Raw genomic sequence first — 72,089 nt, forward strand, 5'->3', positions numbered from 1 at the left:
TGGTGATCATTCCATTTGGCGTGATTTGGGTTGATTGGGGTCAGGGAACTTCAAATGTGCTGTGAAGTGGTTGCAGCCAGGGCCGACAGTTACCATCAAGAGCTGCTTTCAGCTGCGTGTGTTGTGCCGGGAGCACTGACCTGCAGAGGGACCTCTCAGCTCATCCACGGGCAGCACCGTGGCTGTGAACCAGCACGGGGACCACAGGGTCTGGGCTTACCCCATCCCTGACCCAGCCCAGCCTGGAGAAGAGATGCTTCAGAGGGAACTTACTACTATCCACAGTTACCTGCTGGGCGTGTGTGGAGAAGATGGATCCAGCCTCTTCTCCAAGGTGGCCACTGGAAGGATGAGAGACAGCTGGACACACACACTGCAGCATGGGGAATGCTGACCAGATGTTAGGAAAAAACTGATCAAACACTGGAGAAGGCTGCTTAGAAAGGTCCTATTTCTGTCCTTAGAGATACCCAAAACTTGACTGGACACAGCCCTGAGCACCCCAATCTAGTTGACCCTGCTTCGAGCAGATTGTCTGACCAATGACCTCTAAAAGTCCCTTCCAAACTGTATTAGTCTGTGAGTCTGTCATTCTGAAACTGTGCAGCTGTATCCAAACCAGCAGTGCACCATGCCCTGCACTGCCTCCTGAACCGTGCATGGGGGTCACTGGGGAGAGTGCTTCCTGAGCAGGAGGAAAGCCATGGCACTGGCCATGGACACTGTTTAACAGTGAAGGAGACACAGTTCCAAGGTCTGGGATGGCTTAAGTAAATAAGCACAGTTTCCGAAAACACTACTTTATTTTCACGCAAATGCTGTTAGCTTCTTCATTCTGTTAATTTCATTTATGGTGATAGTTACAATTGTGAAATCCTGATCCTTCTTAGGCTGCAGGCTGGACAGGTATCACTAAAGGCTTGTGCACACCTTTGTGATTATATGCAGGTATCATTTCAGCAACACTGATATTCCATTTGCTCTTTTGTAGATTGGAAACCCTTTTTGAAACAGAAACCTGAAATTTCAGAACCAAACGAAAGATTTCTTCATGTTTGGCTGATTTTCTGTAACAATACATGTATCTACTTATTAACTCCTTATTCCTGGCTAGGATCCATTCATATAAAGATTTTTAAAACATGACAGCTTTTAGGATCACTCATTTGTTTTTGCACACAGAAGACAATATGTATATATATTAATCATGTTTTCTGGAAAACCAGGAAGCTGAGAATCTTTCCTTTGCGTACCAAGTTCACAGTGTCATTCCTAAGGGGGGAATATAATCCGAAGCAACTGAAAATGCCCTGCCATCAGACTTTCCCTGTTTAGTCTATTAGCCACTCAGCTGTATAATGTATTATCTGACACACAGTGATAAGCAGCTTTGCTGTCCAAGATCATATTAAATATGTTTGGTTTAGCCTAATTCTGCAGCATTCCATGAGGAGACACCCTCATGTCCATCTGGAGCCATTAGGAAATCCAATGCAGTCCTACCCAGAGATGGGACTGACCTGCACTGCTTTTGGCCTTGGTGGAGGACATACTTTCTGATTGTCTGGTCCTTCCTTCTTTTCTAAAACCCTTACTCCAGCTTCTGTTCATGCACTTAAGAAATGAAATATTCAAGCCAGCCCATGCCCTAGAAAACAAAAATATCTCTATAGCAGATCATGTAGAAGTTTATAGGTTAGAGTGGAACTGCCCTCTATGTTTAATGAATTCTACTGGAAAAACCCATTTTAAAAAGAACTCCTACCCTGCATGTTCCATACTTTAAAAATACATCTTTTTAGTATTTTGTTAATCGTTCATTGGAAGTTTGACAATGACATCCACTCGACATGCTCTCTTTTCACTTACTTGTAAAATTCATGTCACCTTGCAAAAACCCCTGGATAATAGGGATTCTCTTGAGTCTGCGAAAGGCCCCGACACTAATACACAGGTGAGGTAGCAGTCTTTGCCTCTTTTTGACACCTCTCTAAGGTCAGAGGGATAAAGACTCTGTAATGACAGATCCTCTCAACCCCCTCTTCACTGTGGCTCCGACAGCTCCTGACACGGATACATGGACTCCTTTTGCTGTTCGGGGAGCTCCATCTGCATCTCAGTGATCACAAGTGGAATTTTAACCAATAGATATAAGTAAGATTTGATGGGGATAATGAATGTGCTAGTCATTCCTACACAGACACTGCCAAGAAAACAGCAATATCATTAAAAAAAACCCCAAACCATAAATTCAAAATGTTTGGGGTGGAAGAGGAAATGGGGACAAACTGAGGTGGAAGGAAGCAGTTAAGGCAACTGTAGAACTTAAAACCAGCATTAACTGATATTATGTTGGCTAAATATAATAAATACAGCACTGGCTAAAACACAGGTGTACTACTATTAGTGGGTGACCCTTAAGTAAGAATTGGGGAATATTGCTTGTGGTAGGAAATGGAGAACCAGTAGAAGTTTCTGCCTTATTTTTTTCTCCATGATTTTTCCATTAATTCTTTGCATATTTTTAAACACAATCCCAGCCCTCAGAGCATCAGCTTTAAACAAAAAAAACTGCTCAAGGCTTCTTCTCCTTATAAATTCTAAAATGCTGGTTTTAAGGGGATTGCCTGTGCTCCTTTTGGTGGGAAATTACATTAGACACTGGAATTAAAAGTCATATGATGTCAAGCAAGATGGGTGCCAGTGCTGAGAAAACTGAATAGAGCGGTACAATTTCCACAGGATTTAAAATTAACCTCATTGCATGATTGGCTTACATTTCTAATCCGATATATGAAGCTAAATATAGACTTTGAAGAGAATCACTGCAGGCTAAAACTTAGCAAAAAAAAAATAAACTAAGAAAGAAAAATGTTAAATTAAATTAGGTAACCTGTCATCTTGCTAGAATATTGATCTGGAACTGCACATACAGAAGATGCTTGCAAGGGAGAGAAGGCAAGAGGGGAAAAAATAAACAGAGAAATTACTGTGTTTGAATATATATTTATAGAGGGAGAGTTTCTGATGCTGTCAGCAATTTCTGTCAAAGATGTACCTTCAGAAGCATCACTGCTGATTTTCAAACATTTCATGTTTTATTACTGCATTTTAATCATTAATGATGAATGGTGTCCCTGGATGATCCGCAAGAGCTATGAATCATTCATTATAACTAAAACAAACTCTCTCTTTTTTTTTTAATTGAAATAAGCAATGCTTATTTAATAAAAAAAAATCAGGACAGCAAAACCTTTAGAAAAGAACTAATATTTTTGAAAATGCTGTAAATTGATACTACAAAAACTGCCAAGGTCAGAGAAGGAACCAGAGAGTGGGGAGCTGAGATTAAGACTGTATGCAGTGTTTTTGTTCCCTTCTCTAGTCTCCTAAATCTCCAAAGAATGTAAATATCATAAAATGTATTATGTAGGCAGGTACAATTCCAATTTAATAAATCCATACAAATATTTTGTAGATAAGAGAGCTGCTTCTGCAGGCGAACCAGCTCTGTGGCACTAAATCCATTTGGGAACAGCTTTCATTTCCCATATTAGAGCAAGACATGAATTTCCATTGCAGCAGATGAAAAAGATTTGTTTCATAGACAAAGGTTCCCATCTCCGTTGGAATTCAGCAAACTCCAAACATAGGAGAAATATTGTAACCCAGTTTGCTTGGTTTTATTTGTTAATGTAACTTGTACTGAGAAGTATAAATAGCCCTTAGTTCCTGGGGAAGTTCATGGCACTGTTTTTGATCAGCCTAACAAGAAATTTGTTCTGAATCCCTAAAGGGTTTATTCTTACTACATTAATTCCAGCCTATGAGAGAAACTACGTCATCAACTGTGATCTTCATTATATCTGTGCCCCATCAAAATCAGTCTCATTGGCTCAACATCTAGATGCAGCTTTCAGACAAACAGATGAGACAACCCAAGCTTGGAAGTGACAGCAACATGGAGATAGAGTGAAAATACCACAGGTTAAGCTGAATCTGAGTTAGATGAAGATGCCTAAAGGTATGAAAACCAAGACAAACAATTATTGTCATGCTTAAGGACTGCATCCCAGTGAGTGACAAAATGGAAAGATCCTAAAAGAAATGTTGAGAGGCTGTCTGTCACAAATTGCTTTAAAGAAGATACACATGATATACAAGATATATATGATTCTGTGATTCTGTACCTGCTACACACTAGGTCAGCTGCAAAACTTGGAGATTTGCTGAGGGTGCACTCAATGCCACTTTTCTAAACTGCAGTCATCACATTAAAAAATGAATATTGAGTCAAAGTTATCTCCTGATATTTTAAATAGAATTTATTTAGATTATTTTCTTGTAAGTGTAGAAAGTAGACTGAGCATTACAGATGTTGACCCTCTAAGGGGCTGATACAGCTGTGGTATCATATTTGTCCATTTGCAGTCAAAAGATTATTTTCTTGAAACAAGGAAATAATTCCTTACAAGATAGGTTTTTTTTAAATTGTATCTTCTTTATTCAGGAGTTCTCTAAGAGCAGTCTATGCTGACAAATTCATGGTTGAAACAGGTTATGACTGAGACACGTACACTGTCTAAAATAAGCCAGTTTGCATGCATTGCTCTTGTAAACCCTAAGATTTTAAGGTTCTACTGGCCAGACAACCTCCTTGATACTTTTTTCTTTCAAAATTTAATCCAATCTTTAACATTCTGACATAACCCAGGGTCATATTCTGCACTCAAATTCATCCCCAAAAGACTCTGAGAGCAAAAGGTTGCTGTTAGGTTTAGCAAGATGCTTGGCCAAAACCTCATTAGTTATTTCGTACCTGCTATTCTGAAAGTAATTCTAGTTCAGTCCAGATGTATTTAGAAAGAATCAATAGCAGCTTTGACGTGCTTACCCTTGTCATGCCATTAGTACAACAGCAGACTTGACCCTGCTAGATGCATGATATGCCCATTGCTTAGTGAAATGGAAGGTATGTATCTTAAGAAGAAGATTTTGATGAATGGAGGAAATAACATTTCTTGCAGCAATACTAATTTTGGTAACCTCTCTTAACTTCTCCGTTGTTTGTTTTACAGATTTCTGGTGAAAACTGGTTGTGTGTCTTTCATCAACGTTTTCCAATTAATTAAAAAGAGTGGGCTGAATTAATTTTTTGTTCTAACCATCAAAGTCATGCTCAGAATAGTCTGGAAGCTGCCCTAAGCTATGCCTTCACTGACAAAAGTAATATATACTTACTGTGTCAACCATTAGTTCTCCCAATGGCAAACATGGGCACAAAGAATGTCATTTCAGCTGCAAAAGGGGCTCATAAGGTCAAACGTGACCAAGGGTAACAGTATTGGGTTTTGTAACTAACTTTTAGGAAATGCAAAAAATGCCACTTTGCATTTTCGCCACTTTGCATTTTCACCACTCTACATTTTAGAGCTGAACAACAGTTATAGGTTAATGAGTCCTCTATAGAAAATATTACTTCCCAACCACTACCTCCCCAGTACCTTTATGACAGTAGAAAATAAATCTCAGATAGCTCTGATGCGGAGTAATAGCTCAGTGAATGGCTGATCTGGGAAAACATGGTGTGAAAAACAGGTCATGGAAATGCAAAATGTAACAAACTGCTACAAATCTGAAAGGAATAAATAATGTTACCAAATTTTCAGGGTTACTTTACCAAATAATACAAAAAGTATATTTGCTTTGACAGATACATTATTAGCACAAAAGAGCCTAGGTATAGAGGACTATAACAAGATGTATGGAAGGACTTGCCTACTCATTGCTTCAGATATTGTATGGTTTCTTATTTATTTGGCCTGGCTTATATTGCCTCCTGTCTACTCCTTTGCTCAGCGTATTAGTTTCACAAGTTGCATTTACCCTGACCTGGTGATGGCAGGCCAGGCAGCTCATTTCTATCCAGTGTGCTCCTACTGTGAGTCCACATCTCTTCCACTTCTCTCCAGGCAGGAGAGGGTCCTCCCTGTTCACACCAGCTCATGAAATTGTAATCATTTCCCATGTAGGTCAATACAACCTATCTGCAGCACATCACATCCCTAATGCCTGCTGCCACTTATTCATTTTCTGCCTTCTCCCTCCAACAGTCCCCTTTCCAGTTTGGAAAAAAGGACCCACATGCTTTCCTCAGCCCTTCATTCTCCCTGACCATTCCCCATGCAGCCTGTGATGACATCAGGGCAGCACTCCCCTGGTTTAGAAGGATGCCAATAGGTTGGCTGCAGCCATCTGCTCTGCTTTTATGGAGTTAAATTCATGCCATCTGCACATCCTGTCTGCAGGGAAGGGCTCTGCCAATTATGCATCATCTCCAGAAAGATGGGATACACCTGTGACAGGGCAGGAGCCATCACAAAATGCCTGGGTCACCCATGCTGCATATGTGGATACCTTTAGCTCTGGCATGATGATTAGCATGGGCCAATGTCTCTTCCTGCTGGTTTGTAAAGGTCACCTCAAACCTGTGCCCAAGTACAGTCTTGTGCCCCAGAATGTGAATGTGGCCTCTGTTTGTGGGCTTGAAATGCGGTGCACATATAACATTTATCTTCAAATTTACCCCCAGTTTCCAAGTCTGAGATTTCCCCCATGTCTGTTCTGTGAAAACTCCTAAGTACTATAAAAATAATAGCTATTCTTAGTTCATTTGGAGTATAGACTTCAGGAAAGCTTACAGTATTCATGTACTCAGCTGCTTCTTATTCTCCACAAAGTTGCTTACCCTTTGTCCTTGTATATGCAAATATCATTGCTGACCCACTTCTGAATACTGCAAGAAGTGAATCTTCTAAAGTGCCTCGTCAGAGTGAAACTGGACAGACATGGAAAACCAGCTGGAAACCAGCCAAAATGAATGTGGTGGTAGATTGTTTTTCCAAGAGCTTGGCAGAAGGTACCCCAGAAAAGGTTTGGCAGGAATGTAGTACTCTATGACTGCTCCCTGAGTGCACTTCACATCTTGAGTACTCAGTAATTCAAGTTTCATTGGAAATGCAGATGGGAAATGAGATTTGTGGGGGCTTTCATCCCTCATCCGTCTGCATTAATGTAGATTACGAAAGGTTTTTCACATTAGCAGAAACAAGGATGAATCCTTGCCCTAAATTGCAATGTTAAAAAAAATAGATGAAGAAAGCTGCTCAGAAGTTTGATTTCATCAAGAAATGCAAGCCTGCTGGGCTTCACAGTATTGGGCCTGATTTATTTGCAATAGCTTGGGTTGAAAGAGCAGGCAGGGTAGAAGGCTGGCAGTGATTGAAACCTGTGTGGATTCCTGCTCCTCAGTTTGAATGACCAGCTATAGCAATGGTGGCATCTTTAAAGGCACGAGTAGAAAATGAACTCTGGCACTTCTTACACAATGTAGCTGTAAGTTTAAGGAATGATGACTTATTTAATACAGAGCATGGAAGTTGTTATTACTTCTGGGTTCAGTTGTTACAAGTCAGATGGCTGAGCTACATCAGATAAAGTGTTTCACAGGAAAAAGTTTTTATTTTTAAAGGTTCTTAATATTAGGAATTTGGAGAGCGAATCAAAGCAGCCACAGATACTGACAACTAGTCATGCTTCCACTAAAGGGCAGCAGCTGAGAAGCATGGACTCTTACATAGCTTTCCAATTACCTAGGCATGTTTAGGTTTAAATGGCTTTAAGGAAGGCTTACTCAGCACTCTGAAATCAAGAACAGCCATACCTTTCTGCTTTCCTCAACTTGCCCACAAATTTGTGAATGCAAGAGTCAAAACTCTTCTCAAAGTTGTTCCAGCTCTGTCTCTTTCCAAGGGTCTACTCTAATACCTGTGCTTTGTAGCACTTCAATAATTCAAGTATAAAGAAAAAAAGCTTTATGTTGGGATGTTATCTCTAAAATCTGACCATGGGAAAAGCTGTGAAACGCTCTGAATGTAAACTTCTGACCATAGTGAATGTTCTGGAAAGAACAGAGTCCTGTGTGAAACTGAGCTTGCTACTGGGAGACTTTAATGTGATCTACAAAACCTCCAAAACCATTTTTGCAAGGGGAAGAGTGACAAGGAGCTGCTTGACCTGTTGTATTAGGACCTCTGTGTATAGGAGGAGTCATAGTATGCACAACTGTAGGCATTAATGCATAACTGAAGGAGTGTACCTTGGACGTTCCTTCTGTGATTAAGGTAACATCTTAATTATATGGTGGCTACTAGAGTGTATGTAGAGAATCAGGCTTCAAACAGCATCATCTCATATGCTTTCGGGTTGTGTCTAGCCAAGATATTTATAGGCTATCAGCCATCACAGTGAGTGCCATTATTTAACGAGTGGAACAATCCTATACTTATGTTACATTACTTTGGCCATTTGGTATGTTTTAGAGTCTTTAAGTTATCCACTTTCTCTTGGGATCTACAAAGTGAGATCAGCTGATGATACTCGGTAGGTCTATTGAAGTTGGAACATTCTGTTTTCTCTATTATTTATCATTTTTAGCTGCTCCCTAGCATGACAATCACAATTCTACCAAGGAAGATTGCTCAGGACTGTCAGAGCTTTTAATGACACTCCAAATCAGTGATGTTTTACATGTTTTGGTACTTAGAATTTTTAAGAAGTGCTGAAGACCCCTTTAGGTATGTAGATTATTGCAGGGTCTATGTGAATTTACTGCTTAGTAGCAATGTCTCACAGAACCCAGAGAAACAACTGATGGGTACTAACAAGCCAGAGACAAGAAAACGTCTGAAATGTCTCAAACAGACTGCTCCTTTCTGGTGAGAGATGAAGCCATCTTAACCACTTTTTCAGTCCTTACCATAGTATTCTATTTCTTCAGAACTTTCCTCCTATGCCTGTTGTATCTTGCTATACAAATAATCTTTTAACACAATTAGAATCTTCTTTGTCCAAGGTTATACTTTTATACTTCTATTTTCACAAACTCTCAAGCCTTGGTTTTGTGTATTCTTTGTTACCTTAGCAGCAGTAAAGTTCTGTTTAATCTTCCATGAAGATCTGGCATAACAGTGAATCATTCTTACTGTGAAATGTTTAGAAACTATCCCCTGCTCTCCATAAATCCATATTTTCACCTCCAGTCTTAGATTGCAGTGTTTCTGTACCCCCTGTAAACACGGAAAACTGCTCATAAATAATTTTAATGATGTTTTTAATTTATTACATATTTTTTCTACTTAGCTAAATATTTTATAATTTGGTCTTCAAGCCTCTAGAAATGTACAACAGAAATGGAGTTAGAGGTATGGCCTCAGGACATTTGCAAACAGCAGCTGCAGGATAGAAGATGATGGCCAGTCTTCACCTGTACAACATGTTAAAGTGCAAAATGTCACATGGCAATGTCCGATAGGTTTTACCCTACACAGAGTAATAGTTCTCTGCTTAGGAAGAATGTAAAGTAAGAGGCTGCTTTACAAGCTTTGAAATCTTCAACTTCTCAGTGTAATATTTCTCTTTCCTAACTTTATGGATCGCTCCCACATCAGATCTGGCTTCTTTGTGTGTATGGAAACACTAGCAAAAGACAGAAATAAAAAAGCTGGCTGGATTCTCAATGCCCACGCTAAATCAAAGTTGTTAATGAGAAGCCACATGGTTTCTCTAGTTGTTGGTTATGTTTCAAGGCTGTCTCTTGGAGGTAGGAGCATACTCTTCTGTTTGGTGAGAGTTAAAGATGTTCAGCACACTTCAGAATCAGACTTTGCTTTTTCTTTTGCTGTTTTGCTATATTTAAGAAACATATTAAAAAGCAGGAGTTATTAATATTATAATTTAATGTTATTTATCAATGCTCTGAGAGAATCAAATACAATCAGCTGCAGTGATTTGCCCTTCTATTTGTTTCATATAATAATAGTATGGCCAAATTAGAATATTAAACACAGCATTTTTTTAGTAGGGAGTAAATAGGGAAGTAAGTGGGAAGGAAAAATCTCAGTCTTTCAAAGAAAACTGAGAGAAACACAAGAAAATACATGCCAGAAATAATCCTGCAGTGTAAAGGAAATTCACCGAGTAAGGTAATGGGGATTTTCCAGCACATTCCTATAATTACTCACCTATCATAGAATGTTAACAAGTTGCTTGGAGTTACCTTACAAACCAACATAAAATCAATGTTTGACTCCTGTGCTGGTTGTTCAGCAGCAATTATCTAGTAAACACTTCTTGGTCTCCTGTTTGTGGTTCTCATAGCAAGAGTTGCCCTCAGATGAAGACAGGAGCACTGAAGCCAGAAAACCTTAACCTTTGTACCTAAGTTTTCTTCAATGAGGTTTACTTTTTTTCAACAAGCACTCTCAGGAAAGCAAAGTAATGCATTGTTGTAGATCTTTGCAAGACTAGTAACTGAATTCCCATTACAGGATTGGACTTGATATTGCTGATATTGAGGACACTGAAGTCAGTGGAAGCCTCTGGGTGACCTCCACAAGTTATAAATCAAACTCAGTATGAGCACTGAGAATCCTGATTATTTTGTTATGGCTTTTGCTGGGTACCTTCCATGAGGCCTGCAGGATTTCAAAATAAATGATCAATATTAAAATGTAGATAAAGGTTTAAGGGTGTATTTGGCAATGAGTTGAGGTCTGTGCTTAGTGGGGACAATGGAAGTTCAGTGGGAGGGATAGTGATGCAAAGGTGTGAAGGAAGCTGACAGCACACACTTTGCCATTGGCATGAAATGGGAAGGGAGAGTTTAGTCAGGAGAGAGTAACCATCGGGCTGCCTGTAGAGTAGCAAGAGGATGAGGGTTATTACTGTGGTAGTACATATAAGGCTGCCAGCTCTGTGGTTCTGAGTCTTTAAATAAAGACAGGCCATATCCTTATGGCCCCAAAAGCTGATGAGGGATGTAGGGATTGTCTTTGGTCCCTTGCAGATGAACTGACTGGTGAAGGGTTATTTGGGGTTATCTGCTTATCCTGTTGATTAATAACATCTGTTCCACAGCTGTCAATATTGACAGCTGTACTTCTATACCAGGGAGTGCAAAGAGCGCTGTTTGACTCCTTTGAGATGTATGGCACAGAAGAGCCCTCTTGCTCAGTGGCCTAACATCCCTTACGTTGTCCCTTTCACCTGCCCTGACAGGAATACGCCTATGTAGTCTGTCCGGAACGTTTTCCACCCCTTCTCCGCTGTAAGTGGCAGCCAGGGGGGGCAGACCCAGGCGTAGTGGAGCAGAGGTGGTGGCTGCACACACAGCCAGGCAGGCCGAGCTGTCAGGGAGGAGCAGCCCTTACGGCGGAGGGCATGTTTCAGTGGACCTTGCTCATGGTGCTGGGCTCACCTCGACCTGTGAGCAGCGCACCTGGAGGACGCACAATCCCCTCCGCAGCCTCCCAAACGCCCCGGTGGCACCGGGCAGCCCTGGCGCAGGCAGCTGCCGTCCTGCCGGCGCTGTGCCGGTGGGGCGGGCGGCGCTGCGGGCTGTGCCCCGCCCGGGAAGAACTACAGCGCCCGTCGGCCCCTGCGCGCCGCCACCACCTTCCCGCCTCTCGCCGTTATCGCCTGCCTCCTGTCAGCGAGGAGCCGGAGCCGGCTCGCCCGAGTGGGGCTGCCGGCGCTGGGGACGGGGTGCTGCGGGCAGCGGCCGCCCTCGGGGGGCGGTGGGGTGGAGCGCAGAGGCCTCCTCCCCGTCCCGAGCCCTGCGGGGGAGCGGTGTCTCCGCAGCCTCGCTGCCCCGTCCCGTCCGGTGGCGCGGCTCATGAGGTGAAGATGGTGATCCGCGTCTTCATCGCCTCCTCCTCGGGCTCCGTGGCGGTGAGTGGGAGCGAGCGGCGGGGAAGAAGGGAGATGAGCGGGGCGCGGGGCCGCCGCAGCCGGGGTTGAGCCCCAAGGGCCGGGGCGAAGCCGGCCGGTGATGGTTGTGGAGGTGGTGGTTGCGGTGCTGGTGGTGGCTGCCAGCCGGCGCTCACCGTCCCTGCGGCTGGCGAGCCTGCCCTCGGCTCCTAGAGCTCGCCCTGCACGGCGGCGAGCACCTGGGATCCAGGCAGTCGGCCGTTGTGAAACGCGGGTCTCTATTTGCCGGGGTTGCGTGTGCAGTGGTGGTGGAAATGACTGCTCCCCCTGCCCCGAAAGGCAGCCAAAGACTAACTTGTTCGTAAACTGGATTTGGCAAATCAAGGCCCTCTGAAACCACTTTGTGGGGGACAAACCCTGGGTGTGTTTACAGGGTCTTAAAGGTGATGAAACAGGGCTAAACTTGTCCTCTCGGGAGCGGGGCTCAGCTCCTCGGCGCAGGCAGGTGCGGTACCTCCGTGCGTGCCAACTACTGCAGGTTCAAAAATAAACGAAAGGAGAGCCGAGGGGCAGATTTCACCCCTAGCACTTCTCTGCATTAAGAAGTACTCTGGGAAAGGTACAGCTCCTTCCAAACTCGGTTTTGAAAGGCATCCCTGCATCCTCTGCTTAACTGAAGTTCTTACAGCTTTCTTTTGTTGAGTTACTTATGCATGTGAGCTATAAACACCCATGTTTTTATATAAAGGGACAGTTCCAATTTCTGTTAAGGCAATCTGAGTGTAAGCATTCTACTGAATTTGTCCTTTAATGATAAACATCAGAAGGATTTAAATATAACTGCTATTCTTTATGATTCAGCAATGAAGGCAGTGGCATTTTTGCTTTGTGGAAGGATGTAGCACTATATTTTCCAGTCTGAAGGTTTATTGTGCCTTTACTTCCTTCAGCTTTTTGCTGCACAGTACTAGTTTTCAGTTCAGTGGTGTGGTGACAGGTATGTGTTCTGATATGTTTTGGCATGAAGCATTCAAAATGCCTAGTGGCTGCATTACAACTAATAAAAACTAATTATCCATTTCGGTAGCCAACTGAGTAAACACAGAGTGTCTTCAGAGCTCTATAATCCATGTTCATCAAATATCCATAATAGAAACATCTTCTTTCTTGCATAGGCAGTTGCTTCATGCTGTGGTAGCACAGTATTGATAGGTTTAGTTTCTGTTTCATGCCTCATAGCTTGAACAACAATGCATAGTTTTATATTTTGTTTTTGTTGAAGGGTAGGAAAAAGGCCACATTGTTATCTCACCCATATCTCCGGTCTCTAAATAGGTTATTGATGGGAACTTTTTGTTCTGCACTCTCCTTCCCCTCTCTCTACCTGCAAGATACATGTCCCATTAAGAGCAGCAGTATAGCACTTCACTATCTATTAACCCAACAAACCAGATTTGAGGATGACAAGCAGTTTAATTTGCACATCAGTTCATTTGCTGAGTTTTTTTCTGGGTCAGACAACACAAATATGACATATAGTACAGCTAACAATTTGCATACGGTGATAGTGAACTTCATCTAGGCAGCAGTATGTCCGAGTACTGCCTAGCCAGAGAATAACAGATAGTTTAGTGGCTGAAGGTACTGTCACACCAGACCAAAGTTGTGACATCTCTTTTGTGTCAGATTTGATTAATCTATTTTATTGCAGCATTTGTAAGCTTTCAGTATGGGCTGAGTTCCCGTTGTTCTCAGTGTCACATCATTGAGGATTTTTAATTTTGGGTTTGCATGACGTGTCTGTACATCAAAGCTGAATGATTAAAAAAAATGACAAAGAAAAAAGCACTATCAGCTGGCTATGTGGGAATCCTCATCTGGAGAAAAAGGTGGTTACTGTATCGTATATCTCTAAACAGGGAAGTTTTAAACTTACTGTCATCCTCCTTGAACTAAATTCTAGTAAAATGTAACAAAAAGTGAGTAATGTAATTCCTTGTCATCTTTTCCAGCCTTCAGCACAACTACATCAGCTACTTTTTGGGATCCTGTGCAATTCATGGGACAGGATGATTTCCCTGTCTAGAGAAATGTGTGTCCCTTATAGATCCTACTGTCTCTCCTCCTAAAAACAGTGTCAGAATCCATGGTTTAATTTACACCTGTAGGTCAGCTGGAGTTAAATTGTAAGCTAACTGCTTGTGAGAGTGGATGTGGCTGAGATTAGTGTCTGACCTGCTGTAATTGACCAAAACCTTCTATATGTAATATTTGCTCGTAAACTAAAAGCAGTGCCATGGTGACTCAATTCACTTTCCTAATGTTACTAGAAGTACTTTGTTGAATTACTCTGTACTTTAAAATGAAAAGTTCATCTAGACCCTAGAGCAAGCTTTTGGTTTGGCAAATATGACTCCTTTAGAAATCTTCAGAATGCCCAGGTCAAATGATAGACATTTGGCTGAAACATTGCTGAGAAATACACTGGTTGTGTAGTCAGTGCAGGCTTCAATTTGCATAAATATAACTTTCCTTGGAAACATTTAAAATAGTTATTGATCCCTATACTTGGTGTAATTCCATGCTAAGCAAGGTAAATATACATAATAGTTATACATAATTCTAAGAGTTCAGTGCATAAAATGTTTTGGGTGTCATTCTGAAGAACAGAAAGGAAATAATTGGAGTGGATGAGAAGGAGCCAAGAATATTGTGAACCTTCCCATCATTTGGTCTTGGACTTCTCCCTGCAGCACCTTCCTCACTTCTGAAGTTTCTTAGACCCCTGAGAGGTTAATGGTAGTTACTATTTCTGTTGTTTTTTAAAATAAAAGTTGAGAATATAAATGCCTCATGAGCTTTAAAGAACTCACAGGTCTCAAAACCTAATTGTTGATGGAATGAATACATTCACCTTCAGTGTGAGTTTACCCATAGAGATGTTGTAGACAAGTTCTTGAGACATTCTTGTGGGAAGATAGAGGCATTTTACGTGTGTGCACATTTCTGAATATCCTCGTGTTGTTTTAAGCATGTATCAGGCAGATCCAATTGAATTACAAAGGGAAGCCTCCGCATGGGCAGGCAGGCACGTTTCTACAAGCCTTACTGTTTCCTACTTTTTCTGACCTGAATTTCTACTGGTCGTTGGTAAGCTATGTCTCAAATTCCAAGCACTTCTTTGTAGGACTGCAGAGGCAAGCTTTGCAACTCCTCCCTGATAAGGACAATCTGTGTTCTTTTGTGCTGAGGAGAAAGGCTTCTTTAAAATTACCTTTCACTGTTCTCCCTTAGCAGTGCTTCACTGTTTTCAGGAAATAGTTTATGCCCTGATTTTTCAACAAATCATTCCAAGGTGACTGTTAATTTGATTGGTTTCGCATTTTCAGTCTATCAATACAGATTTACACTTGTGCTACTGTACCATGCATTGACTCAGTTAAATGTGTTTTTTTAGTGTTTTAAAGCAGCTGTACTTTTGACAGGAAACAGGTAGCATGAGCTAAGTAACTCTATGCCTGGAATTCCTACAGTTATCTAGAAATGTCAAACCAGAGTAGACTTCAGTCCTCTTACAGGCAGAGAACTGAAGATCAGGTAAGGGGAATGTCATTGAAGAGCTTTTGAATAATAGAGAAACTTGAAACAACTGTCTCACTTGTGCTTTCTCCTCTGTGGTAATGATTTATTGCCTTGGAGCATTATCTGTTAAGCAGAATGGATAATAAAGGGAAGTTAGTTACTGCAGTAATGGAACAGCAGGTAGGATTTACTCTGACTAGTGAGAGTGCCAGCCTGAAAAGAATAGACTTTTTAAGTGACCAAAACTTGGACTTTGACTGTTGCTACAGAATTGAAATATGTATTTTTTTATGAGAAAGCTTGATGAGGTAGGTGCAGATGAATTGTTTCTATGGCAAATATTTGTTCTATGAGACTAAAGTTCTGTTTTTATTTAAGCATATTATGGAAGTCAAATGAGTTGGAATTTTTGCTTCCTGGAATGACTTTCAATTACAGTATAAAACATCAGAATGTCAGAATAATTACAGTCATGTTTGTTTGGTTCAGGTGTTGTTGGATAATGTAATGAAGACAAATACAATGCTTGCATACTTAAGGCTAAGCTTGTCTCCTAGTGATAATCATGAATTTCAACTCCACCCTTGTTTGTACAAAGTCATTGTAACTCAACAATGCTGTGTTTCTCCTAACACTTCTCAGGAAGAATGTGCGTCTTGCTGGGAATAAATTAACTTGAAATATGTAACTTTTAGAATATCTGCCATCTAACAGGTTGTTTTGCCTCTCTGCACCCTGGAAGCAGAACAATCAGAACTGAGAGTGATGCAAATGTCTTTTGTGAAAACTGTATTAGTAATGGGGGTCATGTGGAGGGATTTACAACTTGTTGCGTGCAATCTATGGAAATTCAGCTACCTATGATATAAAATATTAAGCTTTATAAATTATAAATGTTGTAATGTTTTTTAATATTAGAAGTTTCTAAGACCAGATCAGAGCAGCAGGAAAGTTAGCTTTTCAGAAACAAGACAATAATCTTTACAGTTAGAAGATCCTGCAATATGCATGTGGGAAATAGTATTTTAAATGCATGACCCCAATATTGTTTACCATCTGCCAGCATGCTGAGGATACACCTGTTGGATTGGATCCTCAAAGCCTGTTTTATGAGTCTCACATGAAGATAATACTGTGTCCCTTCACTTGGTGAAGACGGTGTTGCTTTTGATTATGCACCTACAGAGTAGTGCTGTAGCAACAGCAGTGGTACTGTTGGAGATAGTATGGAGCTCGTGGTACTGGGTGGAGACAGTTGGACCCTCACCCAGTAATAGGGCATGTCATGTATGTGTGTCTCGGACATCAGCAATTATATTGCCTATGTGAGAGATCTGTGAGATGCCTATAGGAGAGATCTGGGAATTTTTTGGATGTAGTCCCTTTGACTGACAGAATCAGTTCCCTCATCCTTACTCAAGTTTCTGATTGTCAGGTCAGGTGACTCATACTCATCTTTGCTGGTTTCTGTCAGGCCTGTTTTGCAGGGTTCAAGTGGCAGAGGGAACCTGTGAGCCCTACTAATAACTGTGAATTCTGTGAGGCAGGGAGGTCAGCTCTAAAGGTTCAGCTATTTTTCACCCTAAGGGCCCTCTGAAGATCTAGCTCTCAAGTCTGTATTCCAAAGAAATCTTAATTCTAGTTCCATCCTTGTGATGGAGAGAAATAAGAGCCTTGGAAGAGCAGCTCAGGTAGCTTAAGGAATGTGTTCAAGAGTGAGCTGGGTGAGAACCCTAGTCACAAGGATGTAGGTGGAATTTAGACCATATTTGCATGGTATTCAGTACCTAACTGTTGCACCATTCTTATGTGCTCTAGTGCTTTTCAAATATTTACATTTCTTCTTGACAGGTAGATTATGTCAGAAATAATGCTACCTTGAAAAGCACACTTTAGACTACATGGTATCATGAGCAGTAGGACTGTTACTGACCTTTGATTACAATCATAGCTGTAATAGGACTTCAAAGGAGGTATTGTTCTGACTGGCCTCCTGAGCATGTGTTAGAGAGTGCATTTTGACTCTCCATATACTGGTCTGCTTTGTACATGGTTCAATGTCTCTAATAACTATATAGTGACATTTTCACTAAGGATTTAACCCCTCTGTTTTTCTATAGATTACAGCAGTGTCGAAGTGCAAGGCCATTCTATTCAATAGACATACTTCACTGACAGTGACCTATTCTCCTTAATCTTCCATCCATACCATCAAAGCCTAGAAATCCTTTGTTTCCTAACCCTAGTCATAGTGTCAGTGATCACTGGAGATCTCAGATAACTGAATTTGATGACATCAATTAAAAAAAAAAAAGAATATTTATATCTAACTTGCATGCAATTTATTAGTACAAATTGCTTTTGGATTACTTTTATTTTCCACATTGGTTTGTGAAAGGAAAATTAATTTGGGCACATAACTCACCTGTCTGTTTTCTGGAGGGTACAACCCAGGAGGTTAGGTGGGGAATAAAGCAGATGTCATTCTTTGGTTGTCCCCATTTTGTTGTCTGGCACTAGTACACCAACATATAAACTATGTAAACATATAAACTCCCACATTTACGGTTGCCATCATCACATTATTCTCTGCCAACACTGCTCCTGCAGAGAGACTCCAGCAGAGGGGCAAGGCAGGCAGCTCTTATGCTGTAACACATTTGGTCACTTCAACTGTTTGCTTCAGTACTACTGAACTGGAGATCTTGGTACCAGCAAATTTAACCTGGTAAATTCAAAGTGAAAGCAGCATGTTTTCCATATGCAGCCTATTACAGGCTTGGCATCTGGTTTCTTATCACTACAAAGGTTGCTCAGCTAAATGGCAATGACTCAGTTCCATTACATCTGGGCATCACAGAACTGCTTTCCCAAAGTTTGCTCAGGAATTTTTCTGTAAACTGAGGTCAGATACTCACTTCCTCTCTAGATTTTTTTTTTTCCCCAAGAAGTCTTATTTGGGCAAAAAAAAAAAAAAGAAAAAGAAGATGCTGAATTGAAATCACTGCCTGACTAATGTGAATCCTGTGGTTTGCAATAATTTACTGGGATGTAGCATCTAGTGTATTAAAGCTTGCTGAAATTGGTGGAAACATCTTCATTGACTGACTGGGCTTTCATCCAGGCCAGGTGGCTTCCACTATTATACATAAATGTTGTTTCCTATGTGAATGAGTTCAGGACTTTAATAATGTGTATTATTCTAAATATGTTAATGCATGTAAGCAGTACAATGCTGCTGCTGGCACCAACTTGGAATCATTTGAGTACTGTCTGCAAACATAACATGTCCCCATTATCAGTAAGGAGAAATGAATCTTGGGATACAAGGTTCTATTTAAAATTAAATAACTAGAATGCTGGTAGAAATGTTGTATTGGATGCCTAAGCCTCTGTTCTTGGGCAAACCTTAACAAGGAAATACCAGTTGCATGACTTCCAGGCCAGATTCTCAGCAAGAGAGCTGAATTTCCTGAATCTCCACCATTCTGGTGGACAGGTAGGCTACAAACAAACAGCCAGCTCTTGCAAAAGTTGTATCTCTCTTCTGCTCCTGAATACTTCCCCATGTCTTAAATTTAAGGACCTATAGATAAAATTAAAAAAGCAGTGAAGACATACTAGTAAATGTGAAATTCCACTAGTCAGTTACCTGGTAGTCAAAGCCCTGTAAAACTTGTCAAGTATGGGACAATATTTACTCAGAGTAAATTACCTTTCTTAGTACTTGTAAGAGCTTTACAAAATTCCAGTATTTTAACTGATACATTGAGTATTCTGCTTCCAATAGTCTTGTCAAAGGTGAAGTATATTGCTGAGTAAGTCCATTTCACCTGCTATATGAATACTTTTGATTTTGATTAATTAAAATGAAAAATTAAGTCTATAATGCAACATGTTTCAGTTGACGTCTGTTAGATTCACTCTGGTACTCTTATGCACAATCCACTTTCCAATTTAATTATTTCAGGCTGTTTATACTTCTGTTTATCCAAATTTAGTAGAAATTAGTATTTGTGGAAAAACAGTCATCATTTAAGGAAGCTCTTTATATAATAAAATCAGGTTTGCTTTTGTCTGTAGCAATCTGAATGGAACTCAGAGATAAAGAATTGTCACTAAGCTGGTAACCCAGTGTATCATTTTACTAGCAAGTACACCAAGGACAACAGTTTCCTCACCTGCAGCCTCAAGTGCTGGCCTCCTAAGGGAGTCTCTCCAGAAGAAAATACTGCAATCTTTGTTTTGCTTGCAGTGTGAAAGCTTGATAAGGGTAATGAACACAGAAATGCTGTAGTCCTTGTGATCTATTCTTGGTGGAAATCTACTGTATCCAAACCCATGATCATATTCCAGTATGTCAGTGGTTTTTACCAGCTTAATGTTTTGATACGTTTTACAGAAGATAGTTAACATTATGCAGGTCCTCTCATTCTTGGTGAGGTGAATGGAAATGTGGAAGTTGTGATAGTGTTTCTTACCTGTGACTGTCAATGGAAACAGTCTGCAGTTAGCTACAAAAGCTTGGAAGAGCTTCTGAGCTCTTCAGTAGCCATGAGGTTGTTTCCATAATCCTCTCTCCTGGGGTTGGTATGTTGCTTGATCAGCACTCGCTGGATGGGCAGATGGAGTCAGTTCAGAAACCTGAGTCACTGTTGACTGTCATTTCTAAAAACAAATATCATATTCACTTCAGTGGGACTCGTGTAGGTGAGCAGAATGTGACCTGATCAGGGAATGACTCAGAGTTGTTGGTGAACTTCAGATGCTTTGACTGGGAGGAAGGGGTGACTAGGATAAACATTGTGCAGGCAACTCATTTAACGTAGTTTGTCTCATAGCAAGAGAGCGTGGATACAAAACCTGCTTTCTTGTCTTTCTTGGGGTTTAGGCCTCCATCTGTGAAGTATTTTGGGGTAAAATCTTCTGATTCTTCTGTTCAAGGCTGTGGCAGTCCTTCCATTCAGGTGTGTTGTAAGTTATCACAACTCTGAAGGGGCTGAGTCGAAAGCATGTGGCTATCCTTTTGGGGTGATAAGACCTATAGTGGTGAGGGACTTTCTTAAAACAAGTTATTTCTATCTCAGTGGGAAAAGAGGAAAAACAACTGGATTTTACAACAGTAAACAGCTTATTTAGTCTAAATTTAATATAGTACTTGAGTATAAAGTAATTGAATTTGGCACAGAGAAAAAGGAGCAACTGTCTTGCTAACTTTTATGAAGAGAAGCTCTTAGGAGATTCAGGATGTTCAGTGACTCACATTAATTAATCAAAAACAGCATGCCCTTCTGTTGTTGCCTGTCTCATTTGGGTAGGAGAGAACTTGTATTAACAGTTAAGAGTTTCAGGATTTGTTGCTGGTTTTGCTCTTTTACCTCTGGATAACTAATCCCCACCATTCCTGGTAAGTCAATGTGCAAGATGTTTCTCATTTTACTGCAAGGAATAAACTTGTATAAGTTAATGCCTGGGAGTGGCATTTGCATATGTCTCACCCTGCCTTTTGTTTGAATATACATATGTAGGTGTCTATTTTTGGGTACACATATGTTTATGTATATATTTATGTAGTATATATAGTGTGTGTGTATGTTTTTTAACCTCAGAATCATGAGTAGAGTCTAATTATCACCTGGTGAAAATAAACCACTGATTTTTACATTCCCAGTAGAGAAATAAAGATAATGTCCTTTTCACCAATCTGCTCTGTAACACAGGTCCTCTGAATTCACTGGATAGATCCCAGCTGAAGCAAAAGAACATGATTCAGAAGAAAAAATCGTCAGAATTTAATGGTGGAAATTCTGTCATAACTTTCACAAAGTTGTTTTGTTTCCTGACATTTTCATATGCTGCAGAGGATAATATTGGGTATTTTCTGTGCTATTAAAACCTTTATGAATAATTATTTGGAACAATGTAATAGTAACATTACAAGTCGGTTAATGACTGGTTTCTTAATCATGGAATTGGGGTCTGTGTTTTCCCGAGAAAGGCAAGTGAATTTTTTGTTGTCGTCATTTGAAAGAAAGCTTCCTTTGATCTGATGAACAATAAAGCATCAGCAACTGAAACCTCTCATTACATTGCTGCAGGGTTCATGAAATTATCCCTCTTTAATCTAAAGAAAACAATTCAAGTGTGCATTAAACCTTTGATCTGGATCTGCATCTCCTAAGATATCTCCTGGAGTATCTCTACTTGAGTGATCTAATATGTTTGTATAGAAGCAGAGACAGGAGTGGCATTTGAAGGATTTAGACAGCATCACATTCTCCAGTAGGAACCTGCTAGGAAGCTAAAATTAGAAAGGAGATACAAAACTAGGCTTTGATCAGAGAAGAGAGCTGCCATGAAGGCCCCTATGTGCAAGCAATTCCCTCCTACATGGTAAAATTGGCTTGCTTGCAGCAAGGTGTATTTTTCTGGTAAAGATTCCCAGCATCATACCCCAGGGGAGTCTGAAAATCTATGGGATTATTCAGCATGATATTCAGCAATACCTTTGGCTTTGTGGAGGTGACTTCTGTTGACCTTACAGGAGATGTGTTTGCAGTTTGTGGGATAAAATGAGAATGCTGCTGTGTTTGGGGATGCAGCCAGTCACTAAGAAATTGAGCTGCAGAAATACCAAAGAAGTGGTAATTTGCACATATGGAGCTGCAAGAATACACAAGCTACATGGATATAGTCGCATTTGTTGAAAGAGAAATAGCATTGACATCTGTTAATAAAATTAGAAGCTTCATCCTGCTCTCAGTTGAGTCAAAGGTAATTTTGTTATTGATCTGAATAATAGCAGTGGCAGTCAGCCCTGGTTTAGAGAATTATATCAACAATATCCATCATCCTAGCCTTATAAAACCGTACTGATAGAACTTTGCAGTAATATAGTCCAATTTTATCTGAAATAATGACATTTGTCTAGAGCCACAGATGCATTTTTCTGTTGCTGTTCCATATACTGCTGGGAAAACCTGTAATATCTGTAAAACTTAGCACAACAAACTCTGAATGACTTGCGCTGCTGTTACTGCTGTTATTTTAAAGTGCATTATCAGGGGTGTGTGTATCTGTGGTTGGCAGAATGACACAGCTGTGCTGTGCGGATAGTAGCTGTCACCAGAAAATAGTGAAAGTATTGAGAGCTTTAGTTCACAAATTTATTTTTCAAATTCTATTGGAATCATATCTCCAATACTTCAGGGTCAGAAACCAAAATAAATGCAAGCATAGCCCTTTTTAGGGAAAAGCTATGTGTTTTTTCCATGTGTCCAAGAGGTCTTATAATTCTCTCAAATGTATGGAGAGATCTTAGTAGCTCTATGGGAGAAATATGGATATGCCTGCATGTTTATATGAGATCAGAGTTCTCCATGAACCCCAGTTTGCCACTGTTGGGCTAGGCCGTACTGCAGCCTTGAAGCTTTCCTTGTCTCTTAAAAATGTTACTGTGCTGCAAGGAGGCTGCTGCAGGTGACTTTTTGCAGCACCACATTCTTTATTCTTCATAACATTCTTCCCCACGTTGGAGAAGATAAGGCTCCAGAGAGACCTTAGAGCAGCCTTCCGGTACCTAAAAGGGACCTACAAAAAAACTAGAGAAAGACTCTTTACAAGGACATGTAGAGATAGGACAAGGAGAATGGCTTTAAATAGGAAGAGTGTAGAAAGAGTGTAGATTTAGGTGAGACAGAAGGAATAAATTTTATACAATAAGGCTAGTGAAACACTGGCACAGGTTGCCTGGAGCGGTGGTAAGGTGCCTCATCCCTGGAAACATTCAAGGTCAGGTGGGATGGAGCTCTGAGCAACCTGATCTAGTTGAAGATGTTCCTGCTTATTGCACAGGGGGTTCCAGCCCAAACCATTACATGATTCCATGGTTCATCAACTAGCTCTTGTTTTAGAAATAGCAGGATCCACAGTCAGGTATAACTGGGTGTTGAGCTGTGAGTCCAGTGACAAAATATGGAGGGTGCAGCCTCATGGGTAGAGTAGGAGATGAGCAGAAGGACTTGCATCTTGTGCCAGTGGAACAGAGACCCATCCAGAAGAAACAAGGCTAATTACTTATTCAGTCTCATGGGCTGCTAGGTGTTTTTATCCATTCTAATAGATAAATATTCCAATGCCACTGGGCTTTGATGTGCAAAGCTAATGAGAAGAAAGAAACATGACCTATTTTTTTACTACCAAGAGATTTGCTTTTTTTATCTCATTTGCAGTAAGTACAAGAAAATACAGCTGGAGATACTTTATTCATTGTGACAAAACAATGTGACTGCTAAGTACATAGAACCAGTTCACAACACTTTCAGTGCTCTGCTGACTCACCATGTCACAAAAAAAAGACAATTGTGTGTTTTCATCTTACAAGTTTAGGTGATAAACATGTTGCATAATAGGGAATATGTTTGAATTTCTTGCTTTTTTTCTTTAGAATTTAGAATAGAATATTTCAGTTGGAGGGAACCTACAACGATCATCTAGTCTAACTGCCTGATCACTTCAGGGCTCACCAAAGGTGAAAGCACAGTATTATGGGCATTGCACATATGCCTCTTCAACACTGACAGGCTTGGGGCATTGACCACCTCTCTGGGAAGCCTGTTCCAGTGTTTGACCACCCTCTTGGTAAAGAAATGCTTTCTCATGTCAAGTCTGAACAGCTATCATGTGTCCTATCACTGAATACCAGGCAGAAGAGCTCATCACCTCACTTTCCCTCCTCAGAAAGCTGTACAGAGCAATGAGGTCACCCCTCAGCCTCTTTTTCTGTAAACTAGACAATCCAGAGTCCTGAGCTGCTCCTCTAGGACATTCCTTACACCCCTGGCACCAGCTTTATTGCCCTCCTCTGGATGCAAAGACCTTCACATCCTTAAATTGTGGGGCCCAGAACTCAAGGTGAGGCTGCACCAGCACTGAGCACAGTGGGATAACCCCCTTTTCGACCATCTGGTTGTGCTGTGCTTGATGCACCCCAAGATGCAGTTTGCCTTCTGGGATGCCAGAGCACATGTCTGACTCATAGGAGTATTATGGCATTTGCTTACTTTCCAAAACCTTGTTATAAAATTGCTCTCTTCAGTGCTATTTCAGTGAACTTTAGACAATTACCAAATATTTAACATGTTTCAAAAAAGAAACAAACCATAGTTACACTATTTTTCTTCCCTCCACAAAATAATAATTCTACCAACCAAGCTTGCTTCACATTAACAAAGTGGTATTTCTAAATTCCTGCAGATTTTCAGCTATAGCAGTTTTGGAATTCAGTGTGCAAGACACCAAAATATTCCCCCATCCTAACTCTGCAGGGAGAACTGTGAGATTCAAAGACCAACTTTCTGTTCATCTCTGTGGGACTGACAACCGAGTTTCCAGTGGTTCAGAACTTGACAGTTCTCAGCTACCTTGCTGAACTGAGACTTTACTGGGAAACAAAAAATATTCTTCAGAATCAAATAACTTAGAGACATCAAAAGAAATACACGTATGAATAAACATAATATAGCATGGAGATCAAAGAACAACTTGCATTTAATTAGGAGGTACTAAAGAGTAGCTGAATTAATAAGGGTTGCGGTTATCATACTTGTATTTATGTGTAGTATACATTTTGAAAAGGAAGATAGATGTTGCTTGTTGAAAGGGTCTCTTTCATGATGCAAAATACTTGCTATAAATATGCCACTTTAACAAAAGGGAATAGTACGAGCAGGAGTTAAATGTAGAATGCTAAATAGGAAATTTAAATTATTCTCTGGCGTCTTTGAGAAGTTTCTGCTGGAAAAATGCATGAAAATAACACTTCCTTTTTAACCACTCTCTCAAATTACTGAAACATATGGTAAATTGTAAATAAAAACATCTATCTGTTGAAAAAGTTGGCTGCCAGCTAGGCTTTGAATTGTTAGTCTTTTGGAATGAATTATTCTAGTCTGGCGGGATGGTTCCACCAGAAGTTTCTGATAGCTGAGAACACACTTTATGAATCCCTGAGATCTGGGCTGTTCAGAGTTTCTGTTGTGTTTTGCTCTAGCCACTAGGATCCCGGCCTTGGTTTTAAGAACAACAAAAAAAAAAGTCCTAGCACATAATTGTAATAATTTTGAAACTTCTTGGCTCACTGTTGGCTGAGACATCTTTAAAACCAGACTAAAATACCAGCATGCTCTGTTAAACTGCCCTTTATTTTAGCTAGAGTTCCAGCCAAAGAAGAACCACTACACCTTCCCAGTGTCCTCACAAGAAAATATCTATGACTAGGAAAGATGCTGTATCTGTAGCACAAATATAATTTCAATCATGCATTTTTGTCAAATAGAAATGTAAAGCTGTCACGATAGTGTAATTCCAGAGAGTTGAGCTCTTCCTGTAGGCTATGATCCAAACTAGCGGTAAGATTTGCAAGCTTCCCTACTAGAACAACCAGCAGTACATCCTGACCTTCAATCTGGCAGTCATCTGCTGCTTGCCAGGTTAGGCTGGGAATCCTCTCACTGCATTTCTCAGCCTGCATGGACTCTTCTGGATGCTCATCTGCCAAGGTCTCTCTGATCTGGAGCTGCCTGCCTCTACATTCAGTGGGACTTCCAAATTCTGGTTCAGTTCCTGTTGCAGTCTTCAAGTTTCACTTTGTTTTAGCCATTTTTTTATTTCTACAAGCAGTGCCAGTGTTTTGGTTTCATATTGATGCAACAGAATACAAATTCACATCAATAACTGGAAGATAGATCCAGCTTTAGTGGGATTCTTATTCTTTTGATAGGAAGTGGTGAGCCAGCATTTGGGTCTCTTAGCATCTCTACTCTGTCAGAGACTCACATGTAAGTGAATTTTTAACACTGTAGAAACACATTGTTTCTACTGCAAGAAGAACATTAGGATAGAAGTGCTTACTGCATTTGTGTGCATCACTGGCAAGCCTTGCTTACTGAAATACAGATGAAAGCAAAAGAAGTAGGCTTGGGAGTAACTTCAGGGGCTTTCAGCTTCATGCAGCTCAAAGGTGCCCTGCATGGCACTGCCTGTAGCTGATATTTCTGTAGAGTCTTCTCTTTCTTGGTCTTTCCATTTTTTTTGTTTGTTCCATTTCTGCTTCACCTCTTCCCTTTATGCTTACTGAAATACTACCAAGTAAAGCCCTGAGCAAATTCGCAACATCTCTTGTTTTGTGCAGTGATATATATGTCTATAAATAGACATATCTATATATATACAAATACTGCGTGTGTTTGTAGTTGCTAAAGACTCATTCCTGGTTTTGAATGTTACCTTGTTACTCGTGCAAAGAACAACAGTTTCTTACAAATTATCTTGAATAAGAAGCTTTTCCTTTCAGCTTGTAAGAGAAATAAATTCACAGAAATTGATTTAAATTAATTTTATCATAGTGCAATATCTGACAGGGGAAATAAGAGATCACCAGGCGCTGGGCACGGGGCAGTTTATTGTCTTCTGTACTGTTATAGAAAAAGAAAAGAATGTTTTCCTTTACTAACTGCTTGTAATTAGGAGTCTTAAAAACCAAACCTGGCTCAAATTTTAGTTCAATTTCTTAACTACTGGACTCTTTCAAAGATACCCTACATATATTGCCTAGAGGTAAAGGTGTGCAGGTTGCCTGGCTAAGCAGTGTCTTAGGCGCTCCCAAGGACCTGCAAACTTATTTTGCATAAAGCTGAACAGATTGCCCTCTCAGTTCAATCCAGTATTTCATATGGTGTGTCCTTAATTATATCTCTGTATGCAAGCAGAATATTGCGGCTGGCAGCACACCAGGGCAGTGCAGGCTGCATGTGGCCACTGCTCAGAGACAGTTTCTTTTCAGATTGAAAAGTTCTGTGGTCAGTTTTTAGGATATTGGAACATTTTCTTGAGGATGAAGCACTGAAGATGGGTTTGATATTTGGAGGTCTGTTCTGAGGAGACTGTTTTCATTGTATCCCATGTAATGCAGTATTTGCTATGACTGGTAGCCATTTGGGGATGTTGGGAATAATTATGCAATGCTGATTTTTTTTAATTTTCAGTATTTCTTTGTTATTGCTCTCCTTCACCTCATCGCTGCTTCTAATCTCCTTTTCCCCTGTGTATATAACTGAGTTGTACTTTTCTGTGCCAAGAGCAATGAATTAAACAGATGAACCTTTGTAAAGGTGTGTCACAGTACTGCCATCTCTGCAACAGAAATTGCCAGGGGTCAGTTGTGTTCTTCTTCCCTAAGCCACCCAAAGAAAGAGTAATTTGGCAAAAAGTCTTTGTCACGACAAGTTGCAAGTGTAACAAGACCATAAGGATTTGCATGTCAACCTTGCGAAAGTGTGAGATTGTGTATGGGAGCAAAAACTCTGGAAACAGAAGAAAAGAATAGAGATGTTACTTAGTGTGTTTGTAAGAGGCACTGTCTCCTCCTTGCTTTTCTAGGGAAGGGATGTGTAGGTTTGCAGTAAATGCTGTTTATGGTTCTGTTCATTTGATGTGGTTAGGGCTTGCATCTCTTTATTAGTGCATAGTGTCTCCTTAATATCTGGAAATATGTGTCAAGCCTCACCTGTATGAGAAATGAAGATTATTAATTCTCTGCAGTAACTATACTACATCTGCATTTTACACTGAAACAGTCCCTTTGGTTATGTTTGCATGATGTGCAAAGGCAGAGGCTCCCGTTTGGGAGCTCCACTGTGGGAGTGAGCTGGAGCTTGTGTTTATGTAACAGCAATGCTGTTTATGCATTTCAAAGCTGATCATGCTTCAGCTTCTGCTGAGCCATTTTCTTAGGGTGCAGTTTTGCTGCTGATATAAACTGATAAGATTGTGGTGCTGACATTACTGGTGCTTCTTCCCTTGTTCCCTTGGTTCCTGCATTATGCTTGTGCTAGGAAAGCTCCTCAGCTGCTTGGCAAGACGAATGTTGTGTCATCCTAGTGACAGCCAGCAGTGTGATCTGTTTAGCTGTATCATGAAACTGCACCCTAAAGGTGCCCCTGCCAAAAGCAATACGTTCAGTTTTTCAGCTGAGTCAGTGAGCGTATAACGTGACTGCTGCAGTTCTGGAGTAAGGGTAGGTGTGAGGAAAGAGTAACGAGATTGAAAAGGAAGGAAGGGAACTTGGAGGACCACCTCTGTCTCTAGGGGCACAGGTCTAGATAGGCATATGCCAGTCTGTGAAACAAGTCTTTGAGGTGGACTTAGATGTGGATCCTGTATTTGCTTTTTTCTTTAGATGTCAGACTTCTAAAATGTTTGTGGTCTGACAAGCTACCTTGGAAGATATTAATCATAAGGCCTTGTTCCTAGAATGTGTGGTCTGGATACATTTTGGGGTGGGATTTTGTATTATAAAACAGGCTATTTGTTCTTGGGATCTGTTTGAAATGAGTGGGCTGTTTGATGCCTTTGGTTCCAGGATGAAGAGCTTATAGAACTTTGAGTGCTACAGATCTCACTCACCAGACAATGCACTGAAAGGTACCTGCTGTCAGTCCCTCCACTTGCAAGAAAGAGGACTGAAGCCAAGAGAATGCTTTACCACCAGAAGGTAGGGGTTAGTGTCCAGAGAAGTTCAACCTCCTGCATACACTTTGTGGGCACCAGACACTTGGCAACATGCCTGCTGACACTGAAGAGTTTGAAACTGAGAATGTGTCTGCTTTGTCCTGTTTATATTAACTGGGCTAATGAAATAAGGCAGAGATGTTCTCTTTAATCATGGCTATTTCACAGTTCCTAGTAGTACTGCTGCTTGGGTCATCTTGCTTCTACCGTAGTACAGTAGAAGTAATATTCTTTTATCCTATCTGAGTTTGATAAATCCTGGACTAGAGAGAGTTTTGCAGTGTACTGGGTATCTTGAATCAGATTGTATAGAACAATGAAATGCTGATGCCATTTAGCAACAGAGAGACCACATGATATGCTCTGGTTCAGCAGCTATCAGTAGGCAAGCCTTTCTAGTACAGAACACCTTCGGATGGTTCAGGTTCTTCAGGTTCAGGAAACACAGGGAAAAAAAAGAAATTGTGACCTGTTGGAAGTGGTGAGAAGCTTCCAGGGACTTTCGGATAGAGGATCTGAGCTGATTTTGCTGAACTTCTGCTCCAGTCTGATCATGATTTATGATGGTCCTCATTTTGTCATTCTGCTGTGAAATGAGCAATAGTATTTATCTTGGTACTGGAGATCACTGTTCAGATTAGCTGGGGGGTCCATTTCTCCCCCATATTAGTTGTGTAGGTAGGAAACAGAAATCTTGTTACAGAAGAGCTTCCAACCTAGCCAAAGACACAAAAAGTGGCTGAAAGTAGAAGTGAGTGAATTATCTACAGAAGCAAGCAAATATTTTAAGTGGAGACAGTTCATTAACTATGGGAACAATTTACAAAGACTAGCAGATTCTGTATTATTGTCAGTTCAGGAATGGAGCCTGGGGGGAAATCCAAATAAACTCTTTACTTCTAAGAGGAATTAATTCAGGGATACTGAAGGTGAGAACAGGTAGTCCCAGTTGTCCCAGCTGGCCAGGCCTGAATAGGTCTTTGAAATATTTCTCCAAAGGAGTCTGAAAGTGTATCTTCCTATTACCTGTTGGAAATCAGTATAAAGAAATGAAAACTAAGGCAGAAAGAAAGTTTGCTTCAGCTACAATAGACTTTCTTTATAAACTGGACTACTGAATAAGTGATTAACATATTTTAGCAGGTTTGTATATCAAAATGGACATACTATTTTTGCTGCTTTTTAATCCTAACAGGGATAAAATGAAGATGTCTCTGGGGATTTTTCCTGTCTTAATTTTATGAATAGAAATAGAGATTAAGAGTAAAACAAAACCCAAAGGAATGGTGTTCAGAAAACAATTACCCTGCTAAAAATATGGGGGTCAAACACTGAATGAAAATAGTGGACTGTTAGGTCCCTCAGAGTTTTCTTCACTGCATTAAACATAGATTAGGATCATATTATGTAAAGATTTTCTTCTGAAACTTCACAATGGATATATATTTTGATGGTGTATCTCACAGTGTCTTCAAATTTTAAACCCAAAATATTTTGATGATGAAGCAGTTTATCCTGTAATAATAGAGATGCTTTCCAAAAGGGGTATATGAATAGCCATGAACCAAGTTTTTCTGAACAGGGTACCTCTGATTATATGAACATGCTCTTCAGGTTCCTGTCAGTTGCATCCTTCTCTGGAAACCTCAGATGCAGCAAGGTACAAGGCTGAGTTTCATAAAGAGGACTAAAGTATTCACCTCCATTGTTTATCCAATGAGGATATATTTTTCTCCACTGGGCACCTGAGAGGGGCTCAGATCCTCTGCATAGGTAGTGAGGAAGGCAGAACTGATGCTGCTCTTTATGCCATGTTGTCTTTGCTCAGTGTTTCATGTGGTTTAATGCTGGAGGCTCTTAGAACTCAGAGTAACTACAAATGAGAGCTACAGTCAGGATTGTGAGGCTGACGCACTCCTGCGGCACAGATCCAGTTGCAGGGGAAGACAAAGGTCCTGTGGTTTTCTTGGGGAATAGTCAGCTGGCTTCTGTTGTGGCAGATGCTCTGAGCATCCATCTTAAACAACAAGGCATAATTTAATAGGATTTTAAATGTAACTAATGCTCTTGTTTCAGTTTACAGGCTTGAATCAAACCACTTGGAGAGGAGGAGATGCTACATTTTTGGCTAAAAAATTTTAGGGCATTTTGTTTAAATTTATGCAGCTGGCACATCCACAGCTGATAACTCATGCAGATGTCATATGGAGAATTGCAAGGCTTCTGGCTAAAACAAAACCCAAACCCACAATTTATTCCACTTCAACATCTTAATTAGTTTTATAAAAAAGGAGATACTAGGAAACATGGAGTTGTGGGAGAATTCTTATGGTGTGAACAGTGATATATTAAGGATCTGATTAAATCTAAGTTAAACTTGTGCCCAGGGTACAGATTACTGGAAGCCAGCAGATGGAAATGGGTATGTGTAGATATATGTGCACTGGTACATGGCCTGGGTCTGAGCAATGGCACACTCTGGTACTATGAAACTGTTAGAAGAATGATTGCCAGCACAGGCAGCTTTGGCCAAAGCTAATTTACAGCCTCACAAACAGTTTGTGGCCATGATTTAGATGATACAGTGTGCTAGGGTTCATTCCCAGTTTGCATGCAGCCACTCCAAGAGGCTGCAGGTTTAATAGACTTGGCCAGATGATGCTATTAGGCCTTAGGGCCAGAGGGCTGGCCCAGGCACTGTGTAGTTTGCTAGTTGCTCTGACCAGGGCAGGAGGGAATGCATGCTGGTTTTAGTGGTTTTCCACTATAAGGAAATGACCTCTCCCACACATCATTTTAGATGCTTCATTTCTGTTTGAACAAATACTTCATATTTGTGTTAAGAAAATCTCGGCCTCTTTTGCGCCTTTCTTGCAGCTTTTTTGGTGAAAGGCAGTAGAAAATATTTTCTACACTGACAACAGAATTTGTCTCTGCAATTTTTGGGGAGATAATAAAAGGTATGTCATCTTCGATGCTGGCAGCTTGATGATGCAGTGATTTTGCTGTTATTGATAATGCATTATTTGCACACAATTTTAGAAGCTGCCTTCTATATGGAAAAGTGATCCTTTCACGTATGCCTAAAAAACCCCACCAGTCTATAAATAAAAGGAAAAAGAATAAGACATTGAGACATAAACTTCCTATGCAGCCCACTTCTTCAGGAAGACAGGGATCATGTAAGAGCTTTGTAGTTTCTTGGGATGGCTACCTTCTTATTTCAAGGAAACAGTGATTTCATCAGCATTACCTCCAAAAGTTATGTACTTCTGTACATAACTTTTTGTACATCTAGATGGACAGACTGGGCTGTGTGACAAGAACAACTAGCACACGCACTTTAAAAATCCTCTGATTTCCAAATAGTATCTAGGTCGTATGATGCCCACAGGCATGATTCATCCACCTGGGCTTTATGCCAGTCAGCAACTGCGTGAATCTGACACTCTGGGAATACTGTAAAATTATTAAAGCTGTATTTTTTTTCTTCAAATAATACCCTTGATTATAGCTGTAAAAATATAGCATATAATTTATAGTTCCTTTCTGAAATAATTAATTTTGTTAAGTAGATGCAAAAAAATACAGTGTGGGCTGAAGAGAATGCAGAGCAGATCTAGCTAATTGAGCCCAGGTAGCTTTCCTCAGCCCCTACAGACTTTCATTTGCTATCTTTGATATATAGTCTGATTTGAGGCAGAAGTAGTCTTCATCCGAGTGCAGCTGCTTGAAGCCCCACTAGCTCTTAAAGGCTGATCTTAGCTACAGTGAGCTAAAAACTGCCACTGTTGTGCCTCTGTTAGGGTTTTCTATGAAGACGATAATCAATTTGAGGGGCAGAACCCCTATGGTACAAACCTAATGTGTTTTTTCTTTTGCAAAGAAATATATTTTCAGGAGATGAGTTCATGCTTATTTTTAGGCCTGTGTTTAATGCAGACAGACATTCTTAATTAGAGATTCAACAAACCCTGCTCAAGGAACTGCTGAGGTGTCTAGGAAAACGAAAATGTGTGTGGCTGGGGTGTTCTTTTTTCAGATGTACTGATGTGTTTACCTCAATGAACACTTAGAGGAGTAGATTCTCCTGGGACTTGCTGTGTTGCTTACCTTGCATTTCTAGGTGCCTGTATACTTAGGAAAACATCCCCTAATGACCTGGAAAAACAGCTGCCTCTTTTAACTCCTACTTCAGAAGTAGGAGCTATATACTTTATTTTTTTTTTTGGAGCATCTTTAGAAAGTAAAGGGTGAAATTCCCACAGTTAAAATAGGGAGACCTTCTGAGGTGAAGAAGTGTAATCTTTGCCAACTTGTAAAGGAACAGCAGTGTTCAACTTCTATAAACTTAAAACTGAAGAAAAGTATTTTCTCCTTAGTCTTTCTGAGTTTGTGACTTCCCGTCCCATGAAAGTGGAATGGGAGAGGAGGAATGTCCTCCGGTTTGTAAGCATGTCTGGGTTATGGTGGGCTTGCCCTGAGTATTGTTTTTTTCTCATCCTTCTTTTTGTCTAGATAAAGAAGAGGCAACAAGATGTGGTGAGGTTTCTGGAAGCCAACCGCATAGAGTTTGAAGAAGTGGATATCACAATGTCTGAGGAGAAAAGACAATGGATGTATAAAAATATTCCTGAGGATAGGCAGCCTGCACAAGGCAATCCACTGCCACCACAGATATTCAGTGATGATCGGTACTGTGGAGTAAGTAGCTGTTGTGGTTGTCATTGGATGATATATTAGTATATGCTGTTGGCCATTTAAAAGCTGGGTCTTGCCGGTGCGCTGTATCTAGTAGCATCTGAATTAATGGCGACAGTATGTGGCAATAGGATCAGGTAATGATCATACAGTGAGAATACAGATCATACATCTGTAAATCCTAAGATTGTCTTCAGTTAATGGATTCCCTCCACAGATGTACGAATTTGTAATGTCACATGCTTTGTGTACCACCTGTTGATGGTAAAGTCCCTTGTGAGAATACTCTAAGTGGGGGATTTATGGTTTTCTTGCTACTTGGGTCTAATCCAAGCATAAAGATTCAGAAGACAATCTTTGGAACAGTAAAATTGGAACATTGGCTAGATTGAGTTATACTGTCATTGTAATTAACCTTCTTCTCAGATGCATCATGGTATAAATTTAATTTATACTCACAGAGCCTTTATGCAGAGTCTCTAGGATAAATGAAAACTATTTGCTGTTTGAATCATAGAATAGCTTTATTTTTGCCCAAAGCAAAGCAGCTTGAGACTTGTGTTGCTCTGCTGCAGGACTGCTAAGCATGAGAGCCTGTGAATCTGACAACAGATTGATGGGTGGGCTGGTTTCTCTGATGTTGTAAGCTGCAATAACTTCTCCATCCAGTGCAAGCTCGAGTGATAGCCTTTGATATGTAAAGAATGGCACCATATGGATGTTTTACTATGCTGCTTACACAGTATGAGTCTTGGGAATTTTCTCAGAACTTCTACTCACCTTTGAACAAAATGTTGTAAAAAAGCCACAGCTGGGTCCTCTTTGCTTTGCTGCATCTTTCCATACTTCAACCACGTGACCTACATCCTTTAGGAGACAAGTTTGAGGTACCTGTTAGAGTCAGGGAGGTTTGATGTGCTGCCCTGGCTGCATCAGTAAGTGACTGAGTCAGTTTTGAGAATTTAGTGGGAGAACGAAACAGGAGAGTCTCTGTAATTATAATAGCTGGAACAGGGTAAATGTGGGTTTCTGGCTACAATGTGATGAAGATACATCCAAGCTGGTTTTAACTTCATCCCTGCCAGACCCAACAGAGCTGTAACAAAGCTGTTTCTGCCTGATGGATCGTTCACATCTGCTAAGAACCTGTCAAATGCAGTGTAATTGTTAGCTTAGTATAGGAAGCAGGTAAGAAACGATTTAGGATCCTCTGCAACAAACGATTGGGTATGGTGTAGCAGCTAACTGGCTTCTTGAAGCAAGGTATTTAACATCCTTCCCATATGCTTTATATTGGCCTTGTTTACCTCATATCTCCCTACTTCCAGGTAAGAAATGTCAATTAAAGGAATGTATCTGGGACATAGAAGGAGTTTTGACTCTCACTTATGGAGCTTCCACTCATTTACAAATAACAGTATTTACATTGCTCTGTGTGATCTGAGTTTGCCTGGGAAATACAATGTTTTAAGCTGTTGTCTCTTACCTTTTCAGCTTGTCTTCATAGTATGTTTTAACTTGTCCTAGAAATTGCTGTTTAGAATTAGCAAGGAAGAAGATGTCATGCAGCATGTGAGATGATCTCCTTAATCAGTCTGCTCAGCTGATAGCCTTTTTTGTTGAGCAGAGTTAATCCTATTACTAGACCTCACTGTCTGCATGGATGTTCATAAAGAGCAAACATGCTTTGAAAGTAACTGTGTTTTCTGGTGTAAAGGAAGAACTATGTGCAGGATCTCCAACATTCATCAATTAGACTGCTGCATTAGTTAATGAAGTTCTTGGGTAATAGATTAGAGGCAAAACATTAAGCAGGAGGCAAAGGAGGTCAGTGCTGGAAAGGGGGTTAAAATAACACAGTTAGATGAAGTCAGCAGACATTGCGCATTTCTACAGTTAGTGTTTTCATATGTTTATCTTTACAAACTGGGAAAACTTTATCTAAAAAAAAAATAAATAAATCACTATTAAATAACTTAAATTGAAAAAAATAACCATTGAGTTTTCTGTTAGTCGAGTAAGTGAAAAGTCTAGCTTATCATTCCTGATTTGTGTCCAGCAATTTCCAATCCAGTTTGCTCTATCAAGAACTGCTGAATGTTTTTTTCTGCCTGCCAGTTCTGAAGTCTCACCAGGAAACTGCCAATGTACTTATTCCATCTCATACTTTGCTACGGACAATACAGACTGCTTGATTGACAGTGCAGACTATTCAGATCCACTGCTGTTCCTCCTAATGTATGAGGGTGAAACAAGATGAAGCAAAATAAGTACACTTTTAATTTTGTTCACATTATTTCAATAGAGAAATAACATGAACATGTTCAGAAGCATATGAGCAGTGACTCAATGTCATGTTCATAGCTATACTGTTTTCAGTATAGTAAAGCATTGATAAATTTTTTGGTTTTTGTTTTTTTTTAACTCTCCTGATATTCCCTTTACTAGGAAACATCAGCAATGCATGCAGGGGTATTATCACAGAATAGATTTTTCTGACTAAGACATTACCATTTGAAACAATCACTTTCAGAATGTGACTGCAATAAAGAGGAAGTTTGTCTGCGGTGTTGTCAGTAAGCATGCAAAATGGATTGGTGTCAGCCATCCGAGCATGTAATAGCTTGTGTAAGAGGGGAGAGGTACAAAAAGTAGACCAATGCTTACTGGTTCACAAAACAGCTTGTACCACAGGGGGAGGGATCCTCTGATACCAGCAGACAGATTCCATGTTTTGAAGTGTGAGCAAGACCTTGGATTTTTTCTGAGTCAATGTAATCTCCAATATGATCATTAATCTAGCCTCTTCTTTTCTCAGTCTTCTGAGATGCAGGCCACAATTTTTCAGTAACAGTTTCTGCGAACAGATTTTGAAATACAGTACTCAGCAAGAACCATTTTTATTTCCTGTGAACAAGAGAAGAGCTGTGAGCACACAAGAACACAAATCGTTTTACTGATAATCCAGCACTATGTCATAGCACTGACACTATAATGATTTACGTACTTTAATGATTTTACAGTCTTGTTTCATCTTAATGATATTGCTATAACATTCTAAGTGTGTGAGAAGAGGGTACATGTATCAGATGACTCAGACACATGAACCTGCTCTCGTAATTTGCAGTAGTGTAAATCTGAAATTACTAGTTACCTTGCTCTGGTTAGTGCTGTGTAAGAGTAAGGAAATGTTAGAAGCTAGTGCACTTTCCAAGAGGGAATTCATGCACTTTACGTAAAGAAAAGTGGAAAAGAACAAAAAAATTAAAAAAAAAATTAAAAATGGACAAGCAGAGCCTTAATAGGAATGAGCTGGTGTGTTGAGTTGCATTGGATTGAATTGGATGTATTAGGCTGAGTGTGTTGGGTTGCATTGAAGCCAGCTGTGTCTTGCCTGGTTCCTTGCAAGGCTCATCCGCACTTAGTTTTAGTGGCTCCTGCTGTTGTACTTTGTCACACAGCTATGACATACAACTCAAATTATGGACTATTTTCTTCTAGGGTTAAAACCTTGAGGTGCACACTCTGTTTCCCTATGTTCTTCATTTGTCACCAAGTACACCCTGGCCCTTGAGCAAAAGGAACCCCACAAATGGGTTTGCTCTTTCCTGAGGGAATAGCAACCCACACGCCTTCCCAGCAGCTGTTCTCCACAGGAGAGGCTTTACCTACTTGTCTTGTTTATTCATGGTGCATATTTTGGATTGATGGGTTACCTGTTCAATGGCTTTGATGGTCAGTTCCACCCCTCAATCATGCGCCCATCTGTATATCGCATCTCTTCCTAGGTATCTTGGTGTGTCATGGGCCCACTGATCAATAACTGGCCCTTAGGTTCCCAGTCCTTAGGTTCCAGCTCCACCTTTGCCTTTTCATTTCTGGCAACCAGGTCTACCTGATCCTTGTTTCCATGTTCTTTGGTGGCATGGTTCTTGGGGAAGTGAGTATCTACATGAAGTACTTTTACAACAAGATTCTTTACCTGGGCAGCAATGTCTTGCCACAGTGCAACAGCCCAGATGGGCTTACCTTTGTGTTGCAAGTTACTCTGCTTTTGTTGTTTCAGCTACCCCCACAGAGTGTTTGCTACCATCAGTGAGTCAGTGTATAAATACAGTATTGGCCACTTTTCTCTTTGGGCAATGTCTATGGTCAGCTGAGTGGCTTTCGCTTCTGAAAGCAGATTCAATTCACCTTTGCCTGTGACAATTTCTGTGTCTTGTCTTGTGGGACTCCACGCAGCAGCTTTCCACTTCAGATGCTTTCCCACAATATGGCAGAACTCATCAGTAAGTAGAGCATATTGGTTTTCATTTTCTAGTAATCTGTTATACAGTAAGGCCTATTTAGCATGAGTCACCTCCTTAGGCAATGCTTCAAAATGTCTGCCTTCTGGCCAGTCCATGATTTCTTCTTCCTGCTCTCCCTCAGGAGAAGCTTCTATCTCCTTTACTAACTGGATCAACCTGTGCTTCTGTTTTTTCTTCTTAACTGCAGGAACAACTGTTGTAATTGAGGGTTGGATTTCTTATTTATCCAGTGTCTGTTTCTGTGTCCTCAGATCCAAAGACCCTCACAGTGTCTGTTTGTCATCAGATCCAAAGACTCTCTTATTCATTTAAACATAGGCATAGGCCTACCACAGGCCCCAACACAGTGCTGGAAGGTGTGTGTTTATGATATATGCAAGGCATCCTTCCTTCAAGTGACCTGCCAGTTCAACAGGATTCCATGTGTTCTGGACTGAAGTCCCAAACCACTGGAGGTGAAAACTGCTCTACACATCTGCCCAAATTCTCCCACACTCCTTGCCACCCAGGAACTGTTTGCCTCAGGGAACATTCCTATGTGGCATTCTCAGCCGGTTGGCCAGCCTTATGAAAAGCCAAAATCAGTGTTGGTGCAAACATCAATACAACTTTCTGGGTAAATTGGGATGTTCAAGGAACTGAAGGGCCATTGCAGCAAGGGTGGAAACCTCTGTCCTGGAGAAGAAGAAGATGCCATTCTTCGTTTCTTCCACAGAGTGGGTCCTGGAGGAGAAAGGTGTAATTGCTAATTGTTTCCACGAGGTGGTTTCCAGGGTACTGGGGTGGCAGCCGCGCAGGGGCCTAATACCAGACTAAGCTCAAGGCCAATGCTTTTATCATGGTTCTCCCAGGCAAAGCAAAAGAAAGTGATAAGCAACACAGCAAACAGCAAAAGCTGAGAACAGCCATTAAAGAACTCTCAAGTTTGATGTACAGAAAGAAAAGGAGCAAGCAATAGAGCAACTGAGGGAAAAAACAAATCAGCATCAAGAAGGAGTGAATCAGCATCATGACCGGTAACACAAAGTAACGGCTTGCCAAATAACAGCTGAACAGGTTGTTGGGGTTTAACCCCAGCTGGCAACTAAGTACCATGCAGTTGTGTGCTTGCTCCCACTGCCCCCCCTGCAGTAGGATGGGGAGGAGAGTCAGAAAAAATGGTAAAAATAATGGGTTGAGATAAGAACAGTTTAATAATTGAAATAAAGTAAAATATAAGAACTATTAATTATCATTAGTATAATATATTTAATAAACTACATGATGTGTAATGATAATGAAAGCCCATTAAAAAAAAACCCAAGTGATTCGCAATACAATTGCTCACCATCCACTGAGTGCTACCCAGCCCGACCTGAACAATAATCTGGGCCTACAGGGTGACTCCCCCTTGTCATGTATATATACTGGGCATGACATGCTGTGGTATGGAATACCCCTTTGGCTAGTTTGGATCAGGTGTCCTGTCTCTGTGTCCTCTCAGCTTCCTGTGCCCCTCCTCACTGGCAGAGCACTAGAGACTAAGAAGTCCTTGATCAGGGTAAGTGCTACTTAGCAACAACTAAAACATGGGTGTGTTACAGCATTGTTCTCAAACCAAAGCCAAAACACAGCACTGCACCAGCTACTAGGAAGAAAATTAACTCTATCCCAGACAAAACTGGGACACGGGTATAACAGTTGTAAATTCTGTCTAGCACACTGATCAAATCTGTCCTTATCTTGAACCTTTTTGAGTCCCTGTTCGTGAGCCAGAAGGGACTGTTGGGGGTTAACCCCAGCCAGCAACCACACAGCTGCTTGCTCTGCCCCACTCCACAAGCAGTGAAGAAAACAGGAAGAGCAAACCCAAGAGAATTCATGAATTGGGATAATGACATTTGAAAAAGTGAAGGGATTAAAACCCAAGTGATGCAAATGCAATCACTCACCATCTCCCAAAACCAGACTGGTGCCCAGCCAGTCTCTGAGCAGTGGCCACCTTGGAAGACAAACACTCCCCAGTTTTTTCTGAGCATGATTTTATATGGTATAGAACACCCCCTTGGCCAGTTGGGGCCAGCTGTCCCAGCTGTGTCTCCTCCCCACCTCTTACCCACTCTCAACCTTCTCTCTGAAGGTGGCAGGGGGGAACAGAGTGAGAAACAGGGAAGATGTTGGTGCTGTGCAAGCACTGCTTGGCAATAGCCATTGGTGTGTTATCAACGCTGTTTTAGTCACATATCCAAAACACAGCACCATAGGGCTTGCTGTGAAACAAGTTCACTCCATCTCAGCTGGAGCCAGTAAAAACATGTAGACTGTAGTTCCTTTGCTAAGTTTTCACTAACTAAATCCTTTACTTCCAAGGTTACAGAAAAATTTCTAAATGCTCTACCTCCCATTGTGAATTTGTTTTACACAGCTGGATCAGTGGTTTTGCATGGAAGTTACTCAGATTTTTATAAGTACGGCAGGTAGGACCCAGAATAGTACTAACTATTATGTGTCCTGCAGTTTAAAGACTGCTTAAAAGAATGAACAAATAATTACTTACCCTTACTTACTTACTAGCTACTGTTACCTTTTTTAATACAGACCATGGAAAACTCAGACAGATGGAGAGATTACTGCAGATTGGTGCATTAGGGCCAGATTCACAATGGGACTATAGCATGATGCCAAGCACTGAAATGCCTAAATTCTGGGGATGTGGCTTTGGTGGTGGAATTTGGAGACCCTATCTAGGGCTCTAGCTTCTTCACATGGTAGGTGAGGAGCCATAGGTACATGTATCCAAACAAGATCTGCAGTAGCCAGAACATTGGACATGGAGAGCTCTTAAAGCAGAAAGCAAGAAATGTTGGAAAAATGATGTCTGAAATCTGATCTGTGCCTCACACCTCCCTCTTCTGCTTTGAAATCTACAGTGACTCCTGGATCTTTCAGAAGATTGGAAGTCTCCACTTCCTTAGTGAAACTGCACCCTAACTTTAACCTTACAAAGCTTCAAGGTAGCACTGGGAAACAGTGACAGTTTCATATGCAGAAATCTGCTTCTAATGTGAGATTGCCTGAAATTTAGGCCAACCAAATTAAAAGAAAATGTCTTTCTAGGTGAGAGATTGAGCTGAAGGGAAAATATTTACATAGCATAGCAGGCTGTTGCTCCCTCTTTTTTTTTTCTTGGAAGCACTCATATGGTTTAGAGTGTTAGGGTAAACCCTGATGGAGTGCCTATTGGCAGCAGTAGAGACAGAGATACGTGGTGTTTATTGTCCTTCCCTGAGATTTAATACATGGGTATCAACTCCATCAAAACAGTGAAGGCCTATAGACAAAGAAAGAAAATAGGCTGCTGAAAGAGATGCAGTGTTCTTGATAAACTATTTAGCGCACAGGCAACTACTGTGGCACTGATTCATTTGCACTGTTAAGTATCAGACTCTTCTGTTGGTTTTTAAAGATCCTGGAAAGATTCATACACATTTTTTATTCTTCCTTTTCCCTGTGTGTCAGATGACAGCTCAGTACTAACACACTGGTAAGAGAAAGAAAAGGAAAGAGAGGATTTAAGAAAGCTGGATAGAGGCCATCTCAGAGTTTCTGCCCTGGCCTGCAGTGAGGGGGGTTTATCATTATCCTTGTGCCTACAGATACAGAGAGCTTGCACTCTCTCTCTCTTGATCCTCAAGCAACTTAGCAGAATTCACTTTAGAACACCTTCTGTAGTGTGTTTTCTTCAGAAACTAGTGCAGCTGTGGGGCTAATTTGGTATTCAGCCAGTCTACTTTCAGTTCCCTGCACCCTTGGAGATGTCTCACCTGACTCACTGAGTGTCTTGGTGGTCTGGATCTGTCTTTAGAAGAGGAGTAATCTCACTAGATAGAAGTTCGTCTGAGTTACTCAGAGTTCATTACAGCTGTTAATGATTGATGATGCCAAAACTTTCTTGATTTGTAATTTTCCCTGTCAGCAAAATTATTTTCCCATCATTTCCTGTATGTGAAGTTTAAGCTGTTTGCTTGAAATTGTTCTTAATTTCCTTTTGTAGTTATATTGAAGTAGTCTGTGGCTCACAGGCATCTGCAGACCCTAGGCTGAATGTGGCCTGAGGGTAGTTACATAGCACTTCTTGGTTAAGTCATTTTCTCAAGCAAGAAATATAGAAAGCAGACGTGGTGCTGGAAAACAAACCCTTCCCATGTGTCTCCTCCATGTTGGCAAGATACTGTTCAGACCATTCACAAGGTCTGCATGGTTCTAATTTATAAGCTGTGCCTATGCTTTTGCACACTGCTTTTCTGTGTCCTGAGGTAAAGAGCTTTAGTTCCATGTGATATATGCTTAATAAAGGGGAGTGTGGTACCAGAGGCAAAGTGTAGACTAGTGAGCCTGACCAGTGTTAGGGCTTAAAAACATAGAAACTCAGCAACTCAGTAAAAATAAAATAATCCCAAAATTTTATCCTCCTCAGAGCAGAACTGATATCAGGAATGTGTTAAAATGCTGCTGTTTACCCACTAGTGGAGAGAGTATGGTGGAATGGAAACTTCCTATTGTGCCATACTTTCTTGGAAAACAATTAGTTTATTCTTGAAGGCGTCATTACTAGTTTGGTTAAAATATTTTATATAGGGTATGTTCTACTAAAATATAGTATGTATGATGTATGGGATATATGAGGAAAAGATAAAAAGATTCCTAAGTGCCAGTAATACTCTGAGGGCACACAATATGGATGTAGCAGTATTTTGGTTGTCAGATAACAACAAGGATAAAATAAGTAATTCAATGTACCACTGTTGTAATCATGCTAATATGATTATCTTCTAAGAAACATTTGGAAGATATATTCAAATTTATAATCAATTTATAAACAAAGATGGTGTAATACATTGGAGTACCATTGTAATTAATGTGACTTTCTTCTTTCTTCAGTAGTTTCTCATGTCTGTTCTCCAAAGGATCCGCAGAAAACAAAGGAAATGTTGAAATATAATTCTGTTTAGAGTATAATTCGTAAAATAAACAAATGGAAGGGGGAAATCCCTAAACCTAATATTAGTATGAGTAAACCACTTTAAGATGAAAACCAATCAACATGTGGTTGTCATGTCCCTTGTAAAGTTACAGCTACCTTACAACATGTCCAAGTTAAAAGGCTTGGGGAAGCCCTTCTGCACTTGGACTCCTTGTTTTAGGGCTGAAGGATACTGGTTCTTAGATAGCTGATGCCTGTGTACCATGAGGATTGCTGAATGAATGGCAGACATCTCATTCAGCCTGCATTTGTCATGTACTGTCCAAAGAATAGAGCTGTGGCTAACATCTGCTTCCTTTTATTAAATCCTTTCTGGAAGCCTACAACTAGAGAGATTACTGAAATAAACATCTGGCCCTTAGGAGAGGAGTAACAGGTTGCATTGTAGAGTCAATTCTGTAAGCTCTTTAAAAATCATGATCAGAGATCTTACCAGAAGGTTGGGTAATTGAAAAATGTCATGTTTAAATTGTCCTGTGATGTGCACGCAAGATTGTGTTTTTTTGTATTTATATAATATTTTAAAAGATTCACACGGGCACACACAGTAATTCTCCAAGGAGAGCTGTGCTGAGTAAGAGTTTTCCACTGTAATCCTAATCAGATCAGTAAATGAGTCTCATCTGTTCTAGAGCACTCAACTGCCTTTTTCAGGAAGGATGCTAACAGCTCATTCTCACTAGCATACAGTATTAATTCAGCAGCAAAGTGCTGATTCGATGCTTTTTAAATTGTAAGTTCTCCACCATTACTTGTAAGAGCAATTACTTTGCCCCTTTTATAAGAATTGAGATATCATAATAATATATTAACAGTTCAACAATCAGTGCATTTTAAAAAATCTGTATGAAAAGCAGTGCAAGCTAAATTTGGGTGGGTTCCTTGTTTTTCTGCTTTTTGGTGTGTTAAGGGTTGGTTTTCTGCTTCTTGGTGTGGTAAACAATAAGGATTTGTTTAACAAGCTCATTCTTTCTCTTGTTGCAAACTAAAACCAAACAGCAGCAAAGCCAAATTGCTCATTTAAAGAAACTGACTGTAAGGAAGTTTATTCACAGTTACTGTGTTTGAAACTTCATTAGATAGAATGTTCTCCTAATCACAGTTGAAGTAATAGGTAGACAGTGTAATTGCTAATTGTAAGTAAAGTCTACTTTGTGTTATTGTTTTACTTTGACCCAGTGCCATCACACTGGTGTTATGTTCCTTGAAGCACAAATAATTATTTATGCTGATCTGTAGTACTGCCAATTTCAACTTTGGTGTGCAGCAAATAGTTTCTCCCAGTTGTGACAGTGTTTGTTTAAATAAGGCTCAGTGTACCTGCTTAACAAAATGCTGGGCCAAATAAATTTATTTGGCGGTGTCTGTCATCACACTGGTACTGTGATCTCATTTCCTAACACCAGGAATATAGCACACTTAAGGTCTCCACATCACAGCTGGGGTACAGCTACTGCCAAGTGGAGCTTTGTGGACTTGGCAGTTGTTGCTGAAAGGAGAAGCTACCCTGGAAGTGGGATTTCTAAAGAGAAGAGAATTCCCAAGGACCAACAGTTTTCCTACTGGAGTGAATTCTCATAAACCCCTCATGAATGCCAGAAGGATGTAAGACATTTGTGTCGTAATGAGGAGTTAAGTCCAGATTTCCTGAATGCTTGGGTACTATGTCAAAGACTAAGCTGCCCTTAGTTTACTGTAGCATTTGGGCAGTGGATGGCTGTTGGGATTTCTGCATATCTTAGACATTAAGAGAGTTCTTCTGGGTTTGATTAATCTGTTTTAAAGAGGTGCAAAGCTGCCACAGCACCTTTTATTTTCAGGCTAAACTGTAAGGATACAGATTTTGAAAACAAAGCTATCTAAGCTATCTTTTTTGCCTTTTTTTAATTTCTTTTTTTCTTACTTTTACCAGTGTACTAAGTGAACATAGCACATAGCTTTGCTGATTATATGAAAACTTTAAGATACACCTTAAGATAATGGAAGTGTATAGATGTGTGAGACTGGAAGCCCATCTAGACCGGTTTTGTCCCAGCAGTGGCCATAAGCATGTGCCTAGGAAAACTCTGAGCAAGTCAAGCGTATAAAATATTTCTGTGGAGTATTTTCCCAGACTGTATTATTTTTCTGAAACAAATATCACCTTAATGTATTAGTAATTCTTACTGCTTTTCCCTTTGGTGGACTTCAGCATTCTGGTGAAGCCATGTAAGCACTTCACATCTTTCTTATGCTCTGGCAATGTGCTCCCGTGGATCCATTGCGCTCTGCATCTAGTACCAACTGTCCTGCCACCACAGTGAGCATCACAGCCTTCCTCCCATTACTACCTGAGGTAACTTTGCTCCTGAAGACCTTTGCAGCTACAGCCTGCTTCTCTATCCAGGTTTGGAGCCACTCAGTAGGAGCAGGGAAAACAAAGAAAGCAAAGCATGCTGGCCATGCAAGACTTTGCTTGTCTGTAGGTGAGCTGTTGAAATCAGTACAGTTAGTTCTGTTTATTTTCAACAAAGCAAGAGCTAATTCATCCCATGGTAGCTTTTAGAGTATCTTCAATACTGTAACCATTCAAGTGGTAAAACTGAGGGGCTCTATCTTGCTCACACTACTTGATGGGTGATCAAGCTGCCATTGACCTTAAAGGTGAGGAGCCAGGCCTGAAGCAGTCAGATGCCTGTTATCCTGTTCAGAAGCTTTCTCTGACTTAAAATAGCTTTTTACTTTATTTATACTCCTGTCAGTTCTCCATCCCATCAAACAATCCTGAGATACATTTTTTTCTCCCTAACTGGCATTTTTCATTCTCAGTAACCTTTCATACGTTTGTCTTTGTGATATACCACCTGTATTTCTGGCTTTTCACCTTTTCCAGAGGGATTGAATATCTCTGTGTCACTGATGTCTCTATGTCTACTTTCTCTATGTCCCCTTAGTTTTAGTAGCCTTAACCAGCTACTGATGTTGCCAGAATTTTGTATGTTAATGATGTGTAATGAGCATCTCTGGAAAGCACCAAGGCTCATCATCCCAAATTGTTTGGTCAAAATGATATTTGTTCACACAGTTGCCTTTTGAAGTGGGTCAGTGGGTGGCAGTTTGCCATGCTCATGTATTTTTAGTTTAACAGCTGCTTTCTGAATGCCTCGAGGGCCTAAGTGGGAGCCACTTCCTTGCACAGGGGGGAGACAGCACTACTCAGCCGATCCCAGCAAAGCCGCAGTGCCTGCTGGCTGCTTGGGACAGTGACAGAGAGATTGGAGTAGCTTGCTACTGGTCTTGAAACCTGGCACAGAAACAGGGAACCACTGCCTTGCCAAAACCAGCAGATGGTGGTGTCCTTCCTCTGTGGGAGGCAGTGTCCCACTGAGTTTTTCCAAGTGGAACCCACTAGCTTGCAACCAAATTGGGTTCTTGACTGGATACAAAGCTCTCAGCTTCCACTGAACTATGGCACCATTTTCCTTCTTGAGCCTCTGCATCTACTGCTGGTAGCAGTGGGATGTTCTTTATGAGACAAGAATTTTCATGTCCTCACCCATGGATTTAGTGTCTTTATATGTCATCCAAATCTGCACAGACTTTCTCTCCTTATGAAAGTAAGGTCAAAGGCAGGATGTTTTTGGAACATCTGTTACCTCGGCTGTATTTCCAGGAAAGCCAGGGATGCCCACTCTGAACTCCTACCACATGCCAAGGCACAGCTGATGAGTCCTTGAGATCGTGTTCCCTGAGATCATGCTTCTCAAAAATCTCTTAAGAAACTACCCTGCTAAAGTGATTTTTATGGGACTATTATGCATTTTTATAACTTTTTTTCCCACATGTGATTATTTTGAGATCATATGTTTTTATTGCAATGATTAGTAGGAAAATTCTCCTGTTCAGAATTTTACTGCTGCTTTATCTAAAATCATGGTGCTTCTTCCCCCTGTTCCCTATGAAAGTGAGAAAGTGTCAATAGCATTTTGATATGTTTTGCAATGCAGATGTTTCAAAACTTTAGGGAGTTGCTTCTGGTGGATAATCTGTTGTGATAATAAATATTCTGCTCCTTTTCAAATGAATCAGTCCACTGGGATTTGTGCCCTTTCAAACATATACTTCCTCATTTTAGCTCACTGTGTAACCTTCACATTTTTTTCAGTGTTTGATAATTAGTAAAAATGTGAAAAAAACTCTATACTAAATCAGTCCCAGGTACTTCTGGGAGTAAAAATTGACAACTGTCACTTTCAGAAAGCTTTTTAGCATTACATAGTCTTAAATTGTCTTGCAGAGGTTAAGGTAAACATGTATTAAGAAATATTGGTGGATTAGCAGAGTCACAAAGTCTTTGTCAGAGATAGGAATGCAGCCTTATTTCTTACGATATTATTCTCAGGCTGTGAATCCTTCCCTGCCTGTTTCTTTCCAGTTTACTATCACAAAGAGTGAAAAAATCACGGACTTAGAGTAGTTGTGGTTTAGAGCTAACTGAGCTTCTGGGATTAAGACTCATCAGGACAGCCCCAGGACTTGAAAATGGTGTTGAGAGATCACTCAGCCAAAAAAACATAGAGCTTTCCTCAGACAAAGCACTGAGACAGAGAGGTGTCTGAGGGTTCATGAAAACTGCCTCTGTGCTTAGAAGGAAAGGGTGCTCCTGGGGGATGTGAGAATGATGTCTGTCTTGTGCCAAGCTGCTGCAGAAATGCTCACAATAGCTTCCTGCCCACAGGTTGGCTGCCAATAGTTTACAGGGCTGTAATGAGCAGCTTAAGGCAATTTACCCTGTCCTGATATTAAAAGGGTGGGTGCTGTTCTTGCTGTGGGTTTTACTCAACCACTGCTCCCCTACCTTCAGCTCCAGAGACAGTGTGATTTACTTGTAGATGAACCATTGGAAAAAATAAAGGTTATTTCTCAGTTAGACCACGTGCCGTCTTCACATGTGGTAGCTTATATAGCTTGTGTCCCTCATGACTTTTCATCTGCTATAGCAGAATCATGCTGGACGTTTTTCAGGTTTAGTACCATGTGTGCAGTTTTTCACGTGTTGTTTATAGAGGTTAAGGGCTTAATCAAACATCCTTCTGCAGAGCTTCGGTATTACTTACTACTTGCCTAGGTATTCAACCATCACATTGTCCCTTTTTAATTCATGGCATTGCTGGGGTTGCTTTCAGTACTATTTCAGCTTATGCCATGGCTTAGTTGTGACGTCTATTTTATGTGGTTTTACTTTCTGGCTATTAATTATAAATTTATGTTACTTAAGAAATTAGCATTAGTTCATCACTGTTAATGATTTTTTAAATTGATGTAAGAGTAACTATTTCCTCTGTTTAATTGTATGTTTAATTTCGAAGCTAGGTAGAACATATCATACCTAAAATTAACAGTAAGGAAACTTAAAACTGTGTCTAATATGTTAGCATTTTAACCAGTAATGGTAGTAGTTCTGTGGTTATAATGATAAGCAGCATCTGTCTGCAAAGTCTGTTTTTCAGTCTATGATGCTGATCATTGCAGAAGATTCTACCTTCCTTTGCACCAGAACTGTTTTATTCTTTGATATGTTTCATCCTCCTGTCAGTGGAAGCAAATAAACTTGACTCTTCCTATAATGTGGAATGGGTAGATGGTATTCACTGGAAATGATGTATCACACATGGAGACAACCATGGAACTGAAAACCACACAGAAGAAATGTGTGTGCACTCTCTATATATACATAGATATACATGTGTATGAAAGCTGGAAGGATCAGTAGACAGAAAGCTTAGTCCTGGAATACTGATTTATTGCCCTGGTCTATAGCACAGCACTTTGCCATGTTTTAAGAAGATGACGACAAAAAGCCATCTTAAGAAGGTTTACTCTTTCTACTCATTTCAGCTAGTTTGTCTGAGGCCTGATGACCACCATACACTTCTACTGGCCTCTCTGAGTCTTTCAGAGCTGATGCTCTTATTATAGTGGGATATGTAGGGAAAATGCCTCTGTGCTGCTCTCCTTTTTCTGGGGTGAGGGTATTCGAATGATTATGGAGCTGCGAAGTATCACTTTGCTAGAACAGTTGCATGCATAATGGAATAGCAGTGTATCATTTTGGAGATGCTGGTAAAGCATATTTGGCTAGTGCACTGTAAAGGGTTTAAGAGAAATTCTGCACATCTGGAGGATGGTTATGGATCTTGTGGGAGGTGTATTATCTTTGCTATGTTGACTATGACTTTTCTGTCCAAACAATCTTTTATTCTATGTTGGTGGAGAGAAAAAAAGAGAGCAAAGAGAAGTAAAGTCTTCATCTGCAAGTACATGCTTTCCTTACAAAGTTATTCCACAAAATACCAACCATCCTTCTGCAAAGATATAATTTGGTATATCTTATAACTGTGTCTGGCAAGTGGGATGAAGGGCTATTCAGGGATTCACACTGCATTGTGAAGACCCTGAGGAATACTGGGAAGCAGAACGCTTGCCTAGACCGTTTTTGCTTCTTGCTTAGGATCTGAGAAGCCAACGTGGAACCACAAGTGGTTATTGGCTAGGCATGAGTAAACTCTGGATGGAAGATAGAAGAAGGTTCCTAATCTTTGCATATCCTATGACAGCCTTCCAAGAATAGCCAGGTCAGAGAAAGATCTCTGCTTTTCAATTGGAGCAACCCTGTGATTGTGGGGTAGTTTGTGAAGTTACAGGTTCAAGAGAAGATGGGAATGGAAAGTGACAAGTGGGCAAAGCAGCTGCTGCTGGGGAAAAATTGAGAGTAAAGCACCTGAAACTGTAACAATGAGATGAGCTCTCAAAAAATATGAGATGAGAGCTTAGGAGCCAAAGAAGTGCTAAGTTTGTGGGTCAGGTGCACTGGGAATGTCTGTTAGACAGATGGAAAGCACGCAGTGGCACCAGGGCTGCCTGTTACTATTCTGTATTGAAGGCATGTAGGTGCACAGTCAATATTCAAAGGCATTTCTCTTGTTGAATTCTTCCAAGTTAAGCATAACTACTAATCTGAGATGTTTAGAGATAATTACTATGTAGTGATGAGCACATACCTGAAATTTCCTGACCTTTACAGAGTATTTTACATGTCAGAAGTGATTAAATAAGGATTAATGTTTCAGCTCTGCAGTTATGTGGTGGAGGAAAGGAGTCTGAACTGGGTGCTTTAATGTTTGCTAGCAGTGGTAATACAGGAAACCTTTGCCAAACCGCGAAGAGAACCTGAAGCTTCCTGGCTCCTTGCCATATGCCACATCTGTTTACTAAACTGCTCTGGTTTTCTCTTTTTCCCTTGAAAACTGAATATTGTCAGCTCATCTTATGAGAGAAGAGTAGCAGGTGCCCAATGCAATAAATCAGTAAAAGCAATAGTAACAATCTGACATCAGAACCTGATGTTAAGCAAATGAAATCTAAAAGGAACTTGATCATGTTAATGAAGCTTGTTTTTTATCTTTCTATACAATGAATTTCTTTATGGTAACATTTTATATGTAGCTATGTGGTTGTCCAAGGCTGAGATATGATTGCTGGTGAAGTCTCTGTTCCACCACACAAGAAATAAGGAGTTCAGCTGCCTGAGGACTTCTTGGAGGTTTGCATGTTATGAAGTATTTTGTTTGCTAAAATGCAAATTGCAGACACAGTCAGAAACTTATTTGTGTTGTTAGGCACTTGAATACTGTTAAAATGTACCCACAATAGGTTTCCTTTTAATGCAAGTACACATTTATATTTTCCTATCAAAGTAGTGAAAGGTAGTGTAAGTTGGAGAGTTTTTGTGTTTTTCTTTGCCACTGTGGTTGGTGATAACTTTGTAGTTTAGAATAGCTTTTAGATTTGCATAGGAGAATATGGGTAGGTATCAGTATTTTCCTGAGCATTATCGCCCTTTAGACTTAAGCATGGTGTGGTAAGATAATCAGGAAAATGTGAATACGAATGTTGACTCGTCTTTTTTTCCTCTCTAGGATTATGATGGATTTTTTGAATCAAAGGAGAGCAACACTGTCTTCTCCTTCCTCGGACTGAAACCTACTTTGGCATCAAAGGTTCGTGTAGGTTTTTCATGGAGTTTTTGAAATAAAGTGAGATTGAATTTTCTTTGAACTGAAAGAACACTGTGTGTTTGAAGTACAGCTGCCCTGATCTATACCTTGTCTGTATCAGCTTCATGATAATGAGGTAATTGAAACAGTTGCCTTGAAAAGTAAAACATTTTAAATGAAACCTAGCATATTTAGGGGAGTTAATCTGAAATGAATTGAAATTCTGAAATGAAATTTAATGAATAGAGTCTCCTTCACATTATCAATCTAAGTTGAAAGCAACTTACTTAATTATTACAGGAGACAGAAGTAGGATCTTAGTCACTGGAATATCTGCAGTTCATGCCATCAAAACATCATTTTACAGGGCCAGTCTGACATAATGGCTCAAGCAGGCCATTTATTCATTAGGCATTGATGTGCTTTTAAAAAAAAGTGCTGAAATGCTGAAGCAGTCAGGAGGTTACATCAACTTTTTGGGAAAGAATTCAGTTTTAATAAATACATATATACAGGTCAGGACACAAAGCCAGATAACATCTTTCTGTTGAAGGCAGTATGATAGATGAGATTTTGGTGCCATTTGGAAGCCTGGACACTTATTCAAAGAGACTGTATGATGCACCTTCTGACAGTGGGTCAGCCACACAGGGAAGGTTTTTCTTCCCTTGACTACTGTAGATACAGCTGTATTTGGTAGTAGTATTGTTTCAGGCCTGGAAGGTAGCTCCTGTATACAGTTCCTTTTCTGGCAGGAATTCATTTATTTCTGGACTCCACAAGGGACAGGAGTGGGGGGGAACTTCAGCAGGGCACTGCAAAAGCAGGTTATTTTGACAGCCTGCCTCACTTCGTAGCTTGAAGAACTAGCCCTAGGAAAAAGCTGATATGCTACTGCAATCAGAAGTAGCTTCTATGCAGCTCTGTTCCTACCTGTTCTAGATAATATAAACTTGGCCAGATCACTGCTTCAGTCTGGTAGTACTTCAGAGTGATGAATCCTCAACTGCTGTGCTAGGACCAGGGCTAGGGGCACCTTATATGCAAAGGTTACAGACATGGGAGAGGAGCATTAATGATCTTTTTCTTTTTTCTTTCAAATAGGAATCAGAACCATAGAAAGCCTACATGAAATATGGACAAGTACATCTCCTGGATGAATGACCCTGTTCTTCAGCACACAACAGCTTTCCTAATGGATCACTGTGATGAGCAAACATGCATCATTAGTAGTACTCTGCTTGCTATGAGACGGTGCTCTTCAACAATGCGGAGTTAATAACACATATAAAACAGGATTAAGGCTGGGCTACTCATCTTCCTTTTTAAAAACACTTATTGTTGATGTTTCACTTTTGTCTTTGGATTGCTTTTGCAGCTAGCACTGATATTATAACAGACACCTGTGTTTGAAAGAATAAGGAGTGGAAGAGTAGGGCTTCTGTTGTTCATGGACATACTTATGTAGTCAGATTCTTCATCTTTTTTAATTCTTCCAGCTACTGTAGTTGAAGTTAGCTCCTCATGATAATTAAAATGCTGGTGATTGTTAGAATGTTTGTGCTCTTTATGATCTAGAAGGTAAAAATTGTCAATCTTAAGATGTCCATGTAAGCCAATAACTGCTGTGGTTTTGCTCTACATTCATTTATAGTGATGTTTATGCTAGATCGTGTTTATTGTAAGAGACATGGGCTGCTAACCATGTTCATGAAAACTCGATTTGTCTAATGATACACATTGCAACTGACCGTTCAAAAAGTTGTTATTATGGAGAAGGTGCCAAAGTGAAATATTTTGACATGGTTCCAAGTGGAGGTGAAATGTGCAGAAAAACATTTGATGGAAAATGCTGAGTAGTTCAGTAGAAGAAATCTCATAGCTAATGATAATATTAAATTATTGCTTAACTGAGAAAACTTAACATCCAGAGTTGGAGCTCTATAGTTAGACAGTCTTAAAATGAAATTTTGCCAAATCCTGGAGTTTACCGTCAGTAACACACAGCTCCACCATTAGCCACATGAGAGTCAGGAGGTACTTTCAAAGCCAGGGCTTAGTCGCATGGATGGTTAAACTCTCTATCATGGAACAAGAGCACACCTAACTCACCTAGCTGTTATCCTGGTTGTATCCCCAGGTGTAGAAATGTGGAGGTGCCTCAAAAACAGTGAGAAAGCTAAGCGTGTGCTCTGCTGGATGAAGCCACAATGGTCAGCTCGGTTGGGGAGCAGGAGTCAAGTAAAGGACGTGGAGGTTATTCCAGTGGGACTGCACTGATGCACATAGTAGAACTTAGGCCTGTGACTTGCCAATAACCATTCCAAAATACATTCTAGATGAAAGTCAAACTGCGTTATGCATTTTGAATCAAGTCTGGCTGTGAAAATAACAGCTATGCGGTAATGTAGCTTTTACTGAAGTGATTTCATAATGACAGGATAGTGCCATTCCAATAAATGTCCTTATGTCTTTGGGTAAAAAAAGACAACCGTTATGTGGAAAAGCTTCTTTGCAATCACAGCATTACTCATGTTGTGTGGCTTGAAGGAAACCAAACTCTTAAAAAGTGTCAGAAAGCAACACTGCCCGTGCAATAAATGTTTAACATGTTCTGTTAAAATCAGTAATCATGGCATCTGAGACATGTTAGTTGGAAGGGACAGCTGGAGGTCATCTGGCCCACAACTGTCAAAATCCAGGCTAACACCACACTAGGTCGGATCAGAAATGAGTTTTTCTAGTAGAGTGTTAAAAATATCCAACTATGAAGACCCTGTAACCCACTAGGTAACCTGTGCCAGTTCTGCAGCACTTTCCTGCTGAAAACTTTAATGTCCAGCTTCAGCTCCAAGGCTGTAATTTGTGGCTGTTGCCTTTGCTATCTTTTCTGGCACTCACAGGAAGCTTTTTTGTATCTCAAATTAGTCATAAGCTACAATTAGATCATACATCAGCCTTCTTCTTACGAGACTGAACAAAGCTGTCTTCCTCAGTCTCTCCTCACAGGCTGTGTGCTTTAGGCCCCTGGCTGTTGTGCTTTGGTAGAAGGCTATTCTTTCCAGTTTGCTCACATCCTTCATGAAGTGGCAGAAGATCCCAAACCAGTATTACAGATGTGGCCAGGGGGATAACAACTTTCCTCAGCCTGCAGGCCACACTTCTGAAGTAGTGCACTTCATGCTTTCCCTATCTGCAGTGAGTACATTGCTGGCTTATGATCAACATGGCTTTCATTAAAATCCCCAGGTCCCTTCAGCAGGAGTATTATTCTGTCAGTCACTTCCCAGCTCATACTGATGCTGCGTCACCCCCAAGCAGAAATTTCTACCGGTCTTTAGCGAACTTCATGAGGTTTCTGTTAGCCCAGTCCTCAAGGTTATTGAGATGGCACTGGACTGAAGCTCTGCCAGCTCCAGCAACCACTGAACCAGGTTCAGGTGTCGTTCACAGCCTTGCTTAGGGTGTCCTCTAGGTCATCATCCAGGTCCCTGCTGAAGATGCTGAACAATAGAAATGTAGCCTCTCAGATTCTGGACAACAGCTTACAGCTACAGAGTCATGACATGAACAATGTGCATGATTGCCAGTTGCTACAGTGTAGAACAGGTTACCTTCTTGTTCTTGTTGTCTCAGCTACAGTTGTGTGGCTTTTCCCTCTGGTACAAAGGCAAGAAGACTTAAAAAAAGGAGATGTTAAAGGAGTCCATCCATATATCAGTTTCACTTCAGATCCTCTGGTGCCTCCTCTGCTCAGTGAAAGGGTTAGATGGAACACACACATATTTCGAGTCCATGGTTGCATTTACTAGTCAAAATCTTAGCTGCAGCACCTTCTCTACAGGAATCCTGAATGTGAGCTAATAACATGCATATACATACGTATATGCATATGTATACATATATGTATGCATGTGCGTTTTAAAGAATTATGTTATCTGTTGTAAGTTATTGTGATGTTCTTGTCACCAGTCCCATACTTTAATGAGACTTGAAGCTCACTATAGGAAGGGAATGTGACATGGGGTGTTATCTTCACCAAGTTCGATGTAACTGTTCCTAAAAAAAACTTAAAAGAAAATATGTATATTTTCAAATTAATATAGATATAATTTTACATAATTACACAGTTGATTACCAAGAAGCCATCCTGGATTTATCATGTACTTGATACATTGTAAACTTTGAGAACTGCCTGAAGTCCCAGTTTCGAAAGACTTAGGTAAGTGTGTAAGTATCTACACAGGAGTAATCCTGGGGAAAATCGCAGGTTTACTGATGTGAAAGGCAAAACCACACTGATTTCTCCAGGGATTAAATTAGTTTCACAAAACTCCTCTTGAATCTTGATAATTGTAGAATAGAAGCCTCCTATTCAGTGGAGAGGTAGGTAAGTAAACCTGGCTTATTTCAGAGCACGCATGTGGGCATAATCGGTTGTATGGAGGACAACATTAGCTCCAAAGATATCTTGCTTGCTTGCATGGATTGGCAGTGTAAGTCCCTTAGAGCATTTGAATTTTAAGTGGCTAGTTTAGAAAGAAAAAAAAAAGTATATATGTTTCTTGAATGTGAATTTGGTCTGTTGTGCAACAGCCTTATTTTTGTAATTAAAGCAAGTAGAGTTCTAGTTTGTTACACAAGATGATGTGGGATTTTTTAAAACCAGTTTTGTAATAATGAAATGTAGCTATCAGGTAACTGAAAAGGTCTGTGGAAAATAGAGCCATTTATTGAGAGGAATAACAAATTCTTTATTCTGTTTAAGATACTTGCAATATGCATATGAGAACCAAATGATCCCAATTTTTAGCTAATACTTTTAACTACCCTATGTTTTTAAAAGGGAGAGTAGTGTGCATTAAACTGTAAACCTTTGTACCTAGCCGAAGTTGCTGTGTGGGCTGACGTGCATGCACACATTCACTGTATCAGTGGCTTTGATAGAGGCGTTTTTGTTTGTGCCACACACTACTGGATAGTGCCTTGCCAGAAAGAGGACTGTTTCTGTAGGGTCTTCTTACATGTGCTTAAACTTTGAACTAAGAACGGGGTAGTTTCTACATTGCTATATTTTTAATAACACAGTACATTGATTTTGAGGCCTGAGTCACAGGACACATGCTTTGTAAGGCTGAAACAGTTTTTGGTAAGTCTGCTGACTGTGGATTTGTCTTAGTGTGGCTTTTTGTATATTTCTTTCCTTTTCCTTTTTGTTGACTGTCTTGAACCAAACCTTCCAAGGAAATGGACCTGGAGTAAAGCCCCATAATCCATGTTTACACTTTAAAATAACTATCTATCTGATTCGAGGGTTGAGCAACCCAAGTGCTATTGCTGAAATCAAGTGGAGCTACCAAGCTTTCAGTGGTTTTCTTGGATCTCTTCCCTGCCCTGTCTCACCAAGAGACCATTTACTTACAGAGTCCAGTTCAGGGAATACCATGATTCAGAAGTAGGACCATGAGATTGTAGGCAGTGCCTTGTGGCATTTTACAGGAGTGCAAGAGTGGGCATCACCAGGCAAGTGCTAGATCCCATTAGGCATTTGCACTTGCCTAATCAGACTTGTCTACTGATTTCACTAGACCCTGACACAAGCACTGGGAGGAGGAGGAGGGAGCCCCATGTGTTTGCCCTGCCCAGAGGACAGGAGTGGAAGACATGGTGCAGAATGGCCCACAGCACCCTGAGCAGTGGTTCTCAGAGGGGCCCTTGTCTGGCAGTACATGTGTTCACCCACACAGTTCTGCTGCCCAAGGGACTCCAGCTACGTCATGGCCTAGTCACCATCCTCCTGCTCCCTAAGGAATTTGGGAGGGGAAATGGAGAACAGCTTCTTGATAGCAGTCCTTCAGCCAGGGCAGATCAGGCTTACTCTCTTCTTCCTGTTCTTTACCTCTCCCTAACGTGCTTCATCCTGTCCTGCGTAGACCCACCTGCGTGCAAAGCTTCTTTTCCTGGCTTTCTGTCACACCCGGTGAGGTCAGAAATGCAGAGTTGCTGTTCACCTTCATGACATCAGTGTTTTGTAACTCAGTGGGGGAGGGAGCATGTTGCATCCTAGGCCGTGTACACGTTATATACTGAAACCATGTTCGTCTAATAAAAACTGTAACCCCAAAAAGACGCGTGGACTGTGTTGTGTGTGCCAAAGGACAAAATACGAGTCTTTATTCTTGCTGCAGCTCCCTCTAGTGACAGCCTGGTGCTTCGGTTCCAGCAGACCCTGCAGATGGGAGCACGGCAGACCCCTCGCCTAGGATGGGTGCGCCTGGTTCTCTAAGATGCTAAGTGGGTTTGATCCTGGTGGCTCAGTGGGAATTGCAATGTGCAGGACAACTACCGGGTTAGGGTCTAGGTCCTCCCTAGGTAAATAGTAATGAAACAAAAACCCAAACCAAACAAAAAAAAAGGGGATGTTTTATTGTCTTCCATTTTTTGCACTGGGGTTAGCTGATAAAAAAGAATGACAGGTACTTTGGGATGGCTTGGACAGAGGGCCCAGGAAGTTTTCACACCTGAAAGTTTTGCTTCTAGGGTTAAAACCTTCAGGAGTGCTGCTTTTTCTTGTCTGAAAGGAACGTTTCTGGTTTGCCTGCCCACTTTGCTGATCCATAGAAGGTATTTAAATATGTTTTACCCAGTAAGTGGCTAACCAAAGGTACACATTTGCATCATGACAGATTTCCCTTGATTAACAAGCTAGTATATGGGGTTTAATACCTGTCTGAAACTTGTCCATTATCTCTAGCATGAACACTGCTTGCAAAGCTCTACCCATTCTTCTGCACCCTGGAGCAAGCTGCTCTGTGCCACCTGCTCTAAGACAGAATGAGTAAAGGAGATGTGGATGGGGAAGGCAAGCCTGAAATCCTTGAAATGAGATCCTCAGCTGACGTAGGATCGGTAGGAGCTGTTCCCTGAAGTGAGCGGAGCTGTAGCAGCTCAGCTGCTGTGTCATGGTTGGTAAAAGCAGACAGATTTTGCTGCAGGGGTGGGTGGAAATGTCTTGATTTCCAGAGAGGAAGATGAAGAGATGTTCTGTATCACTGCGCGTGTAGCATCCCTCCTGTGCTCTGTGTGAAACTCGTGGTGCTGCCATTCCTCCCACATGGCTGCCAGAGAGGAAACTGAGGGCAGTCAGCTCTCAGAGGCAGCATGGTCAGTATGCTTTGCCACTAGCTGTCATCTTCTCTTCCATCTCAGCTCTGTGTGTGCTCCCTGAGCCAGAGGAGCATCAGTGAGCATAATGCTTGAAAGGCCATTGCTATGTTTGCACACATTTGTGTCTACCAGTCTTACTACACCTCCTCATTCCCACCCCGAGCAGTCAGTCTGGGCTTTGAGAAGGTTTTTCTCAACTGTCCCATTAACTTGATTTGCTTTTTAGGTTCCAGAAGGACCTGACTTGCTCATTCCAGAGACTTCAACCAAGCTATCACTGAAGGTCCGTTCATGCTGTCACCTGAAGTAACCTCCCCAAGGCTGCATGGTGTGGCACAGGCAAACTTGGTTCTGGCTGCAAGTCCTCCATCCATTGATTACTTTAAAGGTGACCACTGCCTGCAATTCAATCCTCTGATGAATTTGGGAAACATTAGAAATTTACAGGATTAAGGAACTAACACCCTAAAGAAAAGGTCTGCTGCAGCCCTGCAGAATTGTGTTTAGAAGGCTGCTGCTAGAGAGAGAAGGTATTTTCACATTAATGGGAATAAACAGCACACTGATTCTGTGCCTCTTGAGCCCCAAAGATCATACCCCTCCTTCAGACCCAGACACCACCTCCTGTAACAATGCTGCACAGTAAATGTGCTTACCTTTTCTTTGCACCTCTTTGGGGATCAGGAGCAATTCCACTGAAATCAATGAACACCACAATGTGTAAAACAAGAGCTGAGCCTACATGTCTCTGCATTACAGCACCTTCCAGAAATAAACTTGGCAGATCAAGTTATTCTGCTGGGAACCAAAAGCAAAACAATCATCAGTAACTTGTCGTTTTTGCCTCATTTATTTGAGCCAGCAGCAATGAGGATCAGCAAACTTCTGCAGATACCTCTCTGTGAAGTGCCAGAGCTGACACCATATCCGGACTTCCAGCCCTGGCTGCCAAACAAAGCCACAACTGCTTTTCCCTCTGCCTCCCAGAGGGACCATGCACCTATGCAGAAGGGATTTGTTCCATGGGTGTGTGGCCAAAGGAGCAGGAAGCAGATCAGTGCTGGCATGATAGAAACCCGCAGAGGGTGATCAAGTACCTGTGGGCAAGGCTGTGGCAGGTAAGGTTGATGAAGACAGCATCTCCATCATGTCTCAGGCTGCTTCTCCAGTCACTGCTAGCTCACCCTTCCTTGTCATTAAATACTTCCAGCTCATGCCTTCCTGGTAGGAAAAGGATAATTACCAGATTTGATGGCTTTTGCATCTCCAAAATAGCTTCAGCCAATTTTCTTCCTTACTTTCCAGTTCATGTGCCATCTTCTCTTCCACAGGGCAAAGCTCCACGGATGGCACACACAGCACTGGAGATGCTGTGGGTACAGCTGCTGTGTGGCTCCTGGCCTCACAGCACATAAATACCAGTTTTTCCTTGAACCTCCATCTGCAAAATCCATCTTGTGGAGCCTGCAGCCAGTGGTGAAGCATTGCTAGCAGTGCTTCCCTTCTATTTTCCTTAGCTTCTCTTAATTTCACAGTTTTATATCCTTAAAGCAAGGAGGCGGGAAGAATGTAGGTGTGAAGAGGCAGAGATGGTTGATGTACTGACCAGCCTTTCGTATGTGAGAAGTGAGAAAGCTGAATCACTCCTAAGCATGATATGAACAGCATACTGATGTGTTTCAAATACATAACATTTATCATTTATCAATTGTCTAATTACAGTTCTACCTGAACAGGCATCCTGTTCTTTCTGCTCCAGCTTCCTTTGCCAACGTACACATATTGTTCTCTTTCAGCTGTTGCCAAGTGACTGTCTCTGCTGGGAATGGCCCTTATGGAGCCCTTTGGTGACATTACCCATCTGCAGCAGTGACATGGCCATGTGGCATCTCCAGAGACAGTGAAGCTGTTTGCTGAGATGGCTGTAGCCTCCTGAGCACATACCAGTGGAAGGGCCAGTGCTGCACCCAAGTAATGGCTGATGATGGCTGTCACTGCTGACCCCTGAGCTAATGGTCTTCCTGCTACGAGACCTCTGTAATCATTGGCTCCTCTGGTGTAATTTTCCTTCACCACATTTTCTTCTCTGGGTTTTCATAGCTTTAAATCCTTCTGGTTTTCCTCCTGGATTTGTTGGATATGCTTTTTTTCTTTTAGATGTCTTCTCTGAGTAGCATAAATTTGAGTTTAAGCCATGAGAGGTCTTTTAGGTCAGGACAGCTACACAGCATCACCATGAAGTACACTCTTGAGTCATTAAGGTAAATTGCTGTAGCATCAGTACTGCTCCAGCCAGACTATAATACTTAGGCCCTAAGTGGCCATTTCATGTTCTCTGGAGCATTCTTGCTCTAAGCCAAGTGTGGGTATCCATCAAACCCAATTAGACCTACAGAAACTTAGAGGGGTGGTGGCATTTCAGTGCAATGAGATTTCATGGTGTGCATTAAACAGTCAACCTAGAGGAGATCTCTTGGGTTATGGGGGGAAATCCTGAGCATTTCTGTCATCACAGAGTCTGTTTCATAAAACCACCAATTGTAGCTAAAACCACCAAACTGGGTCTGGGTAGAAACTCTTTTCCTGTGGGTTTTTTTTTCCTGGCTTTACTCTGCCATGTGGAAAGTTGTCTCAAAAGCCCATTGCTCCTGCACTAAAGAATGAAAAATGAACTTTCTTCCAAATTCTAGTTGAAGTTTATTCATGCCCAGCTTATCTCCATTACACTTGCTGTCCTTTCATAAGTCTCCCTCACAGGAATATCTGGCATATGTGCTTCCGTGGTGGTTTTCTTTACTGCCTTGGCGACACTAAGGCGGAAGAAGTGGCTGAGCCAGTGCAAAGTCCAGTTCTGCTGCTGGTGCCACTGATGTCCAGGGGCAGCTGAGAGCCCTGGGATGAGGAGATCTCCTCTGTACAATAGCATGGGATAACTCCATGAAACAAGCCCAGAAGGAGCTCTTTAATTATTTCAGCTAGCAGAATTCATGGTTTAGAGATGATCCTGATACTTGCTTTCTCATCTTGGCAGAAGTGCTGAAATTTAACAGTTTCTCATTTTCATCCTGACTGAGCCATTGCTCCAATTTACCATATTTCTTGGGCATATTGTGTGGGCAAATGAAAGAACTTGCTAAATACATGAATTAAACATTCTCTTGACAGACTTTAACCTTCAATTAATTCAAAGGTGTCAGAAAACTCAATAGCCGGAGATGTGCTCCTTGAACTTACACCAGGTGCAGAGTGGAATGCAGATATTGGAAAGGCCATGAGTATCTTCCGAAAATTCATTTCAGTTTAATGTATAGGCATACATATTAAAAGAAGTCAGTAAAGGTAAATCCTAATTCCCCACAGATGTGAACAAGGAACATGACTCTCCATGACAGACAGCAGTTACCCTGGCATAAAAATGAGGGGTCTGTTGCAGTCTCGGCTTTATTTGTGTGTGCTGTGGCAAGCAGGATAAGGGCAATGGCATGTACAGAGCCTTCCTCCTGCCCTTCAGCAGCCACATGCTAACTGCTCTTGCTGCCTGGGGCTCAGGCTCTCCCCTCCCAGCTCCTTTGCTGGCTCTTGCTGTCACCTCTCGGGGCATCCTGCTGCCTGCCTTTCCTGCACATCAAGCCAAAATCACTGTGTTCATCCCCAAAATCACTCTTGTGGTGCCTGCTCCAACCTGCTCTCAATTGAATTCTCTCCCTTGTTATACCACCCTACCTGGACTTCCAGCATGTTTATTAGTGCGCTTTCCAGTCTTCTCTCTTTACACCTTGTGTGTCTTCAAATGCAACCTCCGTGCCTGTGTCACACTCCCTAACTTCACGTTGGTCTCCCTGCCTTGTATTACCAGTGGAGTGGTTATGGAGATATTTGGGGATATTTTGGGGTTTTAGTAAGTGGAAATGTAACAAACATCTTGGTTATCTTCTTTCCAGGGTTATCAATTGTCATTACAAAGCACCACCCATCTGAAAATCCCTGTCACCCTGTTAGCCAAAACCCCATGGAGCAGATGTGTCACTGCCCAAGGGGTGCTATGGACTTTATGGTCTCCAAATCCCAATGGGACAGATGCTTTTATGGTTAATAATAATCAGGAAAACGATGTTGCATATGTCCTAAAATTACTGAGAATGAAATATGAAATGGTGACTACTTTGGCAGTTTTCCCCAAGTAAAGACTGAGGAGAATTTTAATCACTGTAGCTTTACAGGATCTTCTTTACCTGCTCAACATCCTCTCAGGGTTATGTATGACCTAAACTCTATATTAATCATCTATAGGGGACTTCTCATCTTCTTCTCCCCAGCAAACACAAAAAATCTGAGACCAACTTGAACAACTGGCAGTGATGGACATTTCCTAATGGGGAACACACAGGCAGCTGCCATCACCCACCACGACCATGAAGCCCATGGGCTTTACTTGACCTGCTGAGGGAGGGCAAGCACCAACAGAGCCCCACAGCTCCAGTGCTGGGGTTTATGGGCACTGAGCTTGGTGTCAGCAGAAGGCTGCTGGGCACTATATGGTATGAGCCCTGCTGCAAGGTACATCTGCTGCTCTGCTCTGCTGGGCTGGAGAGCTGGATGGGGTCCCTCTGACTGGAGGAGCAACCAGGAGTGTTACAGGATCTTGTTGTCATCTGCTTGTATTATGAGTATTTTACTCCTGCCTATAAAGAATATGTTGCTCAAGCCACTGTTAATGCAAGGTAAACCTGCTTTTAAATGAAAGAAAATAAGAGAGAGGCACCTGGGAAATGTGCATTTGTTTTAGAGACATTTTCACTGCAGGCTCCTCTCCCCGGCACAGCTAATAAGGATGAAGATGAAAGCTATTATAGACAAGCCACTTTCTCTGTGTCTTTCTGCCAGCACCAAGCTTTTGCAGATGTAGAAAACAACTGAAGAGGCTGAAGCAGCAGTTCATACCATTTCCAGAAAGCTTCAGTGGGATTAGTTTGAATTGTTTGCAGCTCTTTGGGCTGGGCTGGCTCCTCTTGCCCAGGAGATGATCAGTAATAACTTCAAGTAGAGGAACTGCTTTTGCATCCACAAGGGCATCACCAGCAGAGATACAGATGTTATTATCCAACTCTGCATAGTGCTTTTCAGGCCACACCTGGAATACTGTGTTCAGTTTTGGTCACCACTATACAAAAAAGAAGTGGAGAAGCTGGAGAGGGTCCAGAGAAGGGCCACAGAGATGATCAAAGGATGGGAAGCTTTACATGTGAGGAAAGGCTGAGAGAACTGGGTTTGTTCAGCCTAAATAGAAAGTCTCAGAGGAGACTTTATCACTGTGTTCCAGTGAAGGGTTGGTACAAAGTAGGTGAAACTCCCTTTTTACAAGGAGTCACATGGAAAAGACATGGGGTATTGGCACAAGTTACTCCCAGGGAGATTCTGACTGGACACAAGGGGAAGAATTTTCACAATGAGTACAATCAGCCATTAGAATAATCTCCACAGGGAAGTGGTGGATTCCCCAACTTTGAGCACTTTAAATATTCAGCTGGACGGGGTGCTTGGACATGTAGTCTACACTGTTGGTGCCAAGAAAGCTTGGACCAGATGATCCTGGAGGTTACTTCCAACCTGGTGTCCTGCAATTCCTCTCAGTATGGCTGAGCACATGTGCAACAGCTCATTGCCCTGCCTAGACCATGCCAAATAGGCACTTAATGGGGCAATTTCCCAGGATCAGTGGATTACCACACACCTTAGTTTTCCTGCACTACTGAACAGGCTCCCATCATAAACAGACTGAGCACAACGGTAAATGGATGGGTAAACTGTTTCACACAAAGCTAATAAAATTTTTAGAGGGATTTTAATGAAGCGTTGCATTTAATTAGCTTTTCCCATGCTTTCAGCAGCGATTTACAGGGCTAAGGTCAGTGAGGGCGCATAATGCAGTAGGTGTAACCTGTGCCACTGCTTCCCAGCAGCTCTGCATGTTGGATGAGAAGTGCTCCCCTCAGCTACCCCTGTTACTGCTTCCTTTGTAGTTGGGGAGGCTCCTACCCATTTACTATTTCAAGCAGTGGATCTCAGTGATGTAGTCTATTCTATTCTATTCTATTCTATTCCATTCCATTCCATTCCATTCCATTCCATTCCATTCCATTCCATTTTAAGTAAGTAACTATGGTCCCCATGCCTGCAATGTTAGAGGTGGCCTTTTTGCTGCCCTTGTACACCATGCCAGGAACAGTAGACAACCACAATGGTAAGAAAGTGGGAAAACCTGTTCATCTGCAATAAAGCTGTATTATGTCTGGAAAATAAACCAGGCAGTGGACACCTGATGGTGTTCCAGTAAAGCTGGATGACACAGGGATTGACTTCTTCACAAAGCTATAAGTTTGCAAAGTTCTTCCAGTTTTGCCTAGGACAACCCCCCCTAATCTTTATCATTTCACTTTATAAACCAGCCAGTAACTTCTGCTCTTGGACCGAGGGAAGTTTCCCAGTGGGTGGAAAGAGAAGGTTTACTTTACAAAATTATTGGCTGTCAGATGCTCTTCCAGTATGGATCCTGCTGAAGGAGATATACGGACAAAGTGGAAATGTACTCACCTCATATGACAACACTCTTCTGGCACAGGATCCCCTCTCTGGGATGCTCCTGCATGAAGATGATGGATTTAGGGGCTGTTTCACACCACCTGAGAAAGCTGGTGTGGAGGAAGATGCCTTCCTGCCCATGGAAAGACTGATGGAGGTGGGTCCAGGAGGCTCAGCTTGGTGCCACATAGGGATGCCCCAGCGCTTAAGCTGGTCGCTATAGGAAACCAATTTTAAAAGCAGATGGTTTAATTAGAGCACCAGGCTCCCTGATTGTAATGCTGTGTCTCTGGGTATTTTTACTGTTTTATTAACAAGTCTCTCATACTTATTTCTTTCCTGCTACTTGACAGTTGCTTTCATCAGGGTTATATAAAGTGCTATTTTCATCCCTACTTTGCCTAGAAATAGATCAGAGAGAAGCTGAATTACAGATCAATGATGATACACAGAGTGAAATATTTGTTGCATACGTTTTTAAAATAAAAATGCAATTTTAATCTGGTTTTAGAAGGGTTGGTGCTCCACAGCAGTATCTGCTTACTGAGGAGTGGTTTCTCCAGGGAAGCAGCTCTTTCGCTGAGGCTGACAGGAGCTCTGTGCTGCTAGGGGAAAGATGGAGCAAATGCCTCTTCCTCCTTGCACAGAAATGGGATAAACCCCTCTGAGAATTTTAGTACTGCTGTTTTCAGACAGCAAATTAGGCTGAGATTAGACAGGCCCCTTTTAAAACGTGATGCTTTTGTCAGACGTGTTTCTGAGCAGTCAAACCAGAGTTGTATCAAGTGACACAAGTTCACCAAAATCCATGGGATAAAGTTAGCCCTTCTTATCGCTGGATTCAAGGAAGCAGTCACTGAAAACAGAAGCTTGCTGGCAGTGGTGTCCCTGCCTGCTGGCTTGGCTGGACAGTCAAAGTGACCAGCAGATGTGATGGGTACACTTTGAAAGCAGCAATGCTTTCTTACAACCCATGTCACCTGAAGTACAAGTTCTGTTAAAGCACATCATGGTCACAGCAACCACAAGACATAAGTAGCACCATTTTCAATTGTTTAAATATTGGTTGTAACCCTTCAACATTAATGGAGTCATCAAGATCATTGTGACTCCATAAATACCCCCTCAAAGTCCCTGCCTCATCCATTGGTTTTATGACTGAATAAATGTCATAATTCTGTTGGCATTAACTTCGGCATAACAGCTAAAGGCATCCTTTGTGTAGTTTTATCCAGTTTAGAAAACGTACTAACAGTGGGATGTGTTTTAGTTCCATTTAAGTTATCTAAATGCATGCTCTTAGTGAGCAAGGTATCAAAGTCTCCATTACTGCAAATGGACATCTAGGGAAGGCTCAGCTCAGCTGCCTGAAAGCAGGCATATGGGTATCTAAACCACTTGAACCGTGCCTTCTGTGCAAAGTTATCTAATTTCCATATTCTATCCCATGCCCATCTCCGATGATGGGCCTGGGATGCTGGTCTCTCATGCACCATCTGTCACAGCTCACAGACATCCAGGGACACATTTTCTTCATGCTTGTTCTACTACAATTCCCCAAAAGTTTAATACAGTCACTGTGAGACAAGATTTTGAGGGAAGTGAGGAAAAGGTCTGCTTGAGGTCAGTTAGCAGGGGTTGTCTTTTAGAGAGAAAAACTTATTTCAGAGTAACATGAAAGGCCAATCAAAGCCAAATTTGGTCTTACAAGAGCTTTGGAAGACTCAGCTTTTCTCCAAACCTGTATGTTTACATTGCATTGATTACAATAAATGTAAGTTTGTAAGATATTCAGTGTTCATTTTAACTGGCATACCTATATGTCACAGTTGGTTCATTATTAGGCCCCATGTATCATCTTCTTCAAATAAACACCTTAGGTGGTGGCCTAAGGAAAGTTACTTAGCAGCAAATTAGAGTCTTGACAGATGCAGAAATAGCTCTGCACAGCACCTGGAATCACAGATCTTCACCATGCAGTGACTGACTGACTTTCATTACAGGCCATTGAGTACCTGTGTGCAGCAAAGATCCTGACTTCAGAGTGCTAATATGGAACCCCAAAACTCCATAATGAGTGTGCTTCCCTTGCAAAGGGCTGGATTTATATTTGACTGAAATTATACTTATTGCTAATAAAGTACTAACACGGTTGTGCCTGATTTTGAGTATGAAAAAAACAAGGCATCCTTGGATAGTTCTTGAAAGATGGACAAAAAGTCAGGGAAAGGGACAATGTCAACATTCCCTAAATGGTTGCTTTTAATGAACAGTATTTTGTTAATGATAAGCAGTGTGTGTTACAGACTTTGTAGTTTAACTAAAAGAGGCCATAACCCTCTAGAGTTTGTAAGTACTTTATATGAACTAAACCAATTTGGCTGACATCTGTCTTTACAGCATATTTCCAATATCATCCAGCTCTTCTGGTTTATTCAACATTAAATGACATCAGAGACATCTGCTTTTAAAGTGGGAGTAAACCTTCCAAAGCAGTTACAGCTGCATGGATTTGCTTTTATTTTTCAAAGCAATGGGACCATTTTCTTCCCAAAATTACCTTTAATTAATCTCCTTCGAACCACCCCTATAAATACTACCCTTGACTATGGTTTGTTACCACAGTAAATCACTAAACTAGAAACAATACAGAATGACCTTTTTAAGGTTACTGGTGATGCAGCCGCAGCAGCGGGAAGGAGCAGGAGAGGCACAGTGCTTAGTAGCAATATCACTCACATGAGCAGTGATAACCTTTAAGAACATTTCCCATGAAATGGAGATCAGGCAAGAACATAATCAGGTCCTTATTGACACCAGATCAAAAGAATGACAAAAATCTTGCATGGACAACACTCACTCAAACTTTCCTACTCAACTGGCATGTCACCTGGTTTGGGTGTTGGGAAGATCAAGCAATGGAGCAAGTGACTCTTTCCCACTGGCTACCTCCTTTTATGAAGTGCTTTATAAATGATAGAAATAGAAATACAAATAGCCTTGTTCACCCACACTTGGGAAGTGAAACATCACTGCCTCTTTCTTCTTGGTGCACTTTTTCCAAAGGAAGCCCAGGTTTCTTCTGTATTTTCCTCTACCCTTTCATTGGCTGTCCTGATAATAAGCGTCCTGTTTTCAGCTTCTCATACCTGCTTGTCTTCAATTCGCAGCCAGTGGCTGAGGAGGTAACTGAGCAGTTGCAGGGACAAGAGGTATCACCTAAAGCTTGTGTTCCTACTAAAATTACTACAATAAATGATTTATCACCTTAGAGGAAAACAACTGCAAATAGAAAGTATCTTTCTCAGATACTTACAAAGGAAGATTGCATTAGCCCCATCAGTTGTTAAGTAATGTGACGAAGTGATGAACAGATGGCTGGAGCACCTCTCCTGCAGAGACAAGCTGAGAGTTGGGCTTGCTCAGCCTGGAGAAGAGGAGGCTCAGGGGGGATATTAGAGCAGCTTCCAGTGCCTAAAGGGGTCTACAAGAAATCTGGAGAGGGACTTCAGTGACAGGGCAAGGAGGAATGGCTTTAAACTGACAGAGGGGAGATTGAGATTAGGTATTAGGAAGGATGTCTTTAAGAGTGGTGAGGCACTGGCACAGGCTGCCCAGAGAAGCTGTGGCTGCTCCATCCTTGGCAGTACTCAAGGCAAGGTTGGAAGGCACTTTGAGCAACCTGGTCTAGTGGAAGGGGTCACTGTCCATGGGAAGAGGTAGAGCAAACAGGCAGGACTGCACGGCAGTAATCTGTGGTGTGGGAGGGCACAGGGAGGGGTGGCAGAACTGGAACCCTTTGGAAATGATTAAGGTGTGATCTGCCACCCTGCTGCAGTTTCCCATTACAGCCTCATAAACAGATAAAACTGCAGTCTGGAAAAATCATCATGATATCACCCATTCTAAAAAAATAAATGTAACAAAAAGGTTAAAATCACCTATTCTAAAAATAAAGAAATTTTGCATGAGGCTTTGAACATCCTTTTCATTGCTGAAAAAACATCTTTGCATTTAGCAGGCATTTGTTAATACATTGGTAGTTAAGGTGCAATATTTGTTGACAGATACATAGTTAACTTGGCTTTTCCTCTTTACAATGAATGATGATGAAACATGCATGCATTTAGAAAGTGCCAGAGTAGTGTTCATCATTTATGAGCTGGCTGATAAATAATAATGTGGGACTGTTCCCCATTAACCATCTGTTCTGGCAGATAATGGTGCACCATCTTCTGAAGAAAGCAATGGTCTCTGTAGTCTTGAACATCAGCGTGGGCCTGGGAGTGCAAAATGCAGAAAGGGTCTCATTGGGTTAAGCAATCAGAAACTCTCCAAGTGCATCTGTAATCTGCTTATTGGTTAAGCTGGTTGGGAAGCAAGAGGCTGAGATCCTGCTGACCTTGCCAGGGATCATCTCAGTCCACACAAATTTCAGAGGGTCGCAGACCGTGCAGAGGCAGCGTGTTGGCCCCACTCAAATGTCTAGCTACTGCATCAGTCAGAGATGTGTTGCTGTCTTGCCTGCATGAGCATTTAGATGTGATGATGATGATGATAATTTACACTTAATTTGGAGAGTGTGACAAAATAAAAAAGGCAAATAACCATTGTAGGAAACAAAATATATGTGCATTTTCAAGCAGAACTAATAACGCTAAATTCAGATAAAGAGCAGGGATTTCTTTTCCAAGGTGCTCACTGAATGTCTTGAAGCACAAAGATTTCTATACATTACATTATATTCATATTTTTAAGATTTATATGCTTCTATCTTGAAAATGCAGTGTGATATGATGCATTTGCATACATGCTTCTTTTGTTTCCTTACTTTAAATGTTTATTTATACCTCAGATGTGGATGCTATAGTGACCATTTCCGTGGTGTAATATTAGGTCTTCCATATTTCCTTTTCCCTTCCAGGAGGAAGCCACATCCAATCACAGAGATTTCTAAAGTTTGGTTTTACTGGGAAAGACAAAGAAGTCATTAAGTACCTTGGCTTTTTCCATTAGCTTCCCAGGGACTGCGATGCAGCTGATCACCCTGTATTTCTCTGGATCCTCCTTCTCATTCTTCTTGAAGACTGGACTAACATTTGTTTTCTTCCATTCCTGAGGAACCTCTCCCAGTTGCCATCATCTTCCAAAGATGGTCAAGATTGGCCTTGCGATGACATTGGACAGTGCCCTCAGCACTTGTGGGTGCACAACATCAGGTCCCATGGACTTGTGTACATCCAGTGTCTTTAAACATTTCCTAACCTCAACCTCCTTCACAGGACGATGCTTCAGACTTCCCACTGGCCTCAAGGACCTGCAATTCCTGAAGGCTGGTTTTACCAGTAAAGCCTAAAGAATGCATTGACCTCAGCTTTTTCCATGTCCTCTTTCACCAAGTCTCCTGTCTGATTCACCAGCAGGCCCACATGTACTCCACCTTTCTTTTGCTGTGAGTACACTTGAAGCAGCCATTCACTTTATATCCCTCACTGAATCCAGCTCTGTCAGGACTTGACTGACCACACCTCTTTCCATCTGTGCTAATTCCCACAAGGACTATCCGCATTTAACCTTAACAGAATCTTACACATTTTTTCTCAGTAATTCAGCATGATTTATTTGCTATTATCATTTAATGTTATTAGTATGCTCTACATTGCATTTATTTCAAATTGGCACCATACTATGGGCAGATACACATATGTGAGTATTTGAGACAATTCCTCATTCCTTGCGACGTTCTTGTAGCAGCAAGCTGCTACTGTGTTAAAGGTTCAATGCTCTGTTATCATAATTTATGTTCAGTATACATGTTATTTTCCTAGGATGAAAGGAAAGAACTAGAGGATAGTTGGCATTTTTTCCTTCGTGTGTACTTTCTTTTTTTTGGTGAAGTTGATCAAAATGGATTAGAATTTCTCCTCAGAAACATTTTCCAACTTGGAAACTCTTTTTTTCTGGTTTTGAAGTGGTTTTGTCCCTGTAAATAAAGTAAAAATAAATAAATTAAATGTTCTTACATTTGCATTTGTTACAGTCTTCTTCAGGGAACACAAATTATTATGGAGGTATGAACTTCACACTTGCAGGAGCTTGGTGGAATGAATTCGTCTGCTGTGTCTGTTGCCTTGTGTTGCCCTGACCATGCAGAGTTGGCCAACACACTTTTGTGGCTCTATTAGGGCATTCCGGAGTTTATTGCCGTCTTCTGGTGTTTCCTACAAGATGCATTTCTTTTCACTGTGATGCTAGCTTGAGAAATTCCCACCCCAAATGTCTTTGCCTGCTTGAGGCCACTTGTTCCCCTTCTTGGTTTCTCCATCCCCAGGCAATTGTGATTTTGGAGGTCAACTGCTTCTTCAGAGAGTGACAAAATAGCCACACAGTCTATGATGTTTTGAAGGACTTTTTAAGTCTTTATCCTATCAAGTCTCTCAGTTTATCCTAAGGACAAAATATTGTGCTTTTGTGAAATGAAGTCATACTCTATTTAATCATCTAACACAGAAATGAGAAACCAGCATGGTGGGAATTGGAAAACAAGGACAGATTTATGTATGTTAGGACCCAAGAATGCTTGAATTTTTAAGCTGGATTTGGTAAAGATTTGGGCAAGATTTATTCAGTGTTTTAGTGGAGTTCCAAATTCCTTCCTAATTTAAAAACATTGCTTCATTGCTTTTTCTTAGTCTGTTCACCTTTGGAAAGAGACTAAATTGTTTGTGCCGGTAGCAAACTTCAACCCTTCCCTCCCTGCCAACTCTCCCAGCCACCACTAAAAATCACAGCTTCTTGTAGGTCCCCTGTACATGCATCTAATAGGCAGATTCAGCATTTCTCAGTAGGCAGGTACAGCCATCTGCTATGAGTTATGATGCCTAAATGAACCTCTGGCCATTCCAAACTTGTGTCCCTGCCACCATCCCTACTCCCCTCCAACCTCTTCTTCTAAAGAGTTGCTAGTCCTTCCTTTGTGAGAGTCTTTTAAACATTTAGTATTTGTATCCTCCTGCACTTGTCTTTACCTTCTGGTAGACTCTCAGACCTGCAGTCCTGCTGGGTCACTCTTCTCTTTGTCCCCTGGAAGATGATTCCCTCAAAGTCTTCTCCATTTTCCAAGTGAATTCATCAATTATAATTACAACTTTGAAATTTTAAATCCAGTTGTCATTTACAGGTTTGTCTGTCTTCCATTTCTCACCCAACAACTTCAGAAGTTACTTCTCAGGCTGCGTCTGTGCTTCTCTATTTGTCTAATCCATTTTGCATGACTTTTAGTTGACTGCCGTGGATAAAGCAGCATGAAAGTAAGCTGTGTGATTGAAAGGTACCTTTCATGAAAGCAGGGGA

At 41.1% G+C, this 72,089-nt stretch overlaps 1 protein-coding gene across 1 annotated transcript; it reads left to right on the forward strand.

Moving 5' to 3' along the window:
* The first annotated feature begins 11,280 nt into the window (after positions 1–11,280).
* Positions 11,281–57,117, forward strand: SH3BGRL2 (SH3 domain binding glutamate rich protein like 2). The gene is made up of 4 exons (XM_031052714.2): positions 11,281–11,790; positions 33,439–33,624; positions 50,913–50,993; positions 52,095–57,117. Exons 1-4 carry the CDS (start codon positions 11,281–11,283, stop codon positions 52,107–52,109), a joined length of 792 nt encoding a protein of 263 aa, XP_030908574.2. The 3' UTR covers positions 52,110–57,117.
* The last annotated feature ends 14,972 nt before the right edge of the window (positions 57,118–72,089 follow it).

The sequence above is a fragment of the Melopsittacus undulatus genome, chromosome 3 (assembly GCF_012275295.1).
Source record: "Melopsittacus undulatus isolate bMelUnd1 chromosome 3, bMelUnd1.mat.Z, whole genome shotgun sequence".
NCBI lineage: Eukaryota > Metazoa > Chordata > Aves > Psittaciformes > Psittaculidae > Melopsittacus > Melopsittacus undulatus.

Excerpts from the sequence above, each read along its gene's own strand:
- SH3BGRL2 (XM_031052714.2), top strand. The coding sequence starts at position 11,281 with ATGTTTCAGTGGACCTTGCTCATGGTGCTGGGCTCACCTCGACCTGTG. Across the intron at positions 11,791-33,438 it reads CCTCCTCGGGCTCCGTGGCG|ATAAAGAAGAGGCAACAAGA; the intron begins GTGAGTGGGAGC and ends CTTTTTGTCTAG. Across the intron at positions 33,625-50,912 it reads GTGATGATCGGTACTGTGGA|GATTATGATGGATTTTTTGA; the intron begins GTAAGTAGCTGT and ends TTTCCTCTCTAG.